The following is a 72089-nucleotide window of genomic DNA, read 5'->3' as shown; positions in this document are numbered from 1 at the left end:
AATAGAATCAATGGAATATTTGACAATGTAAGAGAAAGTGCATAACCAGAAGAATAGAGTCCCTTGCTGCACTGGATGGGAGGACAAGATTAAGCACAAAACGCAACCCCTGGGCGCTCTTTTTCCAACTCTGCTTTAATTTGATCCACGACATCAAACGCTCTGATGGAATTGTTATTGGACACTGCTGTCTTTTCTCCCTTGAATGGAGTGTTATCTAACAACACTGAACCATCACAACCCTGTCATGCACAAACATAATATTGAGAAGATATATTTGAATTTTGAAACACAACACTCAATTGGTACTATTTGTAAAGATAGGTCAAGCATATTTTTGGGGATATCTGAAAAAACAATCTTACATTTATGTTGTTTGTTAAAAGTTCAAAGTAACACACAATTTGGAATGGTAGGCTGTCAGTGGCTCCAACTGTTGCATCGTACTTATTCTATTAATGTTAAATCTTTCTGATTCTATTTCTTGACTTTCATTTTTTTTAAAAAGATTCTTTCAATTCCCTTTTTCTATCTTTATCAAAAACAAACAATTTATAATATCTAAAATTCTAAACCCTTAGCAATGTACACCAGTGATATTTCTATATAAATCAATGATTTTGATTGCAGTTCTTTATCCATGGGTGGTCTAAAATATTGATGGAAAATACAGTACACAATCAAATTCAAAAGTCATAATAAATAATAAATATAAAATTGTTACATATATTTGTACCTGAACAAAACATTCATGGAAATGAAGGCGAAGTAAAGAAGTAGCCATGCGAGCCTCTTTCTCAACAACCTTCTCTACCACGGAATTGACAATGGACAAGGCATTTGGACAAGAATGTTCCTAAAAACTTGGGCTTAAGCCATAGGGATGACCCACAGCAAAAACTGCCATTATAAGCATAAAATCACACAAATTCCTCCCAATTGTGCTGCTGATCATAAAAGTATTGTAATTCACCATTTTCAGCAGATGATGATGATAATGATGCTGAAATTATATTTTGTACAATGACCAACATGCCATTCAGTGTTTATAAATTTTATAGGCATTCTTCGTGAGTCTGGTTTGTGTTTAATGGATATGTTTCCATTCGATTCAACAACTCTTCCACTACACCGAAACATTATTCTCTGATTTGCACAGAGCGGCTCAAACTAATACTGGAATGTTTTGTCCTTTTCCTTGACAAAAAAATTCTTTAACTATCACGTACTCTTTATATATAAACAATGGTTTCTGTAAGTTGCCACAAAAAAATTTACTAAACACAAAATAAAGTCAATTTTTTTTTTTCCAGATTCATGAAAATGTAGTGATTTTTTTTCAATTTTTTTGTTGCTTCAGATTACAAACTATGCAGATAATGAAGATCAACTACTAAAATTTCAAACAAAATCCATGATGTTTGGATCTTTTGAAAATTGGTTAACTATACATTTTTGTAGGAGGATAGCCACATCCCTTCTAATCAAGATTAATGATGTCACATACACTTTGTACTCTTTCTGGTGGCCTTTTTGTATCCTCTATTGAGTGAAGAATAATCTTATCATTCCTACGTACCAATAATTTCTAGTTGTGTTTGAAATAATTGTTTTGCAATTTTTACAAAAAAAAAATAGAGCCACTATTGATCTCTATACAAATTCAATTTCAATCTATCATTAACTTTTAATGTAGCTGCAATCAATCAATTGTGTATAATTTAAAATAATAAAACTAATTTGTATTTTATATATAATTTATAAATATACTCATTTTATATTATTTTGTGGCATTAAAGTATTATGATAATTTGGTTTATTTTATTTCTTATATGTCTAGGTTTGTGATGTACTTGCAAATAAATTTATTTCTCATATTTTTTAAAAATAGATAATTATGATTGCATAAATAAAAATTTATCTACTTGTGCTTTAGATTCATCTCTATATTTTTTTATCATCAATCTTCAAGATCACACCTCTTGTCCCTTTATATTTCTCTCTTATGGCTCTTTAATATTGATGAAGGTGTTAAGTATATAAGTCTAGTTAGTGCTTAGATATTTTGATGATGTGTTGTATTGATGATAGGTTTGTCATTGATGATAACATATATGTTTGAATCCCAATAGACAGGGATCTTGTACACCACAGAGGTTTATTAAGTCAACAAGATTGGCACACAAGGGGTTAAGTTTTGCAAGCTTAGGATCATGTTCATAGTTTATTTTAGATGCTATAGCTATGTTTGCTTACATTTTTATTAAGTATTGGATGAGATACAATTCATTTGGTAAAGACTGGTAGCAAATTAGTATGCAAGAAATTATGTCATAGGTAGTTGTTGGTAGTTTGATTGTATCTTATCAACAAAGTGGAATCAAGGTGTCTGAGCTTAGATAGTGTTTTAAGTCATGTTCATGATGCTATGTTCAAGATAACATATCTTGGAGATTATTCTAGAGAGGTTGTGGAAATTAAATGTGCATATGCTTTACTAGCAATTAATTGTGCGAGTGAAACATGTTGATCCTTATTGGATAATGTGTTAATTATATTGTAACATGTGGAAAAATTATTGTATATGTCTTAGTGTGGTCATATGTAATTAATTGTATATTGGAAAAGCCTTAATAGGATGACCTAGTTAATCAATTGGATAGGGTATAAGGGAAAGATGTTTTCCTTGGATATGAGTGTGGTTGTTGTGAATGGTAATGTATTGTATGGTCAAAGGATGCAAATTTGATTAGAGTTGAACAAAGATGGAGTTGGGTGTTGGATTTGGGCTTCAAAGGAATTGTATTGGCAATTATGTTATAGTATTAGTCAATTCAACTTATTGGATTTGTTATCTTGAAGAGCTACTCTTCATTTTTTACTAAAGTCATTTGAATAGTAAGTGCAGTTGTCTTCCTACAAGCCTTTAACGTAGTTTGAACCTCCTAACAAGGGTTCAAGGTCTCCTAACGAGTATCTATCCTTTAATAGGGACTATTGTATAGTTAATTACAATGTACTTGACTCCTAACATAGTCACATCCTTTCACAAGGAACTTTATAATAGTACAATATCTTGTCGATTCCATCCCCACCAAGATTTTCTCCATGATCAAGGGCTTCCCTAGTTAATGAATCATTATGTCACTTTGCATGGTTTATCTTTTATTGTTCTTCATTGTGTTGGTTATTGAAGTTGCATATAAGTTTATTGTTGTCACAACAGATTCACCCCTTTGGGTGGACTTTACATTCTAATAAAAGGATCTTGCAATATAAAAATCCTTTAAATAAATTTAAAAACTTTATAGAAATAAATGAAAGTTAATATTAAAAATTATGTCTTATAAATATTTTTATCATATTTTGTAGTTCATTTTATCTCCTTTATAATTGTAGTGTTTTTGACCTCGTGGTAGGTTTTTTCTCTCTTCTAATATATTCATATCCTTTTCTAATGAATCTCAAACCTATTTATCTAATTACTCTCTCTCTCTCTCTCTCTCACACACACACACACACACACACACATTTTTAGATATCTGTTTTTTGTATGTAACTTGCATGCCAACTTTATTTAAGAACCACATTCAAATGTCACTAAATTCCCTTAGAATTTTATCAATAAAATGGTTCTCCTAGGGGGCTTGAGGGTGAGCTAGTCAACCCCTATTTGAAAGGTGATAATCTAGTCCATGGACCTTCCAACATCCCAAATTAGATGCAAATAGAATTAAGAAAAGATATTGCAAGATCCATATTGCATTTGGCTAACTTGATTTTAAAAGTTTATAAATTTGATATATATCGCCACTAACCCTTATCAATATAATATCTATCACCACTAACCCTTATCTCTACATATACATGAATCACATAAACATATACTGCAATGGTGTATTAGATCTAATCTATTGATCGCAATCATAAACATGAAAGTAAATGATCAACACATAACACAAATATTTGGTAACCTAGAAACCCTCCAAGGTGAGGGTAAAATTGGGATAGAGATGACACCCACAAATCTTCATTGCTATAGGAATAAAGTTCACCTATTACGACTAAAATTTTGATCACTTCTAAATGGTCTACCCTATGAGGGGTCTTCCCTATTAACAGTTATAAGACTTATTTAATATACCTTGATTAAATGATTTCAAACTTACACCAAAGTAAGCACGATGTTAAGATATTTACACCAGCCTATCAACACAACTCTGCTAAGATATTTAAACTAATTCACTTTGCTAAAAGATGTATTAGTACTTGGTCATTCAGTTGACACTCTAATCCTTGATTACAGATCTTGTCTTTCCAAATTTTGATCCTTTCATTGGTCTTATATAACTTTGTTTTGCACTTAACTACTCTTCTCGGTTGCTCTTCCTTGTTTCACCTCCAGACCTAGCTTCAAGCATCTAAACTTCACTTCTTGCACATACACTCTCATGATCATAAAACTAGGGTTTGGATCCTCCTCTTATAACTAGTTGGAGAAGGTTATAGATTAATATTAATGATCCATATTTCTCCATTGTTCTACTTAAATCTTCCATTTTTCTGATTGGTTAAACACCTTGCATAAGGATTAATGATCCATGCCAAAATGCGTAATCATCTCCTTAAATTACTCCTCAATCATAAAAAAATGCATTAAGTTTGCCAAATATGGTTTACCTTAGTGTTTCTGCAATTCCAAACAAATATGCTAATACTAGCTTGCTTGGCACGTGAACACTCTAACACTTGATCATGACTAATCTATATGTTGTCCCTCAACTTATGAATGCTTAGTACTCATTGTATAACTCAACATAAACTAACTTTTGTATAGCTTGACTTATACTATCTTTTATCGCACTCATCATACATAGGAGTACCTGGCACTCATAAACTTGCTTGGCAATAACAAGTGCTTAGCCTTAATTGAACTATGCACATGTCTAAATACATTGCTTAGACTTAGTAGGATGGCTTGGTCACAATGATGACTGACTAGCTCTTCTATGTAAATGACTAAGTGTTTAACATTAATAGACAACAAGTTGTAGGGATCAACAATCTCTCCCTTTGGAATTAATGGGAAAAACACTTTGTCATTACATTACATTACATCCAAACTGAAAACACTACTCTTCCTTAGACTATGACTTGGTGTTCATAAAGACTTTAATATGTTCAACATATATACATGTCTTCAAAAATGAGTATCCAATACAAAATTTTCAAGTAGTCATACCTTTAATATTCATCTTCATACATTATCCTTTAAGTTAGAACATGTTTTCCCTATATACATAAATACATTCCCCCTTGTTTTTATCACTTATGGTTGTTGGGGTGAAGGGGTCAAACCATATTTATCCAAAAATGGTTTGTGAGTATGTATAACCATGGCAAGTGCATTATCCCAACTTGTTCTAACATATTCCAAAACTAAAACTTTAATCTCTAGTTGAGCAGCTAGGTCAACTAGGCTTTATGTAGTAGTGATATGGGGATCTCAGTTTCTTATGTCCTTTGTAAATGGTAACTCTCTCTACATTGCCTACAAATGGGTTATCAATATGGACTAAATGGAAATCAATTTAGCTCTCATTCTACCATCTGTGGCTTGTAATTCAACCAATCCCCCTTGAGAAAAAATTAGTCTATTAAAATGGATAGAGCTTGAACTTGCGTCCATGCTCAAAGAATGTCTCATAGTCTTCAAATCTAACTACACTTTATCAATCCAATCCTGAATATCTTTTGTGAGTCTTGAGACATCAAATAATGTATACAACAATATTTGAATATTGTTCACTACTCATATATTATTTACAAGGTTAGAAAGTTCAACTTTCCTTATAGCTATTTCGGTTAATACTTTCTCCAAAACTTGCCTCTTAAACATTTTCTTATACTAGTGCAATAATTTCTCATTTGCATCTATATCCTCACTACTGATCTTCTCAACAATATGAACTAATTGGTCTATGATAGGAACTTTCTCATCAACATCCTTAATATCACATGCATCAACAAAAATATCTTTTATTTATTGAAGTAAATGTTTTTGTTGATATCCTCTTCTTAGCTCTTCCTTTCTCAACATTTTAGCCAAAAGTTCTTGCAATATTTGCATCTACTCATATGTTATGTTATCAATGTCATATTTTAGAAGCACTATAACCTCATCTGATGTTACAGGCCTGATAGGTGACATTTCTTTCTTCTTCAACAATTTCTTCCTTCGTGTACTACTACTGGACAATACTAGTTGAAGTGAGTGTGATGAACATCAACACTCTATCTTGTCTCTATTTTATTTTGCTACTAACCCTATACCATAGTCATTGCATCACTTGGTTTCTCTGTCTTTTTATTTCCCTCTATAAAAGATCTTGAGACTGGTGCTTGTATCTCACCAATAGTAGAATTATCTACTTGTGCATTCATCCCATCAATCTGACCATCTGTTATTTGATTTTCCTTTTGAGGATCTTCATTTTTCTTATCTTCAATTGCCAATTCACTATGTTCATTGGCATCTATGACTAAAGTCTTTTGTTTCATATGTTCCAATTCTTCATTGAAGTCAATAGTAATAATAGTTGTTTTAGTAATTGATATAGTTACATGTTACTTTGTTCCTTTCTCTCCAATCTTAGGATATTCCTTGATTTAGATAAGATGGATGTATCAAATAAAACATCTTTGATGAATTTAGGAGCTTGCTCCCCTTTCTCATTCTTAGTAGATACTATTTACTTTGTATTATTTGACACTAGAGTCACATTGTGCAATGTGTTGTCAGGGGTTTCATCCTCATTAGTGATTGACTTTGTCTATTTTTCCTTGCCTTGAGCCATCTTCTCCATAGTCTCAACTAATTGTCTTGCATCATTATATAGATCCTCTATATTGTCCAATTCAACTTTTTCATCTTCCTTTTCCTCTTCTACAATTGGTGTCAACAATCCAAAAGCTTTCTTCCACATAAACTTTCTCCCTTGAACTACTTCCTCAATTATGTTTCTCAAAAATTTATAGCTTCTTTTCGTCGGAAAAAAATTCTTTACAAAATCTCTTAGGGATGTAGACATATGAGTCTTCCCTAAATATGGCATTATTTGGGCTAGAGTTGTTTCCCTTATTTTTCTCTTAGTAGAAAATCCCCATTTTCATTTAGAACCCATTTTATTATACAATCTCTCTGGTAGTGATTTATGTAACTCAATGGGAGTATACTTAAAATTCATTGTCATATCCAAAATTGCTTGTTCAACTTTTTATTTATCTCCTTTATCTAAAGAATTATACTTTACATGCTCAAATCTAGAAAGACCTGCTGAACATCAAATATTTTCACATACCTTGTCTATATCCTAAGGAGGTTTCTTGGGTAAAATCTAGAATTTACTCAAAATATCAGATTTTTCCCTTTATCCTTCTTCATCATCTTATTCATCATGTTTTACAATGAGTTTTATCCTTAGCCTCTTCTTCTAGCCTTTCTCAATCTCCTTGGCCTTTGATTTCTTCTTCTTGGGAGATGTTCCCTTTACTGGCTTGGTGATCTTCATAGTTCCTTTCTTGGGCTCGACAACAACAAGAGATATTGCATGTGATCCATTTATTGCCTTTGATCCCTATCTTTATAGAGAAGGGTATTGTGAGCACTTTCTTCAAACTCCTTTTGACCTTAGGATCAACAATTACTATATTTTTGCCTTTTGGTGTCTGAGGCTCAGCAGCCACTAATTCCTTACCCTTAAATTCATCTTCTTCATCATCACTCTCGAAGTCTTCCTCTTTTCCTTATGTGATTTGAAATGATGCCTCTCCAAGTTTTCCTTATATAACTTCTATCATCTTATTTATTTTTATTTCCATCTTTGGAACCTTTGTCTACATCAACATCTTAATCTTTGCAATGTCATATGTGTGGAATAGCTGAATTCTTATCAATTTCTTATGACAATAATGTTGTTACTACTGCACATATGTCATCAACATTTAGTTCATAATGCATCGGTCTTAACCATGCAACCCTTGGTATAACATCTTGGGCATAGGTATAGTCGATATCAACCATGAAGCATATGTGATAATAATAATGATAAACAACCAACTTAGGGATTCCCATCATGTTCTTCATTTTTCTCTTAAATTCATCGATATACCCATCTAGAATTATTGAGCAAAAATTTCTCTTAATTATTCAATGTAACCATTGATCTTCTTGGTTATAGACCTAGTCTTATCCCACACAATATCTCCAATTGTTAGAATGAATTTTGTATAGAAAAGAACAGACACAATATAAGTGAGTCAAACTTACATGAGGTGTTCTTTTCTTTTCTGATGGCTCCCCAATTCTCAGCTAGTTGCATCAACTACAACTCAGCCAAATCATAACATGTGATCCTTCTTTATAATTTTATAATTCAAATCTACTACTACAAAAGGCATGCCATTCAATTAGCTCAACTGATAGAACTTGTGAGAAATCACCCAAACTACAAACTCAACAATAAGATCATCAATTGCATCAACTGACATCCCTTGGTCATTTTATTTTTCCTCGGTACATTCTTTAATCACATTTTTGGATTGAAATTGCATAGTCTTCACTCAGTCAAGGGTAGATATCCAATGACTTGGTAGACAAAGATCACACATGTTGAAATTTTGATATGTTCCTTTCACATTTTAAAATAATGAAGGGTTAAAGGAATATTTTACCAACTTTAAAGGTGAATATCATGATCATTTCCCTTATCTTAAAAAAAGTTCTTGAAGATGTGTATTTTAACAATTTTCTTGTAGCTAGTACTACAATAGGTTTCCCTAATAGTTCTCCTCTAATTTTATACTTTCTCTCACATGTTTAATATTTTGGTGGATGGTAGAATTACTACTACTTGAGATTGGAAACAATCTACTTGGGACTCCCTCAATTTTACATCCATATTGGAATTCTCTTACCCCAATGTGATCAAATTAGTCATCCCCTTGTGTAAATTCCTTGCCAACTAATTATGTGATGGACAGTAGAATTACTGCTACTTGAGTTTGGAAAAAATCCACTTGGAACTCCCTCATATTTGCATCCATCTCGGGACTCTCTTTCCCCAATGTGATTGAATTACTCTATATCATGTGCAAACTCCTTACCCATTACTTAATTAAAATGTATTCTGCTTTTTTGGTTTCACTCCTCTTTATTCTTGTTATCCTTTCCATTTTTCTTATGCTTCTTTTTATATTATCATATTTCTTTTGATTAAATCATTTATCTTTCTTGTTGTATTTAATGAAAAAATAAATGGTAGAATTAATGTTACTCAAGTAAAGAAATAATCTATCCAAGACTCCCTTGTGGTTCTCACCCATATTGGGACTCAATTGCCTTAGCATGGTCAAATTACTCTTTCCCCTATGCAAAATCCCTAGCCATGATGAACTTAAACATAAAGGAATTCTACTTGTAATGACCAATTCTACTAGGTGGCTTTAGAATGATCATAAAAAGAATATGAGAATTCTCTAGAAATCAAACCTTGATATAAGAAATCATGTTTAAGCCAACTTGTAAGTATCATTAGTAAACTCTATTAGTAATTCTAGATTACATCCATCATTTACTAATATTATTTGTTATTATATTAGACTCCTTGCAAAAGAATAGAAGATAAACATATTATTTGAGAGAGTAAGGTTCCTCTCTAATTTTCTTTCCCCTCCACCACAGGATACCCCCTCTTCCAACCTTGTGGATGAGATCTTGGATTCCATTCCTTCTTTGATTACCCAACAAGGTAATTTGATTCTTAAAGCCCCTTTTACTCTTTCTAAGATTCATGATGTAGTATTTTTTATGCTTGTTAATAAGGCACTAGGCCCTAATGGGTTCACTGCATTATATTTTCAAAAATATTGGGATGTAATTTGTTTTGAATTGCTTGAGGCTCTTGAAGAATCTAGGAAAAATGTCTCCATTTTGAAGAACTCTAATACCACCAATATTTCTCTCATCCCAAAGGTTAATGATCCCTATTCTTTTGTTGATTTCCATCCTATTTCTTTATGTAACACTATCTATAAGATTATCAAAAAGGCTATTTATTTGCATCTTAAGCCTATTATTCCAAACATTATATCAATGGAACAAGGGGGTTTTGTTCCTGGTCGAGAAACAACTGAAGGGGCTATAATAGCCCATGAGACCCTTCATTCCATCCAAGAACATAATATTTTAGCCTTTTTTGTCAAATTAGGTATCATGAAGGCTTACATTAAATTGAATTGGTCCTTCATCATTTTGGTTTTTCTTCTAGGTGGTGTAAATGGATTAAAGCTTGCATTTTAGGTGCACATTTTTCTATTCTCATTAATGGTGCACCAATAGGGTTCTTTGCCTCTTCCCAAGGAGTTTGTCAAGGTGACCCTCTTTCTCCATTCTTATTTATCATTATGGAAGAGGACCTCAATAGGCTTATTAACTCTTTTAAAATCAAAAAGGGATGTGGAAAGGTATCAATATTATAGGTACATCTTTGTCCATAACCCTTTTCTTTTTGCTGACAATACTTTACTTTTTGGATCATCTACATATCAAGAAGCATAGAGTATGAAGAAAGCCATTGACCTATATCTACACAAGTTTTAGGTCTATGTATCAATACAACTAAATATAAAATTTATGTTTTTAATACATCCCAATTGGTTTCTCAAAGAATAATCCATCTTCTTGGTTTTCCCCGTGATCATTTACCTTCTACTTATCTCAGTGTTCCCTTTTTTATGGGATTAAACAAACCCTCTTATTGGAAATCTGTGATTGATCATATCAATAGTAGAATTAGTGCTTGGAAGCTTTGTTGTTTATTCCTCTTGGGTAGAATTTTGCTTATCAATACTATTCTTTTTGCCATTCCTAACTATTACTTCTGCATTCTACAAGCACCCAAAAGTATCATCTCTCAAATTGAAACTTTAATCAGCAACTTTCTTTGGTTAGGTAATATGAATGGTCAGAAAAAAATATCGCTAATTTCTATTCATGTCATGTCAACCTCCCATAGAACAAGAGGTGTTAGGTTTCCCAACATCACCAATAGGAATAGGGCTTTTGGTGATAAACTTGTTTGGCAAATGTATGAAAAACTCTCTGCCAAATGGTGTCACCTTTTGCAAGAGAAATATTTAGATAACTTGGAACCTTCTAGAGTTCTTACTATGCTAGACCCCCCAAAGGGGTCCATCATTTGGGATTTCATGATGGCTTCTTGAGAAGTTATTACTTCATTCATATCATGAAAAGTGTATAATGGGAATAGTGTAAATTTTTGGTTTGATTCATGGAATGGTTTCCCCCATGCCACTATTGATTCTCTAAAGTACTTTTCAAACATAGTGATTCAAGCTTGGGGGACATCATTTTCTACTTATGTCTCAACTATTCATAGGTTCACAGGGCTAGTCATTTGGCAAGACCCCTCATCTCTTCCTATATCCCACAATTAGGCTGCTTCTTTCAAATAATTACTAGCTAAAAGGAATGTCTTTATGTCTAATGATCCAAATTGCTTCTTTTGCATTCCAGCTAAAGATGGTAAACACTCTATTAAACTAGGATACTTGGCTCTCGAACACTTTTGAATTCTATTGGGATAGCTAAGTTCTACCAAAAGCAGGATGCTTTTCATGGCTTGCATTAAAGAGTCAAATTTTAACTAGTGATTGTCTTCATAGATAGAATAGTTATGATCCCTTTAATAGTGTGCTTTGTCTACAAGATATAGAAAAAATAGATCACCTCCTCTTAAACTGCCTTTTTGCCTAAGATTGTTGGCATTTTGTCCTTGATAAGCTTAATATCCATATGCTATTACCTAATTTTCTATGGGATTTATTCCAAGCATGGCTAGTCTTATACTCTAAGTCAATATTTCCATGTCTTTGGAAGTGTGTGGGCCCTAAATCTGTAGCATGGGCAATTAGGTGGGAAAGAAACAAGAGAATTTTTAGACAAATGTCATCTCAAATACTCAATTTTTGGAAGGATTGGACAGATCAATTGTTGAGCTTATTAATCCTTTAGTAAGTACACATAAAGGAAAATATGTTTTTTCTCCTTGGGATGGCTATGTTATTTAGTGGTGGAAGAGTTTACTTTTTCCTCATTTTCCTACTCCATTGTGTCCATCCAAGATTCCTCTTATTCGAGCATAAACCAATTGAATCCCTCCAAGTGAGGGTTATTTCAAACTCAATTTTGATGGGGCGTCTAGAGGAAATCCAGGCAAATTCTAATAACAAAATCATGTGATTGCAGCAAAATCATCTTCTTTCCTTCAGTGTACTAATAAAAAAGCTGAGGCCTTAGGCTTGCTTTTTAGTTTGGAACTTGCAAAATCACTTTATATATCTAAGCTACATGTTGAAGGGGATTCATCAATTATAATTAATGTGTGTATTAAACATCATGTATATAATTGGTCCATATAGTATATACTACATCAATTATGGTCTCTTCTTGATTCAATCTTTGAATGTTACATCATACATACTTATAGAAAAGGCAATCTTTTAGCTAATTGTTTAGCTAATTTGGGTACTAACGGGGTCTATATTAACTCTTCACTTTCCCCACTTAACCTCCTTGATCTCCCCAACTTGGTTAATATTATGACAAAAGACTATGTTTTGAAAAAGGCTAAGTCCTCCTCATATTTTATTTGATAGTAAATCGTGACTTCTCTATGATTTTGCATATATTTTATTTTATGGATCTCACTCATTCTTTTCAAATATTATATGTAGGTTAGGATCTTGGATTACACTTGCATCAGATGGTTTTCTAATATCATGGTCTTAATTGATGTTCTGGATGTAGATTAGTGATTGTAATCTTTGTGACATTTTTCACTGGGCTCTAGGTCTTGTCTTTGGCACCAATCAATGAATTGTATTCATATGAGTTTTGGTCTCTTTATAATTACTATATTATCGATCTGAGAATCTCTAGGACAACATTCATTAGTGTTGATAGATACTCTCTCTTGATGCAGTATTTCTTCTCCTACATTCCTTTTTTGTATCAGGCAATGACTGAAGTTTTTCATTTTTGGTTCTTTCTTTAGGAGCTTTTTTGAACCAATTATTATTAATATAAATATAATGTTTTGCCAAAAAAAAATTATGTATAGACTCAATACTATTTTCATAATTACATTTCGTAACAATATTATAAATTGTTATAATATCTAAGATCAATTATTTCCCTCTTGAATGACCATATTATTCACATAAATCATAATACTATTTAAATAACTATTCTTACAATATATATCTTTAATGTTTGAAGTTATATAAATTATCATCACATACATTGAAAAGTCATAATATCAATCTCTAAATATAAATGAAATAACTAGTGAGAGTAGGTCATGTCTTATATGTTGTCTTTTGAGATACCTTTCTAAACTTGGGCAATGTCACCAATCTCAAAATATATTCATAGATCATTCACATGGTGTCCATATGTTAGTGTATTGGCAAGTCCTTTGCGTATATGGAATATCACTTAAGTGGATTATGCTCATCGTGCCTTATTTTTATTAAGTTCATCCTCGCTTATGTAAAACCCATTTTTACCAATCAAACTCTATGCATGGACCACATCCACGTTGTCTAGTCAATTGGGACTCTTAAGTTTTTATTGCCATGTTGTACATGGCGCTTTCTTTTTTTTTTGGCATGGCCCTCTCACAATAGGTTTGTTGGACTAATTGCCAACATTTCCCTTTGGGATTCATGACATAGCTTAACTGCCTCCTATGTTCTATAACTCTAGTGTTTGTATCGGGCATTTATAGGTTGATCTTTTGATGCAACAACAACTCTAGCTTGTAACAAGATCTATGGTTCATGCACTTATCCTTCTTGTTTTATTTCCTTTGCAAGTTATTAGTCTTTTTTTATCAAATCTAAGACCACCATTTGAAAATTGTATATTCTCTTTCATGTCCATCTTCTATATGCTCCCCAAAAATACAATGATTTTTTCTCAAATTTTTTTATTGTTTTTTAGTATAGAACATATAGATCATGAAGAATAAATGCTAAAAATTTCAACAAAATCTGTTGTGTTTTTCATTTTTCTAATTTTGGTGAAAGGTGCATTTTTTCTAGAGGATAGTCATGTCCCTTGTTATTTGCTTTACTAGCATGGTGTAATCTATGTAGAAATCTTTGATGGGTGGAGCCAACAAGGCCCTTAGTTTCTTTAGTGTTTATTTCTACTTTTTTGATCCGATATGACTTATATATAAACTATGATGTGATTTTATTTTAATCTCCAGTGTGACTTTGTGTGTGTGTATGTGTGTGTATTCCTTTATTTTATTTTGCTTACCAACTATCCAGTCTGATTATTAGGTTGATAGATTTGGACTTGGTTATAATCCCATACAGAGATTTTGTGATACCCCTTTACTGTAATCTTTGCATTTTTGCAAAAGAATTGATGATCCAATTTTAATCATTCTAATAAAGAACAATATTAGAACAAATGCCCCTTAACTATAGTCTTGTAGAGGGGTAATTGAACATTACCAAGTAGAGACTCCTGCTTTCTTTTACCCATTTATACAACTTTCAAAGGCTCATTTGGAGCCCTTAAAGAGTACCTCTTCCTCACCCCACTTTCAATCTAAACTCCTCTTGCACATGCCTACCATCTAAAAGAAGAAACAAGAAACACAAAATTTCTCTCAAAAAGTCTAGCTCAATTACAATCATATAGCTATTATACATGAGAAAGATTTAGTGAAAATAAATTATTGTCAAATGCTATTGATATTACATGTTCATTTACATTGTTTCTAATTATCTTTACAAATAAATAAAGACAACTTTAATAACAAATGATAAAACATATGTACCTAATAATTCTTTAAATCTTTCTAATATGTCTACAACTCCAATATTTTTAACGTACAAATAATACTAACCAATACTTCTATCTAATTTTTAAATTCTTTGTACTAGATGAACTCTTTCTATTATTTAAGAAATAACTTAAAATTGTTGGTCACAAACTTAAAAAATAAGAATTACTTATTTTCCATTTATATAAATCTAGATACCCTAAAAGAAAAAGAATGTGATACTGAACACAAAGGAAGCAGCGAAAGGTATATTCTTTTAAGAGGATAAACACCATTGTATATACCTGGCCAGTCCTTCCACAATATTTTAAATACTTTTACATCAAATCGACTCTTAAGACTTATACACTAATTGTAAACCTGCTCTTAATCTCAACTACTCAGTGGGAGCTTCTCCACCTGCACCAAACACGTTCTATTCCTCTCTAAATAAAACCCATAATTTTTCCTTTCAAATCTGCAAGAGATTTGCAATATATTCATCACTGATATGAATAACATTCTCATCAGTTACAGTGAGATTTTTTGTATAATTATCTATAGACAATACTATTTCTCTAACCATTTTTCTTGTGTATTTTGAATGTGAATACTAAAGATTCTCCATGAAATCAGTGGCCCGTTTTACAAGAATGAGAACATTCAAACAACTTTCCTCAGCACTTTTGTAGTCTGCCCACATTGCAATGCCTGAGAATAGAATATCATGTTCATCTTCATGTTGGTGGGTTTTCCATGGCCTTCTGTGAAAGCTGGGATTGAATCCATAAATACACGTTTTGTCTTTTGGGTTGCTTTCTTGAAGCTCTCTACCGAAGATTCTAGGAGGAGTACAAATAAATTGGAAGTTGCCTGACACCACTTTAAAACATCTAACATCTACCGTGTGGTTAGATAGAGACATTTGATTCGAGAATATAAAATCTGACATCTACCGTGTGGTTAGATAGAGACATTTGATTCGAGAATATAAAATCTGATATAAAAGCTTTGATGTTAATTCTTTCTATTTATTTTTACACAAATTATTATAGTTCATTTTTATAATTTATTGTAGAATGTGGATTATTCATATTCATTTCAGTTTTTTACCTTTAAAGAAGTTGTTTCGTAAGATTGAACATAACAAAAAAATCCATTCTCATTTATCCTTCTATTAGCTATTAAATTTTAAATGAAAAAAGATAATTCATTTTAATATATTATAAATTGTCAAATTTTGATATTATTATAATATTTAAAGTATAAAATATTATATTATTATAATACTAAAAATTAGATTATTAATAGGCTACAACACAATATATAATAATAATTAATCTTGGCTTTGGGTTCAAAGCTACTTAATTAATCACAATATATAATAATAATTAATCTTTGTTTTGGCCAATCTAAAATTATTAGTACAATTTTATATTTAAAAGTATAAATTAAAGAATAAACCTCTCCCCTCTATCCAAGGGCTTACTATTACCCATCTCCATCATGGATTTTGCAAATTATCTAAAGAATATTTTCTCATTCTTAGCATATGCACTTACAAATTTTCTAGTCAACTAATTTGAAGATTCCTTTTGATTTGCATACAGCTCTTCATCAAAAATCAATAGCCCCTTGATGTTCTCCAAATTTTGGAAGTAGTGACTATCAAATCTAGTAGGGCTACAAACATCTAAGGTTGACAAGATGATCTCTCCTCTAGATCTTAGGTATTATGATTTCAATTCTATTGAATAAATCTACTCCATAATCAGAATTGGTTTTCCATAAAGTCTTTGGCTGAAGTTTGTGCATGTAGACTGACTAATGGTATGCCCACCTAGCCAATAATTTATTAGACTTGTAAAACCTCTCTTGAATCATCTCAGATTCAATGGAAACATATAAAAGTTAAAATTAAATGAGGATTGTCTTGGAAACTATAAAAGATAGTAAAATCTAATGATTAAAGTTTTGTATTGGCATTGTCATGTTATGATGATTAAGTTGTCATGGTTTTATTCTTATCATCTAGATTCAAATTTAATTCAAATGCTATCATTATATTTTAATAGAAATGAGACCTCCCATTTATAAATTCATTAATTCATTAGCCAAAAGTATAAAGAAAGAATAATATTCAATGAGATAAATTTATAGTCGATAATTTAGTACTTAAAAGTGCAACCAAATCAAACTAGTTGATACCTTGGACTTTAAATTTGGTAATAATAGTCTAGAGAATTGAGTTTGGTGGGGGGATCTTTCGATGGCTCCATTCAAACTTGCACTTCTTGAATCTATTAAAATGGGAGAAATAGCCATGATTGGACAATAATCTAAATACAACAACGGCAATAACCCATTGAGTGAACGATACTTCATTTTGGACAACAATTGACTAATATGAGCTAACTAAAAGTATCAACTATTCCAATGTAGATCCTTTGAAGTAAAACATTAGATTCAACTCATACCTCTTCTCTATCAACTATAATATTAGTTTTTAATCAAAATGTTATCTTCACACCACATCATCCCTCTCTCATCTGCACACACATCTAAATTCACAAATGAATTTGAACTCCTTCATACAACTTCAAACACTTATTAGGTCAGCTCAATACTAGAACTAATAAAAAAAATTACACCAACCAATGAAATTCTATTAATTTCTAAAACACATATAGAACATATCATAATATCGATTAATAAGTCATAATCTAATAGAAAATCATAATAATCTAAACAATAAGTTCCTTGACTAGGTCAACCAATAATGAAATCCCCTTTTATGTTCAACAAGAAGACTAACTTCTAAATCACCAATCCTAAAAATAGTTTGTAGAAAGATATTAAAGTGCATCTTCATGAAGTATGTTGAATCATGGATCAAAATTCTTTTCCACCAAAAATCCTTACACAAAATATTGAACCAATGTCTGAAACGGTTCTCTTTAAAGATTGTTAGTAAGTAGTCTTTAGAAAATCTTCTACAGTTCCTTTGAATCAACTTAGAAATGCATGTGATGGAAAATATGACATGTAATATCTTCACAAAAACTTTCTCTATACTAGTCATCAACATGATTACTATCTAATATATAGATTTGTTGACATCAATGACAAAACATTAAAGCCAAAAATAAACCAACAAAAATTTCAAATAAGAATCTCAACAATCTCAATTTCAACATATACTTATTTCTCTATACTTTTGTTTAATTTTTTTATTTTTAACTTGTATGAATGGTCTCTTTAATTCAAAAGGGTCCTATTACGAAGTATTTGCATATGTATATTCATTATTTTCATTCTATATAACAAACTAAATTGTCACTATTCTAACTAGATCTTATTATGGACTAAAGAAAATAAAAAATAATAATTAATAAGACAAATTTTCAAACTTATTGAATGATATTGCCTAACTATTAGGAATGTTTATTCTAAATATCACTATTTACAATTCAAAATAGAACATCTACTACAAATATAATTACATCTTCAATAATTTAGACTTTTTTACCATTGTTATTTATACTAATAAGAAGTTAATCTAGAAATTTTAATTTTATTTAAGAAACATTTATTTATTAGAAATATCTAATTCTTCAAAAAATACAAATTTGTGATATAAAATACATATGATATTTCATGCTTATTTCCTTTTATATTTGACTCCAATATTTCATCTTACTTCTCAATATGGTTCATAAAATTTATTAGGGTAGCATTGTTGCTTTTTATGCAAAAAAAATTATCAATTAATATGAGATTCTAAACCTGGCCCTTAGGTGAGGCTAAAAATGAGGGACCTAATTCCAACACAATTTTTTCATAAACAAAAAGCTCATTCCATGCCGTGAAAAAGATAGAGCATACAGAAATCAAAGGGAGTGTAATAAACTATGAATCTACCATAGTAGCTACACATTATAAAAAAATCCCATGTTTAAAGTGGGAATAGTGATAAGTATTAAATATTTATTCATTCTTCTTCTATTTTTTTGCACCAAAATCTATTATTCTTTGGTGACCCTTCACCAAAAATCATTTTTGGTTTCTTTGGAATCTTTCATTTTCTCCCTAAAGATAATTTTTTTGAGCTTGTTGATTTCTTCTCAACCACCTCATTAGACAAAAAATTCACTTGGGGGAAGGGGAGCTACATCCTAAAGAAGATCCAATTTCTAAGCTTAAATCTTGTTCATGCACCATCTCACTTGGATGAGCATTATCATCTTCTACAGTGTTAACTTTCCCCACCCTAAGAGAGTCATATGAGTCCTGAAGAGTGCTTGAGTACTATTACTTGGATGATCCTTTCAAAATCAATCTCCACATGCTTTTTTTTGGGTTAGCATCCAAGATACTACCATTCTAGCAAGAATCTTCTTTCTTCATTGAATGGTAGTGTTAAGAAGCCTCCTTTCACCAAGATTTATAGTTTTCACTATTGCACTTTGAACATTAAGCTATCAAATGACTTATAAAAAATCACCTACAACACAAAAGGTGTAGACTCTCATAGTATACCAAATATTTTAAAGCATGTTTTTAGTCTTCAATAAGATTCCAGCTGATAGATCTTTAGTTATATCCAACTCCACCAAGATACATGGGTAGCTCATATAATAATAATTTAAAGAACCTTAATCCACCCCAAAAATCTTCCCCATTGAGATTCCCCATGGCTTTGGAAAATGACTCAAACTATAGTAGTAAAGGGAAACTCAACAACCTTACCTTGATTGGATTAGTGTTGAATGATCTATTGATGGGATTAAAGGATAGAGGTTTTAGTATCAACAAATTTTGTTCACATCTAAGGATGGTCACAAAGTATTGTGTTTTTGTCTTGTATTTTGTTGAAAACTACTACAAATGATCCCCTTGTACAAGGATAATTTGAATATTACCCACTAAATTGAGACATTGGGTATCTTTTAAGGCCCATAAGAATTCTCTCATAAACTCTAGTTTAATTAAAATAATGTAGATATTGTATCTAAGCACAAAATTTAATGTAGTGTTTTTGTTTTCAAGTCCTATGAATATTAAATGTCCATTTACAATTTGTAATCATCTAAAATATAATATAATTGGTTATAAAGCTAGTGAATTTATTTTTACTTGTTAAAAAGATATATGTGTAATTAAAAAATTTACAAATAAATAGCAACAACTTTAATAACAAATGAAAAAAGATATGTACCTAAATTTTTTTTAAATCTTTCAACCCATGCATAAATAGACAACAACTCCAATATTTTCTAAGCTGAGAAATAAATTTTAAAATATATCAACCAATACTTCTATTACAAAACTATCACTGATTTTTTAATTCTATTATTCTATGAACTCTTTCATTTATTTAAGAGATAATTTAATATTTTTTGGTCAAAAACTTAATAAACAAGGACTGCATGTAGCTCTAGTCCCTACCCCTGCCTATAGCATGGTAGGTGGTAGTATTGTGACAAAGGAAATCCTTTTCAATTTTGAGAGACTCTATAGAACATCATTTTTATAAGTTTAAGCAATATCAGTTAGTTGGGTTATAGCTTCCTATTATGGTTTGGTTTTGTTATAGCATTGTGGAAAAGGCTAACATGAAAACAATGCTCATTATAATAAAGTCATATCTAGTTTGGCATGCATTTCAAAAAGGCGTTAAGTGCATCAAATTAGAATACTTGAACCAAAATATATAAAAAGTGAAGAAGGCTGAAGCAAAATAGTGGAGAAAGCTGAAGCAAAACATGAAAATAATGTTGATTATAGTGAACACATATGTGGTTCGACAAGCATTTCCAAGAGGTTGTTTGGTGCATCAAATTAAATGCTTGAAATAGAATCAACCAATAGTATTGCTGATTTTGATTATGATATTTGACAATCTATTATTAATCTAATATTCAAAACTACTAAAAATCACCTCTAGGACCAAAAGAAACCTAGCTAACACCAAAGATTTAATTTATCATGTTTGTCTAGTATGAAGTACCACTAAAGCTAACACAAAATTTTTAATTAATCATATTTGACCAGTATGGAGTGCGACTAAAGCTAACACCAAAGTTTTAATTAATCATATTTGATAGCTAACATAAAATATTTAACTAATAATGTTTGACCCTCATTCTAGTTGTTTTGCCTTGTCAAGGAAAATATCCTACACATTTCCTGTTGTCTACGTTTTGAGCATTCACATTCCCAATCAGTAGATTTCTTGAAAGAAAAGTATATTCATCATGCTTATCACCTCATTACAAATAACACCACAAATCTAATTAGAAACATTAAATTTCCATGGTCTACAATAATAAGTCATAATACTTCTAGATAAGGTTGTGTTAACTATTTAATATAGGTGAATGAATTATCAGCACAACTATACTCTTGTTTGGAGGTGTTGTGTCAAGAGAAATTCTTAGTTTAGTTAGCTTTGGATAGTTGTTCATCCATTTGTTATTATTTAGCAAGTAATTATTTTGTTAACTAATTAGTTAGGTTAGAGACAAATATTTGTTAATTAATTGACAACTTTTGGAAACAACTAGAAATCAACTTGGTTAGGATTGTTAAGTTGTTTTAATCTGAACCATCGATTGTAAATTGATCTTGGCCATTTGTTTCCCAATAGGAGTAGTATAAAAGGAGGTCAGGGGGGCATTTGGAAGAACAAGAAAGAAGTTTGGAGAAACATTTGTTGTGCTAGAAAATGAGTTTGTAAGTTTGTAGTGTTAGCAAATAGTCTTGCAGTGTTAGGAAGGGTGCAGTGTTAGTGTGGGAATAGTAGTGTGGAATATCAGTAAGAGAAATTAGGAGGTTTTTGGAGTTTTGCCAATGAGAGGCAAGGAATTTTGTATCTCTTGATTTTCTGAAGTTTAATATAATTCGTCATCTATAGAACTAGTTTTCCCTTAGGGGTTTTTCCAGGGACAATTTGTTCGAAAATATTGTGTTCATTGTGTTGCGCATTTCTTTCCGTATTTTTTTAAAGTGAAGTTGCAGTTGTGTTAATTTTTTATATTAGCTAGGAATTAGTTTCAAAAATTTAATAATCTTTTAAGATAGGAGATTAATAATCAGTGATTGCAATAGATAGTTTTCACATGGTATCAGAGCACTGTTAAGGGTAGAAGAGTTTTGCCCTAGGAAATAAAATTTGATGTCTTTAGATTTATTATTGCTTTAAACCCTTGAGATGGCTTTAGCTAGTTTGAGAGATCAAGATAGATTGGATGGTGCCTCGAATTTTGGTGTTTGGAAGGCTAGAATCTCTTTGTTGTTGAAAGAGAATGGTATCAAGGATCATGCTACCAGTGTTGTACCTATACCAATGGATGCAACACAGCTTGTAGCACATAAGAAGGATAATGCCAAGGTGAGGAGGATTATCCTTGATGGTTTCAAGGATCATATTGTTCCACATATCATAGAGCTAGATACACTGAAGAAGATGTGGGACACCATTCTGAATCTATACCAGAATGCTACCACCAATAGGAAGTTGATTCTTAGAGAGAAGCTAAAGAATACTTGGATGAACTAGGGAGAAGATGTCACAAGTTACCTCACTAGGCTCAAAATTGTCAAGGATGAGTTAGCAGATGTTGGAGATAGCCCTGGTGATGACGAGCTAGTGAGAATAGCCCTAAATGTGTTTACTAAACAATGGAGTGTCTTTGTTCAAGTTGTCAGTGGATGAGATACTTTACTAAGTTGGAATCGACTATGGACTAATTTCACTCAAGAGGAGTTTAGACTAAGTCTTGTCAATGGGGCCAACAAGAGTCAAAAAAATGAGGTGGAACAAGAGAACGTTGCCCTAGTGGGTAAAGGGAAAGCAAAGAAGGGATCTAGCAAAGGATCGGATTCACAAAGTGAGAAGAAGAAGAAGAAGGACCTTTCTAAGGTTAAGAGCTTTTGATGTCATGAGCTTGGCCACTATGTCAGTGATTTCCCAAAGAGGAAGAAGGGTAAGAAGTAGGTGGCAGTTTCAGCAAGTGCAAAAGAACTCTCCCATAGAATGGAAGATGAGTTTGCAGTCATAGCTTCTTTAGTTAGCTCAACCTCACAGTGTGTTTGGTATATAGATAGTGCGGCATCATTTCATATAACAAGAGTTAGAGAGTACTTCTCCAACTACAAGAAAGAGGACACCAACATTCAGATTTCTATGAGAAACTTGTCCAAACTCAACCCAGTTGAGAAAGGGACTATTCAGCTTCAGAGGGAGAATGGAAAGATAATTCCACTTCATGATGTGTTGTATGTGGTAGGCTTAGGTATGAATTTGATTTCTGTATCTAATAGGGGTATAATGTACCTTTTAGAGGGACAAATGTGTTGATTAAGCACAAGGATTGGAAATCACCCATAACCATTGGAGTTAGGAGTGGTCACCTTTATAGATTTCAGTTTGATACTCCTAAGGCACTCATGAGTAGTAGTAGTCCTAGAGATCTTGGAGAGCTATGGCATAGGAGGATGGGCCATATTCATCATGGAGCACTTAGATTGCTTCGTGACATGGTGACAAGTGTTCCAGAGGTGAGCACAAAGCATGATGATGTTTGTAAGAGATGTGTGTTGGGGAAGTTTGTGAAAGCATCTTTTCCCAAGAGTGACACCAGATCTAAGGGTGTTCTTGATCTAGTACATTTAGATGTTTGTGGATCGATGTTGATGAAATACCTTAGAGGATATGAGTACTATGTTACTTTTATTGATGATTTCTCTAGAAAGACCTAGATATACTTCTTGGAGACTAAGGATAAGGTTTTTGGTCGACTCCAAGATTTCAAAGCTCTTGTGGAGAATTCAACAGGAAAGAAGATAAAGGTTCTTCAGTCAGACAATGGAGGTGAGTATAAAGGAAATTTCTTCTAGGAGTTTTGTACCAGAGAAGGAATAAAGAGAGAATGGATTGTTCCTTACAATCCACAATAGAATGGAGTTGCCGAGAGGAAGAACCATTCTATATCAGAGGCAACAAGAGCTATGCTATATGACTAGGACATGCCCCGTTACTTATGGCTAGAGGTGTGTAATACAATAGTCTACATTCAGAATAGAGTTCCACACAAGGTGCTAGGGAAGATGTCACCAGAGGAGGCTTTCACAGGGAAGAAGCTAGATGTTTGTCACTTCAAGATATTTAGGAATTTGGCATATTGTCACATTCCTAGAGATGCCCATACAAAATTAGATCAGACTGCAGAGAGGGCTATTTTGTTGGGTATAGTGAGACCTCAAAGGCATATAGGATTTTCATTCTAGGGACTAAAAGAATTATTGTCAGACATGATGTCAAGTTCATGGAGGACAAGGCATTCAGGAGATCCAGAGATTTGCCAGCAGATGATTAGAGTGAGTAGCCAACAGAAGCTCCAAGATCGAGTCAAGGGCAACAACGCTCAAGTACAGTTACCAGTATGAGTGTAGACTCAGGTAGTGAAGATCCACAGAGTATGGAGCAATAGGTGTAATAGGAAATGCATCTAGAGGACTCAGAGGTTGACATTTCATCCTCTATAGTTGGCAACAAGAACCATGAGGTTTCATATACACAAAGGGATACTCAGGAGTTTCTAGGAGCTCCTAGGAAGAGTACTAGACAGTGAAGACAACTAGCCAAGTTCAACAACTATGCAACATTAGTTAGTCAATTGGTAGATAGTGAGCCTTCTAGCTATCAAGAGGCTATAGAGAATTAGGTATGGCGAGATGCTATGGCTGAGGAGTATTCCTCAATAATGTAGAATGATGTGTGGGAGGTTGTTCCTAGACCAACAGATAGAGCAATTGTTCGATCACGTTGGATCTAGAAGATAAAGCATAGTGCAGATGGTAGCATCGATAAATACAAGGTGAGGTTTGTGGCAAAGGGGTTCTCTCAGAAGGAGGGAATAAACTATGAGGAGACATTTTCTCTAATTGCCAGGTATACTTCTATATGAGCTATAATCTCACTTGCAACATAGATGGGATGGTAGATCCATCAAATGGATGTCAAGACAACATTCTTTAATGGTGAGTTGAAGGAGGAGGTATACATAGAACAACCAGAAGGCTTTGTAGCACACAACGAAGAGACCCACATGTGCAGATTGAAGAAAACATTGTACAAACTTAAGCAGGCTCCTAGAGTGTGGTATGAGTGCATTGATAAATAATTGCAAAAAATGGGCTTTGTGAAGAGTGAAGCAGATGCTAACCTCTACTACTTGATGGTTGGAAGTGAGATTCTCATTCTTGTTCTTTATGTGGATGATCTATTTCTTACAGGTTCACTAGGGCTCATAGTGGGTTGTAAGAGGAACCTTGTAGAAGAGTTCGAGATGAAGGATTTGAGACTTATGCACTACTTTCTAGGCATGGAAGCATGGTAGACAGATGGAGAGATTTTCCTTGGTCAAGAGAAATACTGCATTTAAATATTGAAGAAATTCGGGATGGAGGATTGCAAAGCCATGTCTTCACCCATGATCACAAATTGGAGGAAGGTAGATACATCCAAGGAGAAGGATGTAGATCCCACTTTATATAGATAGTTGATTGGTTTGCTTATGTATTTGGTCAACACTAGGTCAGATATAGCATTTGCAGTTAACTCTCTTAGTTAGTTCATGGTTGAACCAAAGAGAATGCATTGCATAGCGACCAAGCATGTATTGCATTACTTGAGTGGTATAGTTGAGTATGGGATTAGATATGTTCGAGGTGAAGGTATCAGGTTGATAGGCTATACTAACACAAATTGGGCAGGAAGTACAATGGACAAAGGGAGCACTTCAGGATGTTGTTTCAACAGAAAATAGAGGTCTGTGGCTCTGAGTTCAATAGAAGCAGAATACATAGTAGCTAGCATGGCGAAATGTGAAGCTATATGGCTTTGGAAGTTGTTAGTAGCTTTGATTGGTTAGAAGGTTGAGACTACTGTGATACATTGTGATAACCAGAGTTGCATTAAGTTGTCTGAGAATCCAATGTTTCATGATAGGTATAAACATATAGATATCAAATATCACTTCATAAGGGATTGTGTACAACGGGGAGTTGTTAAGCTACAGTACATACCTACAAAGGACCAGGTAGCAGAGATTCTGACTAAGGCATTGGGGAAGACAAAATTTATCTTCTTCAGAAATAAGTTAGGTGTCATGCAGAACAACTTCCTTGCTAAGAGGGAGTGTTAGTTTAGTTAGCTTTGGACAGTTGTTCATCCATTTGTTATTATTTAGCAAGTAATTATTTTGCTAACTAATTGGTTAGGTGAGAGACAAATATTTGTTAATTAATTGACCACTTTTGGAAACAACTAGAAACTATCTTGGTTAGGGTTGTTAAGTTGTTTTAATCTCAACCATTGATTGTAAATCGATCTTGGCCATTGGTTTCCCAATAGGAGTAGTATAAAAGAAGAACAAGAAAGAAGTTTGGAGAAACATTTGTAGTGCTAGCAAATGAGTTTGTAAGTTTGCAGTGTTAGCAAACAATCTTGCAGTGTTACCAAGGGCACAATAATAGTAGTGGGGAATATCGGCAGGAGAAATTAGAAGGTTGTTGGAGTTCTGCCAGTGAGAGGCAAGGAATTTTGTATCTCTTGATTTGCTGAAGTTTAATATAATTCCTCATTTGTAGAACTAGTTTTCCCTTAGGGGTTTTTCTACAGACAATTTGTTCGAAATTATTGTGTTCATTGTGTTGCACATTTCTTTCCATATTTTTTAAAGTGAAGTTGTAGTTGTGTTTTTTTCGATATTAGCTGGAAATTAGTTTCAGCAGTTTAATAATTTTTTAAGATAGGAGATTAATAATCAGTGACTAGTTTTCACAGAAATTATACCCTAATGAATTTTCCAAGTTTCTATTGCACTGAGTTGTGTTTCTTGTTACAGCGAAGGCATTTATTATAAAAATCTGGTTGACCATGGGATAGTTTGAACTATTTGGATATTTTGAGTGAAGCAACGAGTAGACAAGACTAGACAACTAGGTTAAATATGAGTTGTTGATTTCCCTCTTTATCGAACGCTATGACAAAAACCACCCACCTGAAGACAAATGAAAAAATGATGGGCAAGAGCTATGGAGGGGTAAATTAGCAATATTGGGGTATTCTTAAAAGCAAACCCTACAAGCAAAGTGGCATGTGATCTTCCTCCCTAAGAGGGGCATTCTTTAAACGTCAATATTGTTATATTTTTGCAAATATGCAAATATTGAACCCTAGAATAAGAGAAATTAATGAATCCATCACAAATTGTTCAAAATAAGTGTTTAGATCGTGTTTATTAAAAAGTATATTCAAAGAATGGATTTAAAAATTCAAATCAATGTTTTGATATGTACCAATTTGAAGAAAAAATAGTATCTGAATTGTATAGAAGGTCTGTGAGAAATATAGATTAAAAATTTCAACTACTCACAACTTAAAACTGCAACCCTAAACCTAAAACAAATTATACTCGGCACTTGAAAAAAAACTGCTCGGCACATGAAGGTGCCAAGTGCCAGTTTTTCTCAGCACAAGAAGGTGTCGAGTGCCAGATAGCTCGGCACTTGCTCAGTGCCGAGTGACAGGGAAGAGGTGTCGAGTGAGCTCGGCACAAGAAGAGCTCGGCACACAATAATTACTTGGCACCAATGGAAGCCGAGTGAGCTCAGCTCCCACTGAGAAAGAAGATGTCGATTGTTCTGTTTCAAACTTAGGAAATATAACTTAGGAAATATTTCAACGTGAATGCTTTCACCATTAAAACCAAAAAGCCAAAGCTTGAAGCTTTCAACCAAACTTGTTAAATCCAATGAATAGAAGATGAAGAACAATGGATTAAGTATGCTGCTTGCTTTCTATTCAACTAAGATTTAAACTATTACAAAATCTAGGAGCATTCGGCTTCAACCAGAAAAACCCTAAAATAACCCTAAACTGATTATGCTTTAGAAAATTTAAACTTGCAACTCTAATGGCTGCATACATGAATGCCTGGAGCAATCACTGCTTCAACAGGACGAATCAAACAATAAAAAACTTACAAGGTAATCAGCAATCAATCACATGCAACTGCAAGCACGAAACAAATAGACTTTCTTCTTCTTCCAACGACTGATCCGCTGATCTTCTCTGCTCTGTCTGCAACTTCTCTACTCTGCTTGATCTACTCTGAATTCTAAATGAATGAATGAATAACATTCCTTTTTGTCCCATTCCATTTTCCCTCTCAACGTTCAAATTCGAAATCTCACCTACTGAAATGAATGCCTGCCGTCCATGAATGAATGCGGTGACCTGATAGGGTAGATGGATGTGGGGCTCGAGGACAAATTGTAGGCGTTGACATTTATTTCCAACACTCCCCCTTTGTCCTGAGACCCACAAACAAGGATCACTATTGATCCAAATCAACTACACCAAGACTCTTTCTTAGGTGCACAAAAGTTCCAATGCCTAATGGCTTGGTAAAGATGTCTGCTAGTTGCTGCTTAGACTTGCAAAATTCCATCTTGATATCTCGATTCTCCACCAACTCTCTGATGAAGTGATATTTGATCTCTATATGCTTGCTTCTCCCATGGAAGACTGGATTCTTAAAAAATGCAATTGAAGAGATGTTGTCACAATAAATTGTGGTTCCATCTTCTTGCCTTTCATTCAAATCTGTCAAGATCCTCCTTAGCCAAATTTCTTGACATGCTGCTGCATTTTCTACAATGTATTCAGCCTCTACTATAGATTGAGCAACAATAGGTTTCTTCTTGGATGCCCATGAAATTGCACCCGATCCCATATGAAACATGTATCCGGAAGTGCTCTTCCTATCATCTAAACTTCCAGCCCAATCACTATCAGTATAGCCAACCAACCTGAAATCATCATTTGCAGTATATAAAATCTCAAATCCCTTGGCACCTTTTACATACCTTAGGATCCTTTTTCCCGATTGCCAATGGGAATCCCTCGGTGTTTCCATAAATCTGGAAATCAGACTTACTATATACATTAGGTCTGGCCGAGTTGCTGTCAAATACATTAGACTTCCAACCATACTCTTGTATAATGTTGGATCCACTCTGTTGCTAGAGTCTTCCTTGCTCAACTTCAGACCTACTGCTGTTGGTGTGGGGGCTGCCTTACTATTCTGCATTTTTAATCTCTCCAAGATTTGCACTGCATACTTTTCTTGAGAGATGAAAATGCCATCATGCATTTGTTTTACTTCTATGCCTAGAAAGTATTTCAAGAGACCTAGGTCTGTCATGTCAAATTCACTTTTCATGGCCTCTTTGAATTCACCAATTAAAGCCTTGTCATTTCTAGTAAAAATCAAATCATCTACATACAAGAAAACAATCAATACATTACCATCTGCTGCCTTGATGTAAAGAGTGGGCTCACCATTGCTTTTGCTAAAGCCATTGCTCATCAAATATGAGTCAATTCTACTATACCATGCCCGTGGAGCTTGCTTGAGCCCATAAAGAGCTCTCTTCAATCTATATAGTTTATTTTCTTCACTTGCAACTTCATAACCAGGTGGCTGCTCCACATATACTTCTTCTTTCAATACACCATTTAGGAAGGCAGACTTCACATCCATTTGAAATACCTTCCACTTGTGCTGAGCTGCAATTGCTATGACAATATGCACGGTTTCCATTCTTGCAACCGGGGCATAGGTCTCATCATAATCTCTTCCATACTACTGTTTGTAGCCCTTAACTACCAGCCTTGCCTTATGCCTATCAATGTTGCCTTCAAAATTGCATTTGGTCTTATAGACCCATTTCACTCCAATCACTTGCTTCTTGGGAGGCAATTCAGTGAGCTCCCATGTCTCATTCCTTTCTATAGCATCTATTTCCTCATCCATGCCATTACACCATTTCTTCTCCTTAATAGCTTCCTCAAAATATATTGGATCACTATGAGAAAATAATTCAAAATTGACACTCTCATCATAATCTTCATACCTTTCATCTTGGTATATCTCCCTAAGACTCTTGGTCTTTCTTGGTAACAGGGAGGAGAGTGTGGGATTAGAATCTTCATTGTTACTGCATTACCGACTAGCTCGGTCTTCACTGGTACTCAGCACTGACACTCGATCATGCCTAGAGGAGCTCAACACTATCTGAACCTGCTTGCCTTTTCTTCTATCTGCTCCTTCTTCTTGTTGTTCATCAACATCTTCTTCACTCATAATTGGCACTTTACTAGAAGTGCTCGGTAACTCATCAGTTGAACCATACCAAGACTGATTTTCAAGAAATTCCACATCTCTTGAAAGCATCATCTTGTTGTTCAATGGGTCATACAATCTGTATGCCTTTGATTCTGGGTTGTACCCTGTGAAAATCCATTTCACACCTTTTTCATCAAATTTTTGCCTTTACTCTTTAGGCACATGTGCATATGCAACACATTCAAACACCCTTAGGTGTTCAACTGTCCATCTTCTTCGTGACCAAGCTTCCATTGGAATTTTCTCACGGATTGCCTTTGTAGGACACCTATTAATTAGGTAAACTGTTGTTGCCATAGCCTCTCCCCAAAATTTAGTTGGGAGACCTTTCTCTTTCATCATGCTCCTTGCCATTTCAACAATGGTCCTGTTCTTTCTTTCAGCCACTCCATTTTGCTGTGGTGTATAGTTGGCTATGAGCTCTTTCTTAATGCCATGTTTCCTGCAAAAATTTACAAAAGAATTGGAGGTATACTCCCCTCCTCTATCTGATCTAAGGACCTTGATATAGTTTCCACATTCTCTTTTAGCCCGGGCTTTAAATTCTACAAATTTTTCAAATGCTTCAGGATTATTCTTTAAGAAATACACCCATGTCCTACGACTGAAATCATCAATGAATGTCATAAAATATGTACTCTTCCCAATGGAAGTAACTTGCATAGGACCGACTAGGTCAGTATGCACTAATTCTAATGGATATCTAGGCCTCCTAGAATTTCCAGAATTAAAGGGAAGCCTATGTTGCTTACCCAAAATACAAGCCTCACACTTGTCACAAGAATTTCCTACACGTGGCAAACCTTCTACCATTCTTTTATTTGACAATAAATTTAAACCAGCATAGCCAAGATGACCATACCTGAGGTGCCATAGCCGTGAGGGGTCTTCAATCACACTCCTTAGAGCTGATTGTGTGGGAGGTGTAGCACAAACTTGAGATGAGAAACATGTCTCTATCCTCAAGGGAAACATTCTGTTCTTGGTCATTTGAACTGCTGCAAGTAGGTTCTTGCTCCCATTCTTTTCTTGAATGACACACATGTCATTCTCCATCAACACTTTGTATCCATTTTGAATGAGCTGACCAATGCTTATCAAATTGTGCTTCATACCAGGGGTGAAATAAACATTTTGTATTTCCCTTTTCTCACCTTTCTTGGTGTGGACCATAATAGATCCTTTGCCCACAACTGGTAGGGTTCCATTATTACCCATCTTAATTTTTGATTTGAAACTCTTGTCAATAAATGAAAACAAGGTTTCATTACCACTCATGTGGTTGCTACATCCACTGTTGAGGTACCAAACCTCAAGGCTTCCTTCTTCACCAAGATTACACATGATGAAGGCAGTGTTTTCACTTCCCATATTCACATCAGCCACATTTGCTTGTCTTGACTGATCTTTTTGCTTCTTCCAGCATTCATTTGCATAATGCCCATATTTATGATAGTAGTAGCATTCTACATTACTCTTATTTGATTTGTAGTTTTTCTTACCTCCTCTTGAAGTATTTTGTGAGCTACTTGCTCTATCTGCTCTTCCCGAGCTTTCTGCTGCAGCATTTCTTTATCCTTTATTTCCTCGGCCTCTGCCTCTGGAGTTTCTGCCTAAACCATTTCTTCCTCTCCCCCTTCCTCTTGAATTTGACTAAGCCTTGAATGCTTGCTCTTGGGTAGAAGAAGATGTGGATCTATTGATCCTATACTCATGGGTTTGAAGAGAACCCATCAACTCATCCATTGTCAAAGTAGTGAGGTCTTTTGCCTCTTCTATTGTCATGACCAAATGGTCATATTTATGAGGTAAACTCCTCAAAATCTTTTCCATTATCCTCTGCTCTTGATAGTCTTCTCCATTTGATTTCAGTTGGTTAATCACATTGGAGGTCCTTGAACTGAAGTCTGCAACTGATTCATTCTCCTTCATCTGAAGGTTCTCAAACTCCCTCCTTATGTTTTGTAGCTTTACAGTACAAACTTTATCAGTCCCCCTGAAGTTCGTCTCAAGGATATCCCATGCTTCCTTTGCATAATTTTTTGCGGCAATCTTTGGAAATATAGTCTCTGTCATTGCTGCTTCAATAAGACTTAATGTCGTAGCATCTTTCCTCCTTGACTCTTTCAAATGAGTCTTCTGTGCATTTGTGAGGGCAGCATACTGAGTTGGATCAGTCACATCATTGAATCCATTTACCAAAAACTCTCACAAATCATTTGCAACCATAATGGTCTTCATCTTTTTTGCAAACGTATCATAATTCTGTCCATTAAATGATGGTGGTTGCTGCCATATCTTTCCTACATCTCCTGCCATGTCAAATATCCCAAGAAAAAAAAATGCCCTAACTCACTGTGGATGTGGGGCCTCAAAGCTTTGATACCATGTGAGAAATATAGATTAAAAATTTCAACTACTCACAACTTAAAATTGCAACCCTAAACCTAAAAAAAATTATACTCTGCACTTGAAAAAAAAATTGCTAGGCACATGAAGGTGCTGAGTGCCAGTTTTACTCGGCACAAGAAGGTGCCAAGTGCCAGATAGCTCGGCACTTGCTCGACACTTTCTCAGTGCCGAGTGACAGGAAAGAGGTGCCGAGTGAGCTCGGCACAAGAGGAGCTCAGCACACAATACTTACTCGGCACCAATGGAAGTTGAGTGAGCTCGGCTCCAACTGAGAAAGAAGATGCCGAGTGTTCTATTTCAAACTTGAGAAATATAACTTAGGAAATATTTCAACATGAATGTTTTCACCATTAAAACCAGAAAGCCAAAGCTTGAAGCTTTCAACCAAACTTTTTAAATCCAATGAATAGAAGATGAAGAACAATGGATTAAGTATGCTGCTTGCTTTCTATTCAACTAAGATTTAAACTATTACAAAATCTGGGAGCATTCGGCTTCAACCAGAAAAACCCTAAAATAACCCTAAACTGATTATGCTTCAGAAACTTTAAACCTGCAACTCTAATGGCTACATACATGAATGCCTGGAGCAATCACTGCTTCAACAGGACGAATCAAACAATAACAAACTTACAAGGTAACCAGAAATCAATCACGTGCAACTGCAAGAACGAAACAAACAGACTTTCTTCTTCTTCCAACGACTAATCTGCTGATCTTCTCTGCTCTGTCTACAACTTCTTTGCTCTGCTTGATCTGCTCTGAATTCTAAATGAATGAATGAATAAAATTCCTTTTTGTCCCATTCCATTTTCCCTCTCAACATTCAAATTCAAAATTTCACCTACCAAAATGAATGCTTGTCGTCCATGAATGCCTGCGGTGACCTGACAGGGTAGATGGGTGTGGGGCTCGAGGACAACCTACAAGCATTGACATTTATTTCCAACAAGGTCACCAGTCTGAAACCAAAAACCTGCAATTGTATAGTAATCAGAGCTATGAAGAACTTATCACACTCAGGTTTCATCCAGGTAATAACAAATTGGACCAAATTTAGCCTTCGATTCCCATCCAGCATGAACTCATTGTTAATAATTTGGTATGCTGCATCTTGAGGATTGGATTCAATTTGAACCTACAATAGGGTAAAAACAAAAACCAAATTGCCCACTCATCATACATCCATGGAATCCTAACCAGTTATGTTATTTGTGGGCAAATACTTATACTTTTTAAACTGGATAAACACCATTGTACATACGTGGCCAATACTTATACAATATTGTAAATACTTCTGCAACAAGTCCATTCTCCAGACTTAACACAATATCGTAAATACGTGGCCATTTGTTGTCCATTTGAGATGGGTTTAAATCTACACTTAATATCAACTACTCAGTAGGAGGTTCTCCACCTACACTTCCTATTTCTCTGTAAACCAAACCCATGATTTCTCCAACATTGTTCGCAATATTTTCATCACTCATGCATCACATACCATTTTTCTAAGGTATTTTGGGTTTGAATAAGAAAACACTCTTCCAGGGTATACTTTAAGAAACCCCTCCTTTAGAAAAGGTGTAAAAAATTGGCGAAAGGTGTAAAACACCTGACAAAAAAATTTATTTTTTGTGGCAAAAAAAACAGTTTACAAAGAAAAAATAATAATCTCCATTGGCGAATCATTCATAGTCTCTCAAACAATGTGTAAAATCTGGGTGAATTGTGTTATTTTAAAACCACAAAAAAATTATACATTGGCGAACAAAAAATAATAATCACATTAAAATTTTAAGTTTTTAGGCGAATCAATTCATTGTATTCAAGGTTAAAAAAAACATATGTGAAGTCGATGGCATCAGAGGTTTGCAAAGGGTTTCATCAGTTTGAACTTTTATGTTACGAAGTCGCGAAAAGGAAATTGCATCATCGAAAGTTTTATTCAGGCAGTTAGTCTGTTGGTTCCAAGACCACGAAATGTTAATTCAAGCAGTTTTTGCATGTTTGCAGCGGTTAAAGGGCAAGGACTTCCGCCAATCGCAAAAAGGGAGATCGCAAGGTCAGAGGTTTTATGCAGGCAGTTAGTCTGTTGGTTGCGAGATTGTGAAATGTTAATTCAGGTAGTTTTCTCATGTTCGCAGCGGTGAAAGGGGAAAGATATGTCATCCTACGAAGTCGTGATAGGTTAAGATGAAGCAGTGTTCGCCACTTTGCACCGGTTAGAAGGAAATGGGTTTTCACAACTGCGACAACGCGATGTGAAACGTGTTAAGTTCTGAAGTTGTGACAGAAGGGGAATCTCATTAGAAGAGGATATAAGGCTAATCGCAAGGTCGCAAGGATATACCAGTGTACCACCACTTGTGGAAGCTATCTCTGGAGTCTGAGTCGTGCCCGCGATGTGTCCTGTGTTGCCAGAAATTTGATGGAGTGCCAGCGGTATTTAGTGAATGTCTCATTGCTTGGGCGAATTTGGATTTATACACATTACAAATCAATACAATTACCAATTTACCACTCCAAACGAGCCGAATCCTCCACGACAAAATGAAAGAGTGTTGGCGAAATGAGCCGACTCCTCGACTTCCCATAACGTGAAACGAGCCGACTCCTCCACAGTAAAATGAAACTGGGATGGTGAATTCTCCCATACGGCATGAAACAAAAACTTGAAACCCGACGAACATTCCACGATAAGTGTTACTTGGTCGGCTGCGTGAAAGGCGATACCGCTAGGGAAAAACTCAAACGTAACATTTGCCTTGGCGATTACAATGCTAGGCAACCAGGTAAACCCAACAAAGTTTGGCAACCAGGAAACCATGGAAGGGCTCAGAAATCGCCAAAAATAACATTGGCAAAACGTCAAATTCGCCAAAATACGAAAATTCGCCACTATATTATACCCTGCACTCTTCATGAAGTCACTGGCCTATATTTTTACAAGAATGAGACGTATGTTCATGAACTCTTTTATTTATGTATTCAATATAGTGCATGAATTCTTTCATAAGAGAGAATTTAACATGTTTCGTCGCAGACTTTATACATAAGTATTATTTTATTTTGTCCACTTGTATATACCTCTACCACAAAAGAAAAGAAAAATGTGATGCTGATGACAAAGAAGGCAATGAAAGACACATTCTTTGAGCAAGGTAAACAATGCAACATAAAACAACATATTACTAGATAAATATATGAATCTCATCAGTTCAGTGATAATTATTACTATAATGGAAAGGTATTGATCACGTTGTTTTTGTCTTTAAAAGAAAGAAGAAGAAGAAGGGCTTTGAGAAGCAGTAACAGACACTAAAAACTCACCTGGATTCTCCTCCATTAATATCAATAACTCTGCAAGAAAATATGTGTTTCACTGTGCCTCCAATCTTGCATTAAATTTTGCTACAAATCCACCTCTGATACTTTCACAATATTGTAAATACTTTTCCATTTCTTGTCCATCAAAATAATCAGCAATATTACCATTGCTAGATGTTTGAGATGGGTATAAACCTGCACTTACCCTCAAATATTCGGCCATGCCATCCATTAAAGAAATTGGAGCTTCTCCACCTCCATCCCATAACCAAACACGTCCCATTTCTCTGTAAATCAAACCCATGATTTCTCCTTCCAAATCTCCAACATAATCTGCAATATATTCATCACTAATGTGAATAACATTCTCCTCACTCACTGCAATTTTTGTATGGTTGTCTATAGACAATACTATTTGACTAACTTTTTTTCTTGGGTATTTTGGATGTGAATAGAGAACATTCTGTATGAAATCACTGGCCTATTTAACAAGAATGAGAGCTTTCTCCTCTCCAATGAAGGACTCAAACAACTTTCCTCCTGCCCTTGTTTTTTCTGTGTTAATGATGACCACATCCACTGCTTTTGTAGCAGTTTTGTAGTCTGCCCACATTGCTAGAATTGCTATGGCTGAGAATAGAAGAGTTCACTTTCATATTGATTAGGAGGAAACTTGTTGGAAATAAATGTCAACGCCTACAGGTTGTCCTCGAGCCCCATGCCCATCTACCCTGTCAGGTCACCGCAGGCATTCATTTTGGTAGGTGAGTTTTTGAATTTGGAAATGAGAGGGAAAACCATTTTAGGTTAGAAGACAAAGGGAATGATTCATTCATTCCATTGAGAACAGATCAAGCAGATCAAAACAGAAGTTGCAGAGAAGAGCAGTGGAAGAAGATTAGCAGAACCAGTCGTCAGAGTGCAGAGAAAGAATCTTGTTTTATTTCATGCCTGCAGTTGCACGTCTTCTCTCTGATCATTCTGTAAGTTTATTGTTCATTAGATTCGACCTGTGAAGTAGTGATTGCTCTAGGCATTTTTGGTATGCAGCCATTAGAGCTGCAACTTTAAAGTTTGAAGTATTGAAGTCGTTTGAAGTTTTAGGGTAAATATAGGTTTTTTCTGTTTGAAGCTGAATGCTCCCAAATTTGTAATAGTTTAAATCTCAGTTGAATAGAAAGCAAGCAGCATACTTAATCCATTGTTCTTCATCTTCTATTCATTGGATTTAACAAGTTTGGTTGAAAGCTTCAAGCTTTGGCTTTCTGGTTTTAATGGTGAAAGCATTCACGTTGAAATATTTCCTAAGTTATATTTCTTAAGTTTGAAATAGAACACTCGGCATCTTCTTTCTCAGTTGGAGCCGAGCTCACTCGGCATCCAATTGTGCCGAGCAATTATTGTGTGCCGAGTTCTTCTTGTGCCGAGCTCACTCGGCACCTCTTGCCTGTCACTCGGCATCGAGCAAGTGCCGAGCTATCTGGCACTCCGCACCTTCATGTGTTGAGTAAAACTGGCACTCGACACCTTCATGTGCTGAGCAGTTTTTAAAGTGCCGATTATGAATTGTTTTTAGGTTAAGTTCTGAGTTTGATTTTTTATCTATATTTCTCACAAAACCATCTTCATTTTCATGTTGGTGTGTTTTTCATGGCCTCCCGTGAAAGCTTGGATTCAATCCATAGATACAGTTTTTGGCTTTTGGGTTGATTTCTTGAAGCTCTCTTTTGCAGGTTCTTGGGTGAAAATAAATTAGGTGTCTGACACCTCTTTAAAACATCTGACATCTACCATGTGGTTGGATAGAACCATTTCATTGGAGAGTCTAAAAGCTAATCCCACAATGAATGATCCATATCAAGTTTTAAAATGGAAAATAATAAAATGTGATGTTATAAGGTTTCGGGTAAAAGAATTTAATAACGGTTTGTTAATGCTTGTTATTCTTATTTTCAAGTTTTGAATTCTTAGATTCTTTTCAATTGAAGAGTTCTTAATATGTATATGTCTATTTTAAGTCCACGGGATGGTGTAGTTGGTTTAAACTGTGGATTTGTTCATAAATTAGACTTTGAGGTCTTGAATTTATTTAATGGGTCTGATAGGGGAACTTCTTGATTCATTTGTAAAAAGTAGTCACAAAAATGAATGTTAGACTACATGGCAGTGATAATTGAAATTAAAATAGAAAAATTCTAACAAATGATTGAAATATAGGCAAGAGTTTCCAACAGTAAATTGTGAGTTTCTTATGAAAGAGGTCTTAGGAGTTTGAATCAATAGAACATTAACATAAATTATAATTAATTTTAACAATAATAATAAATAAATAATAAATAATCTAAACTTCTACCATTACCTATTAAAAAATAAAGAAAAACAAAAGATTGAAATTATATACCATGTGATCTGATAGTAAACAGTAAAATTGATAGCCCTTATGAAGCTGCTTAAATTTACTATTATAATTATACAAGTATATAGTGGGCGTTTTCTGTGTCCATCGAACATGATAGATTAGGTTCGTTTTAAGTTTTTATTTGTCTATCCAACTATTAAAACATGTAATCTCTTGAAGATAATCACTCGGTATTCCATCAATCTTTCATTTTGCCCTGATCACCCCCTCTGTGTTATACAGGTGCCACTCATTAGAACTAGTCATTTTATTTTGACTCTACAGAATTGTACTAAAACTTACACTATGGATTTTAAGGCCAAAATCCCTCATATATGACATGGTATGACAGTAACATTTCAATAGAAATTAATCATGTTATATTATCCTAAATGTTGTTTTTGATGGGTACTACTAAAAGGATTCCCATTTATGTAGAAACATTAATAGGTCTTACCAAATTTAATCAATTTCAGTGGACAATCATTTCGCTTTTGAATGCACTATCATTGGTTGGAAGCCTGTATTCTCCTTCTTTATTTCATGAATCAAAGAGTAAAGTATACCAGTCTCTCTTTGAGATCAGCGTAGCCTAGCCTTTCTAAGCTCAATCTAAAACATTTCCTGCACGTGGATTTCCTTAGTTGTTTATATCTAAAAGTTTTGGAAGATATATGAGGACCTAGGTATTTATAAGTATATTGAAACAGTTATCTGTGCTTGAAAATTACAAGCAAAGCAGTACACGATGATTTTTCAGTTCTAGACTTTTTGAATTCATCTGGGATTATGTTAAAACTTCTACAATGATATTACCGAATACTAGAGGTTGGACACTGCATTACATTCAAGAATGTGGAAGTCAAGACTATTTATTTATTGTTATTTTTTGGGAACATCAATTATGCTAATGAGACATATTTAAAGTAATGTTAATTAAACTTTTAGTATTTGAAATTGCTTATTAGTATATATTTCAAATATCAAAATTAAGTGTATTTAGCTTAAAGCTATATTGAGATATAACTAATGCTTAGTTGTATGAGTAGAAATTTCAATAATGTTGTTCAAGTATCTAAGTTTTTCATTTAATATTAAGAAGGGATTAGTATGGAATGTTGAAATAGCTTTAGTAAATTAATTAGATTAACATTAACCATGTTTTGGGTATGTCATTATCATATATGATTGGGTAACTCTAGGGTTATATCTCATGTATAAAATAATGTGATAAAAAATATGGTTGTGGTTACTTACAAGAAAGTCTTTGGTTCGGTTAATGAGAAAAAGTAGGTTGTAAGGAGACTTGAAACAAAAGATATTATATTTAAGCCCCAAAATGAAATAGTGTTGGAAAAACTAGCAACATCACAACTAGAACCAAAAAAAACAAATAGACACAACCAGCACAACTGAGGACCAAGCTAAAAACCAACATAATGAAGAGCACATAGAGTCAAACCAACTCCTTCGCAAAATTCACCATCTACTCTTTAAAATCCATCATCCAGTAGAATCACCAATTTACAAGTCCAACACCAACATCTCACCAGCATCTTGATCCACTTTCCCAACAAGCCTATTGAGATAATCCATGAAGGCAAATATGATATATTGGCAACTATTAAGAATGCCCCTAATGGAAGTTTCCATTTTGACTATTTTCTCCTTAATTCCTCAATCTTCTTATCCATCCCTTCTAGACAATCCACATCTACCTTATTATGACATCTTACTAGAAAATTAATATATAGTTGGGTGCTTCTATAGTCAATGAGTGCTTTGTGGATCTACAATTGGATTTCTAATTTGAACCATATTGCCAATCTATATGCAAAGATTGTGCTTAGTTTTCCCATTTGAAATTGTTTGAACAAACACTTAATTGTAAAAACAATTGTGAACAATGTATCCAAAGAGCATATGCATTCATGATGCATTATAGGTTTCAACAAGTACATTTCCTTTGACTAATGGCATGAATGTATTTGTTTTGTCATTTCAGGTAATTCTATTTGTGTTTGGAAGTTTTTTTTCTTTTTACATGAGCATTATTTATTTACTATAATTTGAATGTTTCATGAAAGATTTTACTTAAGGTGTAAATTCACACAATATTCTTTCCTTCAATGTGCTCGAGTGACACAGAAGTCAAGAATTCTTGTCTAGGATGGTCTATCATATTCTACACAAAAAGTGTTCAATTTATATTTGACCTAGTGATCTATTTTAAATATATGTATACTCATGTTAGTCTAGTCGATAGCTTTTATACTATTTGTTATGTCGAATGTAGTTTTCAATTCTTGTGTGGTATATCTCTTACTTGATGTACTAATGTATTAGACAAGTTGGCCATAATCTCGTATTAGTTTGTTAGCTATTGTATTCCACCAATTGATCAAAACTGTTATTGATTGTGATGTAACATCTCTTATGAAAAGGAACAATATGTTATTGATTTAATTAATTTGCATACCTATTTTTGACTTGCCACATTGCTATATGATTTTGTGTCTATTTCAGAGTTTAAATCCTATGTTGTTTGAACAAGGTAAGCAGTGCAACATAAAAACATATTTTATTAGATAAATATATGAAACTCATCAGTTCAGTGACAGTTGATACAATAATGGAGAGGCATTGTTCACAGTTTTGTGCTCTTTAAAGGAGGAGGGGGGCTCTGAGAAGCAATAACAGACACAGCTAAAGACTCACCCCAATTCTCCTCCATTAATACTATTACCTCTGCAAGCAAATCTGTGTTCCACTTTGTCTCCAATCTAGCATTAACTTCTGCTACATTAAACCCACTTTGTAAATATGTGATCATTTCTTGTCCATCAGAATAATCAACAAACTTAGAGAATAATCAGTAACTTTATTATTGTTAGATCGATCTGAAATAGATATATTCGACCATGCCTTCCATTTCTATGTAAATTAAACACACGATTTCTCCTTCCACATCTCCAACATAATTTACAATATATTCATCACCACTAATATGAATAACATTCTCCTCGCTCACTGCAATTGTTGTGTAGTTTAGTTATTTATAGAAAATAGTACTTAGCTAACTTTTTTTTTTGTGGGTATTTTGAATTAGAGGTCGCTTCCATATTGATGTTGAGGTTATCATTTTCATCTTCATGTTGGTGGGTTTTCCATGGCTTCCTGTGAAAGCTTGGATTGAATCCATAAATGCACGTTTTGTTTTTTGGGCTGATCTATTGAATCCATAAATACAAATAAACTGGAAGTTGTCTGATGCCGCTTTAAAACATCTGACATGTACCGTGTGGTTGGATAGAGACGTTTGATCGGGTAGTATAAAATCTGATCCCACAGTAAATGATCCATATCAAATTTGAAAATGAAACAAATACAAATAGATTAAAGCGTCGAGGTTGTTTGTTTTTCTGTTTAAATTGTAGTAGTTGATATAATAATTTTGGTGTTTAAAATATTGTATTAAATTTTCAATAGAATATATATTTTTTGAAATTGTTTAGTAAGGGTTAGTAAAGGGTATTGCTTTGTTTTTTTAGATATTATTTTTATTTAATGTTTATAATGGATTTCTTTGTCTCACTTTATGAGGATTTGTGCTTGCATAGATATCATCTTATCCAAGGGTCTTGTTTGAGTCTATGTTTTTCTTTTATTTACAATTTTTACATTAATCTTTAAGATGTTAATTCATTTTATTTATTGTTACACATATTACTATAGTTAACTTTTATAATTTATCATAAAATGTGTATTATTCATCAAAATAATAAGTATTTAATTCAATCTTTGACAAATTATTTCTTTAAAGAAGTGTTTTAAAAGGACTGAAGATATCATAGAGAAACTATAGGTACACGATCTGGAGGAGAATGTGGAGAAGCGTTGGCTGCCGGCTGGGCTAGGGTTTTTCCCCTAGCCAGTTCTTGGTGTTTGATCTTTACTATTTTTTTGTTCTGTTTGGATTGCTAGCTACTGGACATAATTTGCGTCGGTGTTTTTGGAAATCTTCTACAGTCAATTTTGGATTGGGGTTTTATTGTTTGCATGGCAGGGCTTGGGATTTCTTCTTCGTTGGTGATAACAGATGGTTCTCCAATTATGCATGCAATGCGATCTGAATCGTTTTATTCAGGAGAGAGCTCCAAGTTGAAAAAAGTTAATGGTTATTTTCCACGTAGCCATGATCGCCTTGCTCTGGTTATTCTTCCAACGGCTGTAATGGAGGACATTGATTATTGGACCAAGCATGCTTTGATATGCAAATTTCTTGGAATCCGGATTTCCCTATTCGCTCTTGAGGCATGGATCCGCCGCTCATGGCAGGTGGAAGGTGATATGGAGATTATGTTGGCGGGGAATAGTTTTCTTTTTGTTGTATTCTCTTGCATGTCTGATCGGGATCGTGTTTTTGAAGGAGGCCCTTATTTCTACAACCATGTGGGGTTATTTGTCAAACCTTGGCATTCAGGTTTTAATTCTGCTGAAGATCTCCCTTCAACAGTGCCAGTTTGGGTTCGCTTGCCTTGTCTTCCCTTGGAATTTTGGCATGAAGACATCCTTCGACAAATTGCTGCTTTGTTGGGGAAGCCGGCTACGATCGCACATCAATCCCTTGATAAAAAGGTTATTTCTTATGCTAGAATTTGTGTTGAAATTAATTTGAATAACCCATTATCAGATTCTTTGGAAATTTGTATGGGGGATTTTTCTTGGGTGCAGCAGTTAGATTATGAATCTCTCCCTTTCCATTGCTGGATTTGTCATGAGTATGGTCATTTATTGCGTCAATGCCCTCATAACTCAAGTTTCAAAGGAGTGGATGGTTCTACAGCTGGCAATACTGGTGGTTTGGCAGATACTACAGGGAAAGGACAATCTCAAATGGCTAATACTACCAAGGGGATGAATTCGCAAGATGCTACAGGTAAGGGTAAGGCTCAAATTCAGGATAAGGATGGATTTACCCCTGTTCACCCTCGTGCTAAGGGCCGTGGTCAAAAGAGGCCTTTGAAAGAAAGATTATCTAATTCAAGTTTTAACCGCTTTGAGGTGCTGGATAGTATGGTTCTAGAGGAGGGTATTCCTCCTCCTATCTCTTTTGATCGAGTTTGCCCAGATGAGAGATCTGTTCCTAATGATGCTCGTGGGGCATCCCAAGTTGTAGTATATCAGAACTGTGAGGGCCCTGTAGCTCCTGTGATAGAGGCTCTGGTGACTCTTGCAGTGTTGGAGGATAATGATGTTGTTTTAGCTGACTTGGTTAAGGATGTGCTACCATTAGGTAAGGGCAAGGGTTCTCCTCTCCCCTTGCGGTTGATGTATCAACCCTTTAAGCGAGCTTCTTCTACTCCTCTAAGGAGTGGGTGCAAAATAGACCAAGAGAAGATTAAACTCACAAGTGATATATTGATTGAGTCTGGTTCAGTGAAACCTTTGGATTCTCATTTTCCCAATTCTACCCAATGATGATTATTCTCTCATGGAATGTAAGGGGGTTGAATAGCATCCCTAGACAAAAGGCTATTCATAACTTGGTGGTTGATCATAGCCCTAATGTTTTTTGTATCCAAGAGACTAAGCTCTCTGTGGAGTCTATGGTCCAACATGCCTCTAGTATTTGGTCTCGTGGCCAATGCCAGTGTGTTGGGGCAACAGGCAGTGCGGGTGGTTTAGCTATATTTTGGGATCCTCAAAAAATTTCTCCTCTTGGCTGGATGTCTTCTCGCTCAGCTCTCTCTATGGTAGCTTCTGCTCTAGACTCAGGAGAGGTAATCATGGTTACTAATGTGTATGCACCTGTTGATCTTGTGGGAAAGGAGGAACTTTGGGAACATATTCAATATGTTAGAAATTGTCATCCTTATCATCCTTGGGTGTTAGCAAGGGACTTCAATTCAGTTTTAAGTCTGGAGGAGAAGCATGGTGGTTTGGCTAGATTGGGGCCTTCTTCTGCTCTTCTTCGGAAACATATATCTCTTTTGCATCTCTCTGATGTTAAGCCTTCCAATGGTCTCTATACCTGGAATAATCGCAGGACTGGTGTTGCTGCTATCTCAGAACGTCTAGATAGATTTCTTGTTTCTTGCTTCTAGGTTAGTGGCACCCTTACTATCTCTTCAGAAATCCTTGATTGGAGGGGTTCAGATCATTGGCCAATCAAATTTTCCGCTATAGGGGCTTATGTTCCGAAGCATCCTCCTTTTAAGTTCCAGTTGATGTGGCTTCGGGACTCCTCTCTTCATGATTGTGTTTTCTGTTGGTGGAAAGATAGTGCTCCTGCATATGGTACTGCAATGTTCTCATTTTCTAAAAGGCTTCAATATGTTAAAAGGCAGCTCAAGATATGGAATAGGGAATGCTTTGGGAACCTTCACTTTATGAAAAGGCTTGCTCAAGAAGATCTTGCTGTCATCACAAGGGAGATTAGACATCGAGGTTTCTCAGAGGCTCTTGGCAAGGCTGAATCCCTTGCTTCTAGAGCTCTAGAAGAATGGGAACTTCGAGAGGAATTTTTTTGGAAGCAAAAGGCTAGAGTTGATTGGCTCCAGGAAGGTGATCATAACACTGCCTTTTTCCATAAAACAGTGCAATCTCGCCAAAATCAGAGCACTATCTCTTCTTTGGTTAATTCTCAAGGTATCCAATTGAATTCCTTGCCAGCTTTGTTCCAAGAGGCTAGTTGGTACTTCTCTACCCTCTTCTCTGAGGACTCTCCTCCTGCTGATAATGAAGAAAATCTTATTTTGTCTTGTATTCCTTCCCTTATCACTCAAGAAATGAATGATTATCTCATGCGTCCTATTTCTTTGGAAGAACTGGAGGAGGTGGTCTTTGGCATGCCTAAAGGGAAGGCTCCTAGTCCTGATGGCTTTCCAGTTGAATTATTTCAAGAATTTTGGGACATCATTAATCATGATTTGTTGGAGGTGGTTAAAGAATCCTATGCTAGCAAGCAGATGCTTCGAGCTTTTAACTCTACATTCTTGACTCTTATTCCTAAGAGAGAGGGTGCTAATCAATTGGACTGTTTTAGACCAATTGTCTTATGTAATGTGGTTTACAAAGTTATCACTAAGTTGATTGCTGAGAGATTGAAAAGGTGGCTTCCCATTATTATCTCAGAAGAACAAGGTGGTTTTGTTGCTGGCAGAAATTTTTTGGATGGGGTGGTTATTGCTACTGAGGCTATTCACTCTATGGCTACTTCGAGGGAGAGAGTCATGTTTGTTAAACTAGATATGGCTAAGGCCTACGATAGAGTTAAATGGAGCTTCCTAAGGAGTATTCTTCTTTCTTTTGGATTTAGCTCTGACTGGGTGAGTTGGATTATGAGTTGTGTTACTTCTGCCTCTTTTTCAGTTCTTATTAATGGTTAGCCTTCTCAACTATTTGGTGCTTCTAGAGGCCTTCGCCAGGGTGACCCTCTCTCCCCATATTTATTCATCATCATGGCTGAAGGCTTGGGCAGATTCATTAAGCATCAGGTGTCCTAGAATTCTATTCAAGGCTAGCGGTGGGGTAATGGCTTACCTTCTCTTTCCCATCTTCAATTTGTTGATGATTCTGCTCTCGTTGGTCTTGCTAGGATCAAGGAAGATGAAGCCTTTCAACATGCTTTGGACGTTTATTTGGCAGCTTCAGACCAGAAAGTTAATGAGCACAAATCTTCCATTTACTTTTTTAACACTCCTGATTCTATTCAGCACAAGATTGTTGGTATCCTACGGTTTCAAATAGGATCACTTCCTTTGACTTATCTTGGCATCCCTATTTTTGTTTCCAGGCAGCCATGTCTCTTCTAGCAAAATTTGATTACCAAGCTTCAGGATAAGGTAAATCATTGGACTCATAGATGGCTTTCTACTGCTGCCCGGGTTACTCTTCTTCAAGCTGTTATCCAAGCTCTTCCTACTTATTGAAGAATGGTTCACGCTGCACCTATTTACTTTCTCAGGGAGTTTGATGCTCTTTCTCGACAATTCCTTTGGAGTGGTAATTTGTGTAGTACTAAATGGAGCTTGGTTAATTGGGCAACTGTTTGTAGGCCTAAAAAGGAGGGTGGTCTTGGTCTTCGATCTGCTCTATTGAGTAGTCAAGCTTTGGCTGCTAAACTTTATTGGCGATGGTGCTCTGGACAACATCAACTTTGGGCTTGTATTATCACTCATAAATATTTTCATGGTGCTGATCCTTTCTCTGTTTCTGCACTTCCTCTTGAAGGCCGTGGCTCAATGGTTTGGCATACTTTGAAGACAGGTGCGATGTTGGTAAAGAGGGGTCTGTTTTGGATATGTAAAGGAGGTTCTCAAGATTTGTTTTGGTTTGATGCTTAGGATGGATTCCCTTCCATTTTATCCATATACCCTCATCTTCAGCCTCTTTGTGACTCTTTTCTTGCCGCTGGATGGGATAAAGTGGCTCATTACAAGACTCCTTATCAATTGGGACCTGTTGTTGGTTACAGATGGAAGCATTCTTCTGATTGGCCTCCTGGAGGTACAGACATGGATCGTCAGGAGCTTTCTCAAATTTTGGCCTCTAGAGAGTGTTCTTCTTTGCTTGGTCCAAATGTTTTGGCTTGGGGCAGTACCTTGTCTGGTAAATATCATGTCTCTGCTGGGTATAAGGAGATAACTAGACAATTATTTGGGGATGCTAAGGTCCCTTGGTGGAAGCAAGTTTGGAATAAAGTTTCTTGGTCCAAGTGCAATTTTTTCATGTGGCTAGTGGCTCACAATTGTTGTCTTACCTAGGATAATCTTTGTAAACGTGGATTTCAGGGCCCCTCTTATTGTGTTTTGTGTGGTAATGGAGAGGAGTCTGTCTCCCATCTGTTCTTCCATTGCTCCTATTCTACTCATATATGGCACCTTTGGTGGAGCGCTTGGGGTTTCTCTTGTCGGCATGCTTCCTCTTTCCCTGAGTTTTGGGCCCACTTGGGTACTGCTCCCTCCAAGTCTTCTTTTCTCCATGCTGCTTGGATTGCTAGCCCATCTTTCATGCTTTGGCATATCTGGTTGGAGAGGAATCGTCGCATATTCCAAGATGTTCGGCTTGGTGTTTTGCATCTTTGGTGGAAAATATCACATTCTCTTCAGGAAAATATTCTTGTGAAGTGTGAGCTTGATGGGGGTATGGATCCGGTTGATCTTGCTATCTGTAATCGCCTCAATTTTCATCTGCAGGATGGGGCTGCAGCTCATAGGTTTCCTTCTATGTCCAGGCAGCTTCACCATCAAAGGAAGGGCCGGGTTAATCGGGATGGGCACTAGACTCCTCCTCCCTGTGGAGTTCTAAAAATTAACACTGATGGTTCTTCCCGTGGGAATCCTGGTCCGGCTGGTATTGGTGGAGTGGCTCGTTGTAGTTCTGGGGATGTTAAATTTTTCTTCTCAGTTCATAAGGGTGATTATACTAACAATCTCATCGAAGCTGAGGCTATTTTATATGCTGTGGAACAGTGTTGCTTACGGGGATGGAGTAAGATTATCTGTGAGTCTGATTCCCAGGTGGTGGTGAACATGCTTTCTTCGCAAGATCTTGAGGATGTTAGTTGGTAGCTGGCCACTGTTGTTAAGCAGATTCTTTTCTTCTCTTCCTCTTTTCAGTTCATTAGGTTCACATATATTCCTCGTGAATGGAATAGAACTGCTGATTGTTTAGCCAAATGGGCATCTAGTCATGATCCGGGTTGGAATATTAGGGATAGGAGGCAACTGTCCTTTGAGATGGTGCAAGAATTTGATGATCTTGTTGCTCAGGATCGAGCTCCTTGTTGAGCTCTCCTTATTGTATTTCTTTCTGTCTTAATAAAATTTTACCCCTCTCTTTGCACTACAAAAAGGACTGAACAATAACAGATAAATCAATTCATGTCAAAATTTGATATTAATATAATATTAAAAATATTAAATATTATATCATAATAATACTAAAACTTAGATTATTAATATAATTTTGTATTATAGAATAATTATAAACAAGAACTTATTTCAAATGAATTCTGAACATTTGGAGTAATTTTAATAACAACTATATATATATAACAAAAAAAAAAAATTAGAAGAATGGTGAAATAGAGAACATAGTGAATAAACAAACAATCGTCATATTAGAAAGATGAAGACTTTGATATGAATCAAATGACTTTGTATTTATTTGTCTGTCCAACTTACTTTTAGTTAATGCCACCACAATTTTTCTAACCTCTCCCCTATATCCAACCAAGTGCTTGATATTACCCATCTTCACCATGGATTTTGCAACTTATTCAAAGAATATTTTCTCATTCTTATCACATGCACTTACAACTTCTCTAGTCAAATAATTTGGAGAGTCATTTTGATTTACATAGAGATCTTAATTACAAATCAATAGCCCCTTGAAGTTCTCCAAATTTTGGAATTTGTGATTGTATATTTAGCAAGCTACCAACATTTTAGTTGACAAAATGTTTTCTCCTCCAAATCTTGCAAATTGTCATTTCTAACATAATGAAGAATTGTACTCTATAATTATAGTTGGTTTGTCAAAAAGTCTTTGCCTAAAGCTTGTGCATCTAGTGTGACCAATGGTATGCCCACCTAGCCAAGAATTGATTAGACATTTTATACCTCTCTTGAACCATCTTAGATTCAATGGAAGTGAAAAAAGGTTAAAATTGAATGAGAATTGTCTAGAAAGCATATAAAAGATAGTAGGTTCTAATGAGTAATGTTTAGTGCTGGCATTGTCATGTTATGGTGATTAAGTTATGGTCGTGTTGTTCTTATCATCTAGATTCAAACTTAATTGAAATATTGTCATTAAATTTGAATAGAAATGAGCTCTCCCATTTATAACTTCATTTATTCATGAGTTGAAAGCATGAAGAAAGAATAACATTGAGCAAGGTAAATTTATAATTAATAATTCAATACATAAATGTGAAACCAAATCAAGTTGGTTGAGATCTTGGATTTTAAATTAGTAATAAGAGTATGGAGAGTTGAGTTTGGGATAGGGACATTTTGATTGGATCCACTCAAACTTGCACTTCTTGAATTTATTAAAATGAGGGAAATAGCCCTAATTGGGAAACAATCTAAATACAAAAAGGGCAACAACCCAATGAGTGAACAACAATTCATTATGGCCAATAATACACTAAAATGAGCTAAGTAAAGGTATCAAATATGTGTATGCAATTTCTTTGAAGTACAACATTAGATTCCACTCCTACCTCTTGTCAATCAACTTTGATATTAGCATTTGATCCAAAGATTAGCTTCACACTACATCATCAATATCTCTTATGCATACACATCTAAATTTGCAAATTAATTTGAACTCCCTTTTACAATTCTTAAACACTTATGGGGTCAACTTAGTATGAGACCAAATAAAAAATTAAGCTACATCAATCAATTTGTAAGAATAATCTCTTTAATTAAAAAGGGTCACATTATGAAGTATGTGTATATATTTTCATAAATAAGTATTTTCATTCTATATATAAAACCAAACTGTTACTATTCTAACTAGATCTTATTATGGACTAAAGGAAACAAAAAATAAAAAGATTAATGAGAGAATTTTTTAAACTTATTTAATGATATTGGCTAACTATTAGCAACATTTATTATGAATATTAGTATGTACAATACAAAATAAAAATATATAATACAAATATGAATTACATCTTTAATAATTCAGTCATTATTACCATTCTTATTTACAATAATAGAAAAATAATGTAAACAAATATTTTGTTAAAGAATTATTTGTTCATCATAATTATCTAATTCTTCTAAAAGGATAAAATTATGATATAAAATGTGTATGCTACTTCATACTTATTTAATTTTATTTTTTACTCCAATATTTCCTCTTACATCTCTATATGGTGTGAATTTCTTCATGAAATTTAATACAAAATTATTACTATTTGTTATGCCAAAAAAAATTTAATTAACGGAAGATTCTAAATCTGGCCTTCAAGTGAGGCCAAAAATGAGGGACCTCATCCCAATACATTTTTTTCCTAAATAACAAGTCCATTCTATCCCTTGAACATGATAGAATGTACAGAAATCAAATGGGGTGATATAATAAACAATGAATATACCATAGTAGCTACAAATTTTAATTTTTTTCCATGTACAAAGTGGGAATAGCAATTAGTATTAAACATTAACTCATTCTTCTTCCTTTTTTCGCACCAAAATCCATTATCCTTAGGTGACCCTGCACCAAAAATCTCTTTTGATTTCTCTCGAAACTTTCATTTTCTCCTTGAAGATTTTTTTAAATGAGCTTGTTGATTTCTCCTCAACCATCTCATCGGACAAAGGGTGGGGGTAGTTTCTAAAGAAGACAATTTCCAAGCTCAAATCTTAATCATGCACCATCTCACCTAGATGAGTATTAGTATCTTCTATAGTGTTAACTTTCCCCACGATGAGAGAATCATATTATTTCTTACATGTGGCTTGAGTATTACTTGGGTGCTCCTTCCAAAATCAATGTCCATGTGATTGTTTTTGGGTCAATATCCAATATACTATCATTCTAGCAAGAATATTCTTTATCCATTGAGTAATAGTGTAGGGAAACCTCTTTTCACCAAGATTTACAGTTGCACTACTACAAATTGAACATTGAGCTATCAAATGACCTATAAAAAATCACCTGCAACAACAAAGGGGTAAAGTATCATAGTATAAAAAATATTTATAGCATGTTTCCAGCCTTCAATGAGATTATTGCTAATAGAAGTTTAGTTGTATCCAACTCAATTAAGATACAAGGGTAAGTGGTATAATAATAATTTAAAGAACCTTAATCCACCCTAAGAATCTTCCCTATTGAATTCCCCATGGCTTTGATGCATGAATCAAACTATAGTTGTAAAAGGAGACTCAACAACCTTATGTGGATTGGATTAGTGTCAAATGGCCCATTGATGGGATTAAAGGAGGGATATCAAAGTATCAAAAAAAATTGTTCACATCTAATTATGGTCATAAACTATTGTATTTTTATCTAGCATATTCTTGAAAACTACCACAAATGATCCCCTTGTACGAGGATAATTTGAATATTACCCATTAGGTTTCTTCTATCCATTTATGAAACTTGGAGAGGTTTTGCTAGAGTAGTACAAAAAAGATTTCTTCCTCACCCCACTTTAAATCTAAACTCATATTGTCCAAACCCTACCACTGGAAAGGTGCATAAAAATTCTCTCATAAACTCTAGCTCATTTACAATCATGTAGATACTCTACCTAAGCACAAAATTTAGCCAAAAAAATTGTTGTACAAATATGGATAATACATGACCATTTGCAATTTCTACAATCATCTAAAATATTATTATTTCTATAATATTTACTAATTGTATAGTTTATAAAATGATTATAAACAAGAATTTATTGAATTTATTTCAAATGAAATATTGAACATTTCAAAGTAAACTTTGAATAAAAACATTTTATAAATCTTAAAAAATCAGAAGAATAATAAAATAGAGTACATTGTGTGGTAATGGGGAGGGGTTTGTCTCTCATCCATTCTTCCATTACTCCTTTTTTACTCAGCTTTGGCACCTTTGGTGGAGTGCTTTGGGTTGCTCTTGTAGGCATTCTTCATCTTTTACTGATATCTCATCGCGCTTGGGTGATGTTCCCTCAAAGTCCTCCCCTCTCCATGCTACTTTGATTGCTGACCCATCGTTCATTCTCTCACATATCTCGCTGGAGAGGAGTCGTTGAATCTTCCAAGATGTTCAGCTTGGTGTCATGCATCCTTGGTGGAAGATCTCACATTCTCTTTAGGAAACTATTCAAGTGAAGTGTGTGCTTGATGGGGGTATGGATCCAGTTCATCTTTCTATATGCAATTGCCTCATTTTGCATCTTCAGGATGGAGTTGTAGCTCAAAGGTATCAAAGAGTAACTAGGTAGCCTCAAAAACAAAGAAAAGGTCGGGTGAATCGAGATGGGCATTGGACTCCTCCTCCCAATGGATTTTTGAAAATTAACACTGATGGTTCTTCCCAGAGGAATTTAGGCCCTCCTGGTATTGGGAGAGTGGCTCAGTGCAATTATGGGGACAGTAAATTCTTTTTCTTAGTGCATAAGGCCGATTACACTAATAATCTCATGGAGGCTTAGGCCATTTTATATGCTATAGAATAGTGTTGTTTGTGGGGATGGGACAAGATTATCTATGAGTCTAACTCCCAAGTGGTGGCAAACTTTCTTTCATTGAAGGAGCTTGAGGATGTTAGTTGGCAGTTGGTCACTATTGTTAATCAGATTCTTCTCTTTTGTACCTCTCTTGAGTTCATTAGGTTTACTTACATTCCTCGTGAATGGAATAGAGCTGATGATTGTTTAGCCAAATGGGCTCCTAATTATGCTCCAATCTGGAATATTATGGATAGAGGGAAACTTCCCTTAGAGATGGTGCAAGAATTTGATTAACTTGTTGCTCAGGGTAGAGCCCCTTATTGAGATCTCCTTGTTGTAATCCTTTTTGTGTTAATAAATTTTTACCCCACTTTTTCCAGTAGTGAGTAAGATTTAGTGTTGGTATTTTTCATGTAATGATGATTAAGTTATGGCGATGTTGTTCTTATATCAAATTTGGTTTTTGGATTCCATTGTGTATCTTTTTGAGCATCAACATCCCGGATCACACTTGGTGATCCATCATTAGGGTCTATGATCGATCATCAAGTTTGAGCATCAAAATTTTGGATTACACTCAGTGATCCATCATCAGATTTCATGATCCATCATCACTTGTTACAGAGTGTGACTTGATGATGGATCATAGAATGTGATCCAAAATGTTGATGCTAAAAAACATACACAATCAAGTCCAAAAACAAAATTTATAGATAATGTTCTTGTCATTAAATATTGTTTAAATACTATCACTAAATTTAAATAGAAATAAGATATTCCATTTATACCCTCATTGATTCATTAATCAAAATTGAAAGATCAATTCATAGTCCATAATTTAGTTCCTGAAAGTGCAACCAAATCTAGCTAGTTGAGACCTTTGAGTTTAAATTTGGTAATAAGGGTCTGCAGAGTTGAGTTTGGAGGAGGAATATTTTGATTGACTGCACTCAAACTTGCAGTTCTTGAATCCCTTCTTCCTAACACTACACTCCACTTTGGCTCTCCACTCTACTCTCTCCACTATTGTAGAACAACCCAACAAAGAAATGCACATCAGTATAATAGAGCCATTGAATCAAGTGAACTATTAAATTCAGTGACATGCAGCTGTAATGCAATCAATGGAAGTATTTGACAATGTAAAAGAAAGTGCATAACTAGAGAATAGAGTCGCTTGCTACACTGGGTGGGAGGACAAGATTAAGCACAAGACACAACCCCTGGGCACTCTTTTTCCAACTCTGATTTAATTTGATCCACGACATCAAACCCTCTGATGCAATTGTTATTGGGCACTGCTATCTTTTCTCCCTTGAATGTTTGAGTGTTATCTAACAACACTGAACCATCACAATCCTGTCATGCACAAACACAATATTGAGAAGATGTATTTGAATTTTGAACCACAACACTCAATTGGCACTATTTGTAAAAAGAGCTCAAGCATATTTTTGGGGACATCTAGAAAACAATCTTACGTTTATGTTGTTTGTTAAAAGTTCAAAGTAACAAACAATTTGGAATGGTAGGCTATCACTGGCTCCAACTGCTGCATCGTACTTATTCTGTTAATGTTAAATCTTTCTGATTCTATTTCTTGACTTTCATTTTTTTTTAAAATATTCTTTCAATTCCCTTTTTCTATCTTTATAAAAAACAAACAATTTATAATATCTAAAATTCTAAACCCTTAGCAATGTACCAGTGATATTTCTATATAAATCAATGATTCTAATTGCAGTTCTTTATTCCATGGGTGGTCTAAAATATTGATGGAAAATACAGTACACAATCAAATTCAAAAATCATAATAAATAATAAATATAAAATTGTTACACATATTTGTACCTGAACAAAACATTCATGGAAATGAAGGCGAAGTAAAGAAGTAGCCATGCGAGCCTCTTTCTCAACAGCCTTCTCTACCACGGACTTGACAATGGACAAGGCATTTGGACAAGAATGTTCATAGAAACTTGGGCTTAAGCCATATGGATGACAGACAGCACAGACTGCCATTATAAGCATAAAAACACACAAATTCCTCCCAATTGTATTGCTGATCATTAAAGTATTGTAATTCACCATTTTCAGCAGATGATTATGATGATGCTGAAATTTTATTTTGCACAATGACCAACATGCCATTCAGTCTAGATATATTTATAGACATTCTTCGTGAGTTTGGTTTGTGTTTAATGGATATGTTTCCATTCGATTCAACAACTCTTCCATGACACCGAAACATTGTTCTTTGATTTGTGCAGAGCGGTTCAAACTAATACTCGAATGTTCTGTCCTTTCCTTAAGGAAAAAATTCTTTAACTATCACGTACTCTTTATATATAAACAATGGTTTCTTCCAAGTAGGGACCGGCTATCCTACCCCCAAAATTTTTTTTTTTATCAAAAACAAAGTAAAGTCAAATTGTTTTTTTTTCCAGATTCATAAATGTAGTGGTTTTTTCTTCTTTCTTTTTTGTTATTTTTGGATTACAAACTTTACGAATCATGAAGATCAAATGCTAAAATTTTCTAAAAAATTCATAATGTTTGGATCTTTTGAAAATTGATCAACTATACATTTTTGTGGGCGGATAGCCACCTCACTTCTAATCAACATTGATGATGTCACATACACTTTGTACTCTTCCTGATGGCCTTTTTGTGTCCTCTATTGAGTGAAGAATAATCTTATCATTTTGTGTTTGAAATAATTGTTTTGCAATTTCTATGAAAAAAAATAAAATCGAGACACTATTGATCTCTATAAAAATTCAATTTCAATCTGTCATTAACTTTTAATGTATCTGCAATCAATCAATTGTGTATAATTTAAAATAATAAAACTAATTTCTATTTTATATATAACTTATAAATATATTCCTTCTATATTATCTTGTGGCATTAAAGTATGGTGATAATTTGATTTATTTAATTCATTTTATTTATTGTATATCTAGGCTTGTGATGTACTTGCAAATATATTTAGTTCTCATATTTTTAAAAATAGATAATTATGATTGCATAAATAAAAATGTATCTACTTGTGCTTTAGATTCATCTCTATATTTTTTTACCATCAATGTTTAGGATCACACCTCTTGTTTCTTCATATTTCTCTCTTACAACTCTTTCATATTGATGAAGGTGTTAAGTATACAAGTCTAGTTAGTGCTTAAATATGTTGACGATGTGTTGCATTGATGATAGGTTTGTCATTCATGATAACATATATGTTTGAATCCTGATAGACAAGGATTTTGTACATCACAGAGGTTTACTAAGTCGACAAAGTTGGCACATAATGGGTTAAGTTTTGTGAGCTTAGAATCATGTTCAAGTTGATTTTAGATGCTATAGCTATCTTCGCTTACATTTTTATTAAGAATTGGATGAGTTATAGTTCATTTGGTAAAGACTAGTAGTAGAGCAGTGTGTAAGAAATTATGTCATAGGTAGTTGTTGGTAGTTTGATTGTATCTTATCAGCAAAGTGGAATTAAGGTGTGTGAGCTTAGATATTATTTAAATACATGTTCATGATGTTATTTTCAAGATAGCATATCTTGGAGATTATTTTGGAGAGGTTGTGGAAGTTAAATGTGCAATATGATTTACTGGCAATTAGTTGTGCGAGTGAAACATGTTGATCCTTATTGGATAATGCGTTAATTATATTGTAACATGTGGAAAATTTATTGTATATGCCTTAGTGTGATCATATGTAATCACTTGTACATTGGAAAAGCCTTAATAGGATGACCTAGCTAATTAATTGGATAGGGTATAAAGGAAAGATGTCTTCCTTGGATATGAGTGTGGTTGTTGTGTATGGTAATGTGTTGTATGGTTAGAGGATGCAAATTTCATTAGAGTTGAACACAGATGGAGTTGGGTGTTTGGATTTGGGCTTCCAAGGAATTGTATTGGCAATTAAGTAATAATATTGGTCAATTCAAGTTATTGGATTTGTTATCCTGAAGAGCTACTCTTCATTTTTAACTAAATTCATTTGAATAGTAAGTCCAATTATCTTCCTGCAATCCTTTCACGTAGTTTGGACCTCCTAACAAGGGTTCAAGGTCTCCTAATGGGTATCTATCCTTTAGTAGCTCAGGCTATTGTATAGTTAATCACAATGTACTTGACTCCTAACATAGTCACGTCCTTTCACAAGGAACTTTTATAATAGTACAATATCTTGTCAGTTCCATCCCCACCAGGATTTTCTCCATGATCAAGGGCTTCCCTAGTTAACAAATCATTATGTCACTTTGTATGACTTATCTCTTATTATGCTTCATTATTTTGGTTATTGAAGTTGGATATAAGTTTAATGTTCTCATAATAGATTCACCCCCCACTCGTGTTGTGTGGGTGGACTTTTCTTTCTAATAAAAGGATCTTGGAATATAATAAGACTTTAAATAAATTTTAAAACTTTATAGAAATATAAATGAAAGTCAATATTAAAAATTATGTCTTATAAATATTTTTAATCATATTTTGTAGTTCATTTTATTTCCTTTATAATTGTAGTGTTTTTGGCCCCGTGGTAGGATTTCTCTCTCTTCTAATATATTCATATCCTTTACTAATGAATCTCAAACCTCTTTATCTAATTACTCTCTCTCTCTCTCTCTCTCTCTCTCTCTCTCTCTCTCTCTCATTCTCTCTCTCTCTCTCTCTCTATCTCTCACACACACATATTTTTAGATCTCTATTTTTTCTTTGTAACTTGTATGTCAACTTTATTTAAGAACCACATTCATATGTTCCTAAATTTACTTAGAATCATATAAATAAAAAATAGGTCTCCTTGGGGGCTTGAGGGTGAGCTAGTCAACCCCTATTTGAAAGGTGATAGTCTAGTCCATGCACCCTCCAACATCCAAAATTAGATGCAAATGGAACTAAGAAAAGATATTGCAAGATCCACATTGCATTTGGCTAACTTGCCTTTAAAAATTTATAAATAAGCTCTTCCCACCTTCATTTGAACATATCGTTGGAAGTCTATTGGGAAAGAAAAATACTGAGAGGCGGGAGGGGGGGTGTGAATCAGGATTTAAGAAACTTGTATCCTTTGAAACAATTATCAATCTAATATCTATCACCAGTAACCCTTATCTCTACAAATATATGAATTACAACACATAACACAAATATTTGGTGACCTAAAAATCCTCCAATGTGAAGGTAAAACTGGGGTAGGGATGACACTGACAAATCTTCATTTCTATAGCAATAAAGTTCACCTATTAGGGCTACAATTTTGGTCACTTTTGATGGTCTACCCTATGAGGGGTCTTCCCTGTTAACAGTTACAAGACTTATTTAGTCTACCTTGATTAACATATTTGAAACTTACAACAAAGTAAGCACTATGTTAAAATATTTACATCGGCTTGTTAGGACCACTCTGCTAAGATATTTAAACTAATTCACTCTACTAAAAGATGTATACTTGGTCCTTCAGTTAACACTCTAATTCTTGATTGTGGATCTCCTTTTTCCAAATTTTGATCCTTTCACTAATCTTATATAACATTAATTCTGCACTTCACTGCTCTAGTCGGTTGCTCTTCCTTGTTTCACCTCTAGACCTAGCTTCAAGCATCCAAACTTCACTTCTCACACATACACTCTCACCATCATAAAACTAGGGTTTGGATCCTCCTTTTATAACTAGTCAGAGAAGGTTCTAGATCAAGATTAGTGATCTAGATTTCTCCATTTTGACGCTTAAATCTTCAATTTTTCTGATTGGTTAAACACCTTGCATAGGGATTAATGATCCATGCTAAAATGTGTAATCATCTCCTTAAATTACTTCTTGACCATAAAAAATGCATTAAGTTGGCCAAATATAGTTTACCTTAGTGATTGTGTAATTCCAAACAAATATGTTAATACTAGCTTGCTCAGCACATGAAAACTCTGACACTCGGTCATGACTAATCTGTATGTTGTCTCTTGTCTTTCGAATGCTTGGCACTCACTATATAACTCAACACGAACTAACTTTTTTATAGCTCGACATATACTATCTTTTATCACACTCATCATACATAGGAGTACTCGGTGCTCATAGACTTTCTTGAAAATAACAACTACTCAGCCTTGACTGAACTATGAACAAGTCTAAATACATTGCTCAGCCTTGGTAGGATAGCTCGGTCGCAGTGATGACTGACCATCTCTACCATGTAAATGGCTAAGTGTTTGACATTAATAGATAATAAGTTGTAGGGATTAACAATCTCCCCCTTTGACATTAGTGGCAAAATCACTTTGTCATTACATTCGCAGTGATGACTGACCATCTCTGCCATGTAAATGGCTAAGTGTTTGACATTAATAGATAATAAGTTGTAGGGATTAACAATCTCCTCCTTTGACATTAGTGGCAAAATCACTTTGTCATTATATTACATTACATCCAAACTAAAAACAATACTCCCCTTTAGACTATGACTCTGTCTTCATAAATACTTTAATATGTTCAACATATATACATGTCTTCAAAAATGAGTATCCAATACAAAATTTTCAAGGAGTCATACCTTTAATATTCATCCTCATACATTATCCTTTAAGTTATGACATGTTTCCCTTGTACATATATACATTCCCCCTTGTTTTTGTCATTATGATTGTTGGGGTGAAGGGGTCAAACTATATTTATCCAAAAATGGTTTGTGAATCTGTATAACCATGGCAAGTGCATTATCCCAACTCATTTTAACATATTCCAAAACTAAAACTTTAATCTCTAGTTGAGTAGCTAGGTCAACTAGGCTTTCTGTAGTAGTGATATGAGGATCTCAATTTATTATGTCCTTTGCAAATGGTAACTCTCTCTGCATCACCTCCAAACAAGGTATCAACGTTGACTAAATGGAAATCAAGTTTTCTCTCATTCTGCCATCTATGGCTTGTAATTCAACCAATCCCCTTTGAGCAAAAATCAATCTATTAAGATGGATAGAGTTTGAACTTGCATCCATGCTCAAGGAATGTCTCGTAGTCTTTAGATCTAACTACAATTTATCAATCCAATCCTGAATATCTTGTGTGAGTCTTGATACATCACACAATGTCTTGTACAATATTTGAATATTTTTCACTACTCCTATATCATTTACAAGGTTAGAAAGTTCAACTTTCCTTATAGCTATTATGGTTGATACTTTCTCCAAAACTTGCTTCTCAAACATTTTCTCATACTAGTGCAATAATTTCTCATTTGCGTCTATATCGTCACTACTAATCTTCTCAACAATATGAAATAATTGGTCTATGATAGGAACTTTCTCATCAACATTCTTAATATCACATGCATCAACAAAAATATCTTTTACTTATTGATGTAAATGTTTTTGTTGATGTTCTCTTCTTAGTTCTTCTTGTCTCAACTTTCTAGCCAAAATTTCTTGTAATATTTGCATCTGTTCATATATTATGTTATTAGTGTCATATTTCAGAAGCACTATAACGTCATCTAATGTTATAGGCTTGATAGGTGGCCTTTCTTTCTTCTTCAACAATTTCTTCATTGGTGTACTACTACTTGACAATACTAGCTGAAAGGAGGGTGATGAACATCAACACTCAGTCTTGTCTCTATTTTCTTCTATTGCTAGTCCTATACCTTAGTCACTGCATCACTTGGTTTCTCTATCTTTTTATTTCCCTCTATAAGAGATCCTAAGACTAGTGCTTGTATCTCACCAATAGTAGAATTATCTACTTGTACATTCATCCCATCAATCTGACCCTCTCTGATTTGATTTTCCTTCATAGGATCTTCACTTTTCTTATCTTCAATTGCAAATTCACTATGTTCCTTGGAATCTATGAATAAAGTCTTTTGTTTCATATGTTCCAATTGTTCATTGAAGTTAACAATAATAATAGGTGTTTTAGTAATTGATATAGTTACATGTTGCTTCATTCCTTTCTCTCCAGTCTTAGGATATTCCTTGAATTGAACTAGATGGATGTATCAAATAAAACATCTTTGATGAATTTAGGAGCTTTCTCCCCTTTCTCATTCTCAATAGACATTATTTACTTTTTATTAGTTGATACTGGAGTCACATGACTCTGTCTATTTTTCCTTGCCTTGAGCCATCTTCTCCATAGTCTTGACTAACTGTCTTGCATCATTATACAAATCCTCTATATTGTCCAATTCAACTTGTTCATCTTCCTTTTCCTCCTCTATAGTTGGTGTCAACAATCCAAATGCTTTCTTCCACATCAACTTTCTCTCTTTAACTACTTCCTCAATTATGTTTCTCAAAATTTTATAGCCTCTTGTCTTTTGCAAAAATTTCTTTGGAAAATCTTTTAGGGTTGTAGACATATGAGTCTTCCCTAAATATGGTATTATTTGGGCTAGAGTTGTTTCCCTTATTTGTCTCTCAGTAGAAAATGACCATTTTCATTTAGAATTCACTTTATTATACAACCTTTCTGGTAGTGATTTACCTAACTCAATGGGAGTATACTTAAAATTTACTATCATATCCAAAATTGCTTGTTCAACTTTTTATTCATCTCCTTTATCTAAATAATCATATTTTACATGCTTAAATCTACAAAGGCCTATCAAACTTCAAATATTTTCACATCAACAACTTAATCTTTGCAATGTAATACGTGTGGAATAGCTGAATTCTTATATATTTCTTATGACAATAATGTTGTCACTGTTGCACACATGTCATCAACATTTACTTCATAATGCATTAGTCTTAACCATGCAGCCATTAGTATAACATCTTGGGCATAGGTATAGTTGGTATCAACCATGAAGCATATGTGATCATAATAATGATCAACAACTGACCTAGGGATTCTCATCATTTTGTTTATTTTCCTCTTAAATTCATCAAAATACCCATCTATAATTATCGAGCAAAAATTTCTCCTAATTATTCAATGTAACCATTGATCTTCTTGGTTATAGACCTAGTCTTATACCACACAACATCTCCAATGGTTAGAATGAATTTCGTATAGAAAAGAATAGACACAATATAAGTGAGTCAAACTTACATGAGGTGTGCTTTTCCTTTCTTATGGCTCCTAGATTCTCAGCTACTTGGATCAGCTGCAACTCAGCCAAATCATAACATCTGATCCTTCTTTATAATTTTATAACTCAAATCTATTGCTACACAAGGCATGCTATTCAATTGGCTCAACTAATAGAACTTGTGAGAAATCACTCAGACTACAAACTCAATAAAAAGATCTTCAATTGCATCAACTAACATCCCTTAGTCATTTTATTTTTCCTTGGTAAGTTCTTTAATCACATTTTTGGCTTGACATTGCACAGTCTTCACTTGGTCAAGGGTAGATATCCAATGACTTGGTAGAAAAAGAGCACACATGTTGAAATTTTGATATGTTCCTTTCACATTTTAAAATAATCAAAGAAGAAATATTTTACCAACTTTGAAGGTGAATGTCATGATCATTTTCCTTGTCTTGAAAAAGAGTACTTGAAGATGTGTATTTTAACAATTTTCCTATAGCTAGTACTAGAATAGGTTTGCCTAATAGTTCTCCTCTAATTGTAGACTTTCTCTCTCGTGTTTAATATTTTGGTGGATGGTAGAATTGCTCCTACTCGAGTTTGGAATGAATCTACTTGGGACTCCCTAAATTTTACATCTATATTGGGATTCTCTTACCCCAACGTGATCAAATTACTCATCCCCTTGTGTAAATTCCTTGCCAACTAATTATGTGATGGACGGTAGAATTACTACTACTCGAGTTTGGAAATAATCTACTTGGTACTCCCTCGTATTTACATCCATATTGGGACTCTCTTTCCCCAATGTGATTGAATTACTCTTTCTCCTATGAAAACTCCTTACCCATTAATTAATTAAAATGTATTCTTCTTTTCTAATTTCACTCCTCTTTATTCTTGTTATCCTTACCATTTTTCTTATGCTTCTTGTTATATTATCATATTTCTTTTGATTAAATCATTTATCTTTCTTTTTGTATAATCACAAAATAGATGGTAGAATTAATGTTGCTCGAGTAAAGAAATAATCTATCCAAGACTCCCTCATCATTCTCACCCATATTGGGACTGAATTTCCTTGGCATGGTTGAATTACTCTTTCCCCTATGCAAACTCCCTATCCATCATGAACTTAAACACAAAGGAACTCTACTTGTAATGACCACTTCTACTAGGTGGATTTAGAATAATCCTGAAAAGAATATGAGAATTCTCTAGAAGTCAAACCTTGATATAAGAAATCATGTTTAAGCCAACTTGTAAGTATCATTACTAAACTCTATTAGTAATTCTAGATTACATGCATCATTTACTAATAGTATTTGTTATTATATTAGACTCCTTGTGAAAGAATTGAACATAATCATATTATCCGAGAGTGTAAGGTTCTTCTCTAATCTTCTTTCCCCTCCACTGCAGGATCCCCCTCTTCCCACTTTGTGGATGAGATCTTGGATTCCATTCCTTCTTTGATTACGCAACAAGACAATTTGATTTTTATGGCCCATTTTACTCTTTCTAAGATTCATGGTGTAGTATTTTCTATGCCTACTAATAAGGCACTAGACCCTGATGGGTTCACTACATTATTTTTTCAAAAATGTTGGGATGTAATTTGTTTTGAATTGCTTGAGGCTCTTGAAGAATCTAGGAAAAATGTCTCCATTTTGAAGAACTTTAATACCACCAATATTGCTCTCATTCCAAAGGTTAATGATCCCTATTCTTTTGCTGATTTTTGTCTTATTTCTTTGTGTAGCACTATCTATAAGATTATCACAAAGGCTATTTGTTTGCATCTTAAGCACATTATTCAAAAAATTATATCAACAAAACAAGCAGGTTTTGTTCTTGGTTGAGAAACAATTAAGGGAGCTATAATAGCCCATGAGACCTTTCATTCCATCAAAGAACATAATATTTCAGCCTTTGTTGTCAAATTAGATATGATGTAGGCTTATGATAAATTGAATTGGTCTTTTCTTCTTCTAGTCCTTCATCAATTTGGTTTTCCTTCTAGGTGATGTAAATGGATGAAAGCTTGCATTTTAGGTGGACATTTTTCTATTCTCATTAATGGTGCACTAGAAGGTTTATTTGCCTCTTTCCAAGGAGTTCATCAAGGTGACCCTCTTTCTCCATTCTTGTTTATCATTATGGTAGAGGCCCTCAATAGACTTATTAACTTCTTTAAAATAAAAAAGGGTTGTGGAAAGGTATCAATATTATAGGTACATCTTTGTCCATAATCCACTCTCTTTTTGCTGACGATACTTTACTTTTTGGATCATCTACATATCAAGAAGCACAGTGTATGAAGAAAGCCATTGACTTATATACACAAGTTTTAGGTCAATGTGTCAATGTAACTAAATCTAATATTTAGGTTTTTAATACATCCTAATTGGTTTCTCATAGAATAATCCTTCTTCTTAGTTTTCCTTGTGATCATTTACCTTCTACTTATCTTGGTGTTCCCCTTTTTATGGGATTAAACAAAACCTCTTATTGGAAATCTGTGATTGATCATTTCAATAGTAGAATTAGTGCTTGGAAGGTTTGCTGGTTATCCCTCTCGAGTAGAATTTTTCTTATCAAAACTGTTCTTTCTACCATTCCTAACTATTACTTCTCCATTCTACAAGCCCCCAAAGGTATCATCTCCCAAATTGAAACTTTAATCCACACCTTTCTTTGGTCAGATAATATGAATGGTTAGAAGAAAATATCAATAATTTCATGCATGTCAGACTTCCCAACATTACCAATAGGGTTAGGGCTTTTGGTGCTAAACTTGTTTGGAAAATGTATGAAAAACCCTTTGCCCAGTGGTGTCACCTTTTGTAAAAGAAATATTTATATAACTTGGAACCTTCTAGAGTTCTTACAGTGCTAGATCCCCAAAGAAGTCTATCATTTGAAATTTCATGATGGCTTCTTGAGAATTTATTACTTCATTCATATCATGGCAAGTGAACAATAGGGATAGTGTCAATTTTTTGTTTGATTCATGGAATGGGTTCCACCCCCCTGCTGCCACTATTGATTCTCTAAAGGACTTTTCAAACATAGTGAATCAAGCTTGGGGGACATCTTTTTCTACTTATTTCTCAGCTATTCATAGGTTCATAGGGCTAGTCATTTCAAGACTCCTCATCGCTTCCTATATCCCAAAATCAAGTTGCTTCTTTCAAACAAGTACTAGCTGAAAGGAATGTCTTTATGTCTAATCATCCAGATTGCCTCTTTTGGGTTCGAGCTAAAGATGGTAAATACTCTATTAAACTAGGATACTTGGCTCTCCAACACAACTAGTATAATTAGACCACATTTTGTGCTTTTGAATTCTATTGGAATAGCTCAGTTCTGCCAAAAGTAGGATGCTTTGCATGGCTTGCACTAAAGAACTAAATTTTAACTAATGATTTCCTTTACAGATTGAACATTTTTTATCCCTTTAACTATGTGCTATATTTTCAAGATATAAAAACAATAGATCATCTCCTCTTAGACTGCTCTTTTGCCCAAGATTGTTGGCATTTTGTCCTTCATAAGCTTAATTTCCACATGCCATTACCTAATTCTCTATGGGATTTATTCCAAGCATGGCTAATCCTATACTCTGAATCAATGTTTTCATGTCTTTGGAAATGCATCACTGCATCTATAGTATGGGCAATTTGGTGGAAAATAAACAAGAGAATTTTTAGACAGATGTCATCTCCAATACCTCTATTTTTGGAATGATAAGAGAGATTAATCGTTGAGCTTGTTAATGCTTCATTAAGTAAATATAAGGGTAAACATGTTTTTTATCCTTAGGATGGCTATATTATTTAGTTATGAAAGGTTTTACTTTTTTCTCATATTAATGTTGCATTGTGTCCATTCAAGATTCCTCTTATTTCAGCACAAACCAAGTGGATTCCTCCAAGTGAGTGTTATTTCAAGCTCAATTTTGATGGGGCCTCTAGAGGAAATCCAAGCAACTCTAGCTATGGCGTAGTCATTAGAGATTTTAAAGGTCATGTGATTGGAACAAATCATCTTCTCTCCCTTAGTGTACTAATAACAAAGCTAAGGCTTTGCCCTTGCTTTTTGGTTTGGAACTTGCAAAAACACTTTCTATATCTAAGCTACATGTTGAGGAGGATTCATCAATTATTAATAATGTGTGTATTAAACATCATGTATATAATTGGCCCATACAGTATATATTACATCAAGTATGGTCTCTTCTTGTTTCAATCTCTGAATGTTACATCAAGCATACTTATAAAAAAAGGCAATCTTTTAGCTGATTGTCTGGCTAATTTGGGTATTGACAGGGTGTATATTAACTCTTTACTTTCCCCACTTAACCTCCTTGATCTCCTTAACTTAGCTAATATTATGAAAAAAGAATATATTTAGAATAAGGCTAAGTCCTCGCATGTTTTTTCTTTTATGGATCTCACTTGTTCTTTTGATATATTATTTGTAGGTTAGGGTCTTGGATTACACTTGTATTAGATGGCTTTCTAATATCATGGTTTTAATTGAAGTTTTGGATGTAGATTAGTGATGGTAATCTCTATGACATTTGTCACTGGGCTCTAGGTCTTGTCTCTGGAACCAATCAATGAATTGCATTCATATGAATTTTGGGCTCTTTGTAATTACTTTATTCTCGATCTGAGAATCTCTAGGACAAGATTCATTAGTGTTGATAGACACTCTCTCTTGATACAATATTTCTTCTCCTACATTCCTTTTTTGTATCAGGCAATGATCAAAGTTTTTCTTTTCTAGTTCTTTTCTCTTGGGGCTTTTTTGAATTAGTTATTATTAATATAAATATAATGTTTCATCCAAAAAAAAAATGTTTAGACTTAATACTATTCTTGTAATTACATTTTGTAACAATATTATAAATTGTTATAATATTTGAGATCAATTATTTCTCTCTTGAATGACCATATTAGTCACATAAAATCATAATATTATTTAAATAACTATTCTTTCAATATATATCTTTAATGTTTGAAGTTATATAAATTATCATCACATGCATTGAAAAGTCATAATATCAATCTCTAAATATAAATGAAATAACTAGTGAGAGTAGGGCATGCCTTATATGTTTTCTTTTGATCTATACCTTTCTAAACTTGGGCAGTGTCACCAATCTCAAAATATATTCATAGATCATTCACATGGTATTTGTATGTTACTGTATTCGCAAGTCATTTTCATAAATAGAATACCACTTGAGTGGATTATGGTCATCGTGCCTTATTTTTATTAAGTTCATCCTCGCTTATGTAAAACCCATTTTTACCAATCAAACTCAATGCATGGGCCACATCCATGTTGTCTCGTCAGTTGGAACTCTTAAGTCTTTATTGCCATGTTGTACATGGCTCTTTCTTTCTTTTTCTGGCATGACCCTCTCACCATAGATATGTTGGACTAACTGCCAACATTTTCCTTTCGGATTTGTGACATAGCTTAACTACCTCCTGTGTTTTATAAGTCGAGTGGTTGTATGGGCATTGATATGTCAATCTTTTGATGCAACAACAACTCTAGCTTGTAACAAGTGGTATCAAGGCTTGGTCACAGGTTTGAATCTCCTCAGGTAATGCTAAGGGGGGGATTGTTGAACTAATCACCAATGTTTCCCTTTCAGATTCATGACATGACTTAACTACCTCCTGTGTTTTATAATTCTAGTGGTTGTACTGGGCATTAATAGGTCAATCTTTTGATGCAACAACAACTCTAGCTTGTAACAAGTTCTGTGGTTCATGCACTTATCCTTCTTATTCTATTTCCTTTGCAAGTTATTAATCTTATTTTTTATTATCAAATCTAAGACCATCATTCGCAAAGTGTATATTCTCTTCCATGTCCATCTTCTATATGCTCCCCACATCTTATAAGTCCATGTTTCCTTTTGAGGGCTTGTTATTGGCGTTGACTATGCTCTAGATGAAATTCACCAAAAGTTTTTTTAAAAATTCCTCTTCAGATATCCGAAAATATAATGATTTTTTCTCAAATTTTTTGTTTTGTTTTTTAGTATAGAACATATAGATCATGAAGAACAAATGGTAAAAATTTTCAACAAAATCTATTGTGTTTTTAATTTTTTCAATTTTGGTCAAAGGTGCATTTTGTCTGAAGGATAGTCACATCCCTTGTTATTTTCTTTGTTGGCATGTTGTAGTCCATTTAGAAATCTTTGATGGGTGGACCCAACAAGGCGCTCAGTTTCTTTAGTGTTTATTTCTACTTTTTTGATCCGATATGACTTGCATATAAGCTATGATGTGATTTTATTTTAATATCCATTGCGACTGTGTGTGTGTGTGTGTGTGTGTTCTTTTATTTTATTCTACTTACCAACTGTCCATTATGGTTATCGAGTTTACAAATAATATGAATAATTTAGGATGATAGATCTGGACTTGGTTATAATCCCATACAGAGATTTTGTAATACCCCTTTATTGTAGTCTTTGCATTTTTACAAAAGAATTGACAATCCAATTTGGATCACTCTAATAAAGAACAATATTAGAACAAATGCCCCTTAACTGTAGTCTTGTAGAGGGGTAATTTAACATTACCAAGTTGAGACTCCCACTTTCTTTTATCCATTTATACAACTTTCAAAGGCTCATTTGAGGCCTTTAGAGAGTACCTCTTCCTCACACCACTTTCAATCTAAACTTCTCTTGCACATGCCTACCATCTAAAAGAAGAAACACAAAATTTCTCTCAAAAAGTTTAGCTCAATTACAATTATATAGCTATTACACATGAGCAAGATCTAGTGAAAATAGATTATTGTCAAATATTATTAATATTACATGTTCATTTAAGTTTTTCTAATCATCTTTTCAAATAAATAAGGACAAATTTAATAACAAATGATAAAACATATGTACCTAATAATTCTTTAAATCTTTCTAATGTATTTACAACTCCAATATTTTTAAACATACAAGTAATACTAACCAACACTTCTATTTAATTTTAAAATTCTATGTACTGGATGAACTCTTTCTATTATTTAAGAAATAACTTCAAATTGTTTGTCAAAATCTTAATAAATAAGAATTAGTTATTTTTCATTTATATAAACCTAGATCCATTTGGTAGTAGGAATAAGAATATGGGAATATGAATACGTATTCTGGAATTGTTATTCTAGAATAAAAAATAAGAATTCTTATTCTTGTTTGGTTTAGTTGGAATTTGATAGGGAATTCACGGACCCAAAAATTTATGTTTTCTAAAATAAATCAAACTGGAATAGGAATATATATTCCAATTCCACCTTTTTTAGTGGAAGAGCAAATGTTCACTTTTTAGACCAAAATTGAAATATGTATTCTTATTGACAATTCCAATTTGATGCATCCAAACATAAAATTCAAAATTTTAATAACTTACATATGCCTATTTCACTCATATTCCCGGTCACTCATATTCCTGGTGCCAAACAAACCCTAATAAAAGAAAAGAATGTGATACTGAACACAAAGGAGGCAGCGAAAGGTACATTCTTTTAAGAGGATTAACACCAGATATATACCTGGCCAATACTTCCACAATATTGTATATACTTCTGCATCAAATCGACTCTTAAAACTTACACGCTGTTTGTAAATACACAGTCATTTGTTGTCCATTTGAGATGGGTATATGCGTGGACTTAATCTCAACTACTCCACCTGCACCAAACACGTCCTATTTCTCTGTAGACTAAACCCATAATTTTTCCTTTCAAATCTACAAGATATTTGTAATATATTCATCACTGATACGAATAACATTCTCATCAGTTACAGTGAGATTTTTGTATAATTATCTATAGACAATACTATTTCTCTAACCATTTTTCTTGTGTATCTTGGATTTGAATACTAAAGATTCTGCATGAAATCACTAGCCTGTTTTACAAGAATGAGAATATTCAAACAGCTTTCCTCTTGCAGAGTTTTTGCAGCACTTTAGTAGTCTGCCCACATTGCAATGGGTTTTCCATGGCCTCACTCCCCTCCCCTCCATCGCTACCAAGAAAAAAACGGTGTCATCGTGTAAGCACATGGCCCAAATATGACAGCCCCACTATATTTAACAGAGCAGAGCAAAAAGAAAGGCGCAAGGAAATGGCGGACAGCTCCGATTTGGAAGGGCGCGTGGCCATCGTGACGGGTTCATCGCGAGGGATCAGCAGAGAAATCGCGCTTCACTTGGCGCGTAAAAGAGCAAAAGTGGAGGTCTATTACCGCGTGAACAAAGAGAGAGCGGAGGAGGTCGCCGCCACAATCAACAATGAGCGTGGTTCAGGCAGAGCCATCACTTGCAGAGTCAATGTGGAGGTCTATTACCGCGTGAACAAAGAAAGAGCGGAGGAGGTCGCCGCCACAATCAACAATGAGCGTGGTTCAGGCAGAGCCATCACTTGCAGAGTCGATGTTTCCGAAGCGTCGGACGTGGTTGCGCTTTTCGACAGGGCACAGCAGGCCTTCGGGGGCGTGCACATATTAGTGAACAGCGCGGGCGTGGCGAGCTCCACGTACCCAACTCTGGCGAAAATACGAGAAGAGGAGTGGGACTATATTTTCAGCGTGAACGGGAAGGGGGCGTTTGTGGGGTGCAGGGAGGCGGCGAAGAGGGTGGTGAGAAGCGGCGGGGGGCGGATAATACACATAACGAGCTCAGCCGTGGGGTCGGCGAAGCCCGGGTATGGAGCGTACGCGGCGAGTAAGGCGGCGGCGGAGACGATGATTAAAATCGTGGCGAGGGAGTTGAGGGGGGACGAAGATTACGGCAAATTGCGTGGCGCCGGGGCCGGTGGTCACGGCCGGAAAGAGCGAGGAGCTGGTTCAACGCGTTGCGAAGGAGTTGCCGTTTGAACGACTGGGCGAGGTCGGTGACGTGGCACCCGTTGTGGCGTTTCTTGCTAGAATAGAATATCATGTTCATCTTCAAATTGGTGGGTTTTCCATGGCCTCCTGTGAAAGCTGTGATTGAATCCATAAATATACGTTTTGTTTTTTGGGTTGATTTCTTGAAGCTCTATCTAGGAGGAGTACAAATAAATTGGAAGTTGCCTGACACCACTTTAAAACATCTGACATCTACCATGTGGTTAGATAGAGACATTTGATTCGGGAATATAAAATCTGATATAAAAGCTCTGATGCTTGTTTGTTTTTTAAATTTAATTGTAGCAGTTCATATAATAATTTTGGTGTTTAAATTATTGTATTACATTTTCAATAGAATATATATTTTAAGATTGCTTAGTAAGGGTTAGTAAAGGGTACTGCATTTTATTTTATTTTATGTAAAGATATCATTCTTATTTAATGTTCTGGCTCATGCCAGAGCTGTCTTCGTCCTATTTTATGAGGACTCATGTCTTATCTTATGTTCTTGTTTGAGTCATTCTTTTTCTTTTTCTTTTTTACAACTTTTGCATTAGTCTTTAAGAAGTTAATTCATTTTATTTATTTTTAGACAAATTATTATAGTTCATTTTTATAATTTATTGTAGAATGTGGATTATTCATATTTATTTCAGATCTTGACAAACTATTTCTTTAAAGAAATCGTTTAGTAAGATTGAACATAACAGAAAAATCTATTCTCCAGATTAATCTTTCTGTTACCTATTAAATTTTAATTGAAAAAAGGTAAGTCATTTTAATATATTATAATTTGTCAAAAATTGATATTATTATAATATTAAAAATATAAAATATTTTATTATTATAATACTAAAAATTAGATTCTTACGGATCCATTTCAAAGTAATCTTTAATAACAAAATTTTAAGTCAATTGCCATATTACAATTATAGAGGCTTTGATGCTAACCAAATAACTTTGGTTTTGTTTGCCTGCCTAACCTTATTTTTAGTTAAGGCCACCACAATTCTTTCTAATGTCTCCCCTCTATCCAAGGGCTTGCTATTACCAATCTCCACCATGGATTTTGCAAATTATTTAAAGAATATTTTTTCATTCTTAGCATATGCACTTACAACATTTCTAGTCAAATAATTTGGAGATTCCTTTTGATTTGCATAGAGTTCTTCATCAAAAATCAATAGCCCTTTGAAGTTCTCCAAATTTTGGAAGTAGTGATTGCCAAATTTAGTAGGGCTACCAACATCTATGGTTGACAAGATGCTTTCTCCTACAAGTCTTAGGCATTATGATTTCAAATTTGTTGAATAAATCTAATCCATAATCAAAATTGGTTTTCCATAAAGTCTTTGCTTGAAGCTTGTGCATGTAGAGTGACTAATGGTATGCCCACATAGCCAAGAATTTATTAGACATGTAAAACCTCTCTTGAATCATCTCAGATCAATGAAAATATATAAAAGTTAAAACAAAATGAGGATTTTTTAGGAAACTTATAAAAGATAGTAAAATATAATGAGTACCGTTTGTGTTGGCATCGTCATGTTATGATGATTAAGTTGTGGTGGTTTTATTCTTATCATCTAGATTC

At 34.3% G+C, this 72089-nt stretch overlaps 3 pseudogenes; 1 reads left to right on the top strand and 2 right to left on the bottom strand.

The window, feature by feature from the left end:
• Positions 1-907, bottom strand: part of LOC149549470 (peroxidase 49 pseudogene) — a 1082-nt pseudogene extending 175 nt beyond the window's left edge.
• A 35068-nt stretch (positions 908-35975) lies between these two features.
• LOC149549469 (peroxidase 49-like) lies at positions 35976-69629 on the bottom strand (annotated as a pseudogene).
• A 101-nt stretch (positions 69630-69730) lies between these two features.
• Positions 69731-70598, top strand: LOC149549468 (short-chain type dehydrogenase/reductase pseudogene; annotated as a pseudogene).
• The last annotated feature ends 1491 nt before the right edge of the window (positions 70599-72089 follow it).

Source organism: Cupressus sempervirens, chromosome 7, assembly GCF_028749045.1.
Source record: "Cupressus sempervirens isolate cs-2001-9-10 chromosome 7, ASM2874904v1, whole genome shotgun sequence".
NCBI classification, from domain to species: Eukaryota; Viridiplantae; Streptophyta; class Pinopsida; order Cupressales; family Cupressaceae; genus Cupressus; species Cupressus sempervirens.
The sequence above is the reverse complement of the archived record's forward strand: the minus strand, read 5'-3'. Positions and strand labels throughout refer to the sequence as shown.